At 37.2% G+C, this 72,089-nt stretch overlaps 3 protein-coding genes and 2 long non-coding RNA genes across 10 annotated transcripts; 2 read left to right on the forward strand and 3 right to left on the reverse strand.

Moving 5' to 3' along the window:
• Positions 1–1,024: 1,024 nt before the first annotated feature.
• LOC105218330 (putative mediator of RNA polymerase II transcription subunit 26) lies at positions 1,025–44,523 on the reverse strand. 6 transcript variants are annotated; one of them, XM_054235437.1, is made up of 12 exons: positions 44,226–44,522; positions 42,452–42,512; positions 33,056–33,520; positions 32,914–32,991; positions 30,536–31,066; positions 15,348–15,432; positions 13,341–13,529; positions 8,695–8,943; positions 7,131–7,573; positions 6,343–6,466; positions 3,658–4,308; positions 1,025–2,082 (listed from the first exon to the last, which is right to left on the reverse strand). In XM_054235437.1, the coding sequence occupies exons 2-12, from the start codon at positions 42,473–42,475 to the stop codon at positions 1,403–1,405; spliced, it is 3,519 nt and encodes a 1,172-aa protein (XP_054091412.1). In that variant the 5' UTR covers positions 42,476–42,512; positions 44,226–44,522; the 3' UTR covers positions 1,025–1,402. The 6 variants fall into 6 exon arrangements, with proteins under 6 accessions (XP_054091412.1, XP_054091413.1, XP_054091414.1 ...); XM_054235438.1 differs by lacking the exon at positions 13,341–13,529 and having other exon boundaries at positions 44,226–44,523; XM_054235439.1 differs by lacking the exon at positions 8,695–8,943 and having other exon boundaries at positions 7,131–7,480.
• LOC128923069 (uncharacterized) lies at positions 23,355–30,780 on the forward strand. Its single transcript, XR_008472144.1, has 2 exons — positions 23,355–25,272; positions 25,368–30,780. It is a non-coding gene; the product is annotated as an uncharacterized LOC128923069 (long non-coding RNA).
• LOC128923070 (uncharacterized) lies at positions 39,207–40,897 on the reverse strand. Its single transcript, XR_008472146.1, has 2 exons — positions 40,756–40,897; positions 39,207–40,662 (listed from the first exon to the last, which is right to left on the reverse strand). It is a non-coding gene; the product is annotated as an uncharacterized LOC128923070 (long non-coding RNA).
• Positions 44,524–44,686: 163 nt separating the features above from the next.
• LOC128923065 (uncharacterized) lies at positions 44,687–60,246 on the forward strand. The gene is made up of 2 exons (XM_054235442.1): positions 44,687–48,386; positions 48,446–60,246. Exon 1 carries the CDS (start codon positions 46,833–46,835, stop codon positions 48,216–48,218), a length of 1,386 nt encoding a protein of 461 aa, XP_054091417.1. The 5' UTR covers positions 44,687–46,832; the 3' UTR covers positions 48,219–48,386; positions 48,446–60,246.
• A 3,768-nt stretch (positions 60,247–64,014) lies between these two features.
• LOC105218338 (uncharacterized) lies at positions 64,015–65,243 on the reverse strand. The gene is made up of 2 exons (XM_011193876.2): positions 64,527–65,243; positions 64,015–64,437 (listed from the first exon to the last, which is right to left on the reverse strand). Exons 1-2 carry the CDS (start codon positions 65,241–65,243, stop codon positions 64,015–64,017), a joined length of 1,140 nt encoding a protein of 379 aa, XP_011192178.2.
• Between the last annotated feature and the right edge of the window lie 6,846 nt (positions 65,244–72,089).

A 72,089-nucleotide genomic window follows, 5' to 3' on the forward strand; every position in this document is an offset into this window, starting at 1 on the left:
AGCTGGTTCTCAAAGGTTAGTTTGTGCCTTCAAGTTGTTTCAGCCGCAGTCTAGCGCAAGGTGGACAATGAAGGCGAAAGTGTCTCGTTGTCTTAAACTACCCTTTTTCCATGCAACTTAAGCAATTTTCATCCGTTTTGATATTTAGCCTCACATCAGGTAACCCCAACGGATAGTGTAAGGACTTCTATCATTACGGCGAGCTGAACCTTACTAAGAGCAAGTAGCTCAGTGGATCTCCTGCGATACGTCTTAGGACAGAAAGATCTTGTAGTTGCACAAGTATTGGCCTTTGTCCAACCCCTACAGTTTTTATGCGACGACTACTGATCTAACGGAGAGAGACAGGAGCTTGATATAAATGAGGGAAATAACCACATATAAGTAAGATAATGCTATACCGAAAGAAAGACAACATTTCTTCTATGCTGTATTTGTTTATGCATTTTTTTAAATAATTATACTTATAAGAAATTATGAAAAATCTGCATAGTGAGTGGTATGATCCTACTTTGATTGGTGAGTTATTCTTATTAAGTGTATTCCTCCGTAATAGCCTTTTCCCGCTTGAATAATTAACCGGCCTTTACGCGATTAAAGCGGTGATTTAGAACGATTTACCACACAAAACAAAAATTTGATTTTATTACATTAATTTTTAAACGAATACAAATTGAATTGAAAATGTAATACAAATTTGCGCTTGTTTTCCCCTCTGTAAATTTGGCTGCGTTTATTGGTAAAATAGCAATCAGCTGCTGAAACCTACCAACTGTTCATGAACAGCAAAACTAAAAATGTCAAACAGTTGTTCGTTAATCGAGTGCCCGGCAGTGCGAAAGACAAAAATATTTCTCAATTATAAACTTTATGAAGTTAATTAGTTTGGCTGTGCGAAAATGCTATAACAAAACAACAAATTAGTTTAGTATATACAAATGTATTAGATTAGTTTAGTACAATATAAAAAAAAATATTTTCATTTAATATTTTCAGTCCAATAAGAAATAAAAGATCTCTGGACTTCGTGTTTTAATCAATGTTTATTCAAGTATAGGATATTTCATTGGAAGGTTAAAAAAACTGTGTTAATATGTTTTCACTGAGTTAATGATATTCAATTCTATCACGATTATAATAGTATAAGCTTATATAGGTAGACAAACAAGATTTGAATTTATTTTGCTCGAGAGCAGTGTGGGTAATAATGATTAAAAAATGCATACATACTTGGGTACATATTTAGCAGTTTTTCGACTTACATATGAAACATGGTATATAAAAAGTCGAAATGTCAAATCACCTAAGTTATATTTATTTGCAATATATATATATAGTATATTCATGTTATTACTCGTATTTTGCCGTTCCCTCGATTCGGTACATATGTATGTATATTTGCTTAAAAATCTGTATAGGGTAAAGTATTGGCAGCAGTCAATGGCACTTGCTGGTAAATGCCGCAGCTTTCAATATTGGGAGTTTTGAAACTGTTATCGCATGGCGATTTATAGCTAGAGATACCACTTGACTTCCAACCGCGTGCTGTGTTATTATAATTTTGACCATGCAAAATTTCGTTGGGATTAATTCGTTTTATGTAGACAGGTGTGGGAAACCGATTGTAATTGACATTGATATCTGTTGGCCGCAAGTTCGATTGGTATGGCGTAGTTGGCAGCCGCTCGATATTGGCTGGACGCTGGTATGCTGCGGGCACAATATTTTGTACTTTGTCTACATTCGACCTTATCGGCAAACGACGAGTTTGTGCGTTGTATTCATTGTTTTGCGCTTGTTGCTCATCAGCATTCTCAAATTTAGCGATCTTGTCGTAAGACAATGGCGATGGATTATAATTGATTTGAGGCACAGTTTGATGCTGTACTGGCCTATCGCTGTTTGGTGGAGCGTAACTTCTGAAACCACCATGACTCGGCCTTGCCAACGGGAAGGTGCTGGCGCTTGAGGTAGTTGCTGATGCTTGCTGCCAGGATGGCTTGTAGTGCTCGGGTTCCTTGCTGATTACCACGGGTGGTGGGGCATAACTCTCCAACGATATCTCTTTTGGCACATATAGCTCTGTAAATATTAAAAATAATTGTCAAAGAAAATAGTTGTATTAGTTTCAATTATAAATGTGTTTTTTTACATAAAACCTATACAGAGAAATCTCTAACGGACACCTCTCTTGGGCGGACATTTTTTCATGCACCAAGTTAGATTTTGACAACAAATGACCCGCTCTTAGGCGGACACCTATCTTGGGCGGTCAAAAATGTGCACTGTAATAACACGTGGATGAACAATGCTCAAAATCAGTTTCTTGGCGAATTAAATCATAAATAAACAATTTATTCATATAAAATCTTCCAATTTCGAAATATATAACACCCAAATTGAGGTCATTGAAGAAAATTTGTAATCCATTAACTTATGTGAAGTATCGAAAAAATAAAAATATGGTTTATACATTTTTCTAATAAACTAAAATTAAAAAGGGGTCAAGCAGTTAGGTGGGTTTCAAATTTTCAAAATTTGGACAATTTTTTTTTGTCTTATAAATAGTAAAATTCTCCAAAAAGTTCAATCAATTCTAATTTTCTACAATTCTAAGAGTTAGTTAGAAGCTGCGCCCATCAGTCAGTTTGAAGTCGGTGAACACGATTTCTCGAAATTTGAAGCGATTTTGTTCAAATTTTGCACACATCTTTGATATTAGATATAATCTAGGTGATGAACGAAGGATTTAATTTAATTTTTTTTAGCTATTTATTCACGTAAATATATGGCGAAAATTTGACCAAAAATGTGAGTTTTTTTGTTATAAATCTAACAACAAAATTTTACTATTTTATTATTTTTTCGTTCATTAACTAGTTTTATCCATTTACTAACAAAATATTTTTGGTTTTTTTATTTTGGTTCAACCAATAATGAGTTATGCTGTCCACGACAAGCGGTTTTTTGGCCATTGTTGACCGCTGTCGCGCCATGAAAACCGACTATTTTATGCCTAAAATTGAAGCTCGTGATCTCAACGACATTTGACAACACATCGTATCAATCAATAGATTTATTGAGAGAACACTTCGGTGAGCAGAAAATCACGTGTGTCATTCGCCAGTTACCAGTCGAAAGGCTCGATCGAGTCATTGAAAAGTGGACTCAACGAATGGACCAACTGAGACGTAGCCGCAGCCAATATTTGAAAGAGATAATCTCTAAAATATAAATACCCATGAATGTTAATAATCAGTACCCATTAAATTTGAATTTTCTGTATTTTTCTCTTTAAAAACTCCTTTATATATTATCATATTTACTTATATGCACTTGTCAGTAAATAAATTAAATACCCAGAGACTAAATCAAACCTGAAACAACATATAGCCGGAATTAGTTACATAGTTGTTCGAAAAGTTGGTAAATTAAAACATTTTACACCTACAAGGAAAAACATGACTTGTACAAATATGGCGTATTATTTTAATATAAAATAAAAAAAATTGGTTGCCATGATATGTAACAGTTGTGTAACGAATCGACTCATGCAACATTATTATGGTATTCATTAGGAGTTTCCGGTCGGAAAACAACAAAGTGCGTTTAGGAGAAAACATATACCATTATACACATATTATTGGTTTATCTTGCCTTCGATTTCGTTTCGTAATTGATAGTTTGCGGATTCGGGCCAAGTATCAACATTTTTTCGCTGTTCACTAAACAATTCACTATCGTCAGCTAGAGGAGTTTCTAAGTCTGCTATTTCATAAATTTCATCATTATTTGCTTGGTTTGGTTTCACTGATTTAGTTATGGTTTCCTCCCTAACTAACTGTTGCTCATAGTTCAATATTAGATCACGCACAGCAATTTTGACGTATTCAGTTTCCTCATTTCCGTTTTCGTTTTCATCCACCTCGTGCTCCTTGAAGTTCTGTTGGCTCGGTGACTGTTGTTTCTTTTGTTCACTCTGTATAGGTACGTATGCTGGTTGTTTTAAATCCTCTTCTCTCACATTTTCGGTTAATGTACTGCTATTGTTTTCCAACTTTTCCAGTCGCTCTGGTTTGTTATTACTTATTTCTTTATCCTCCTTATTATGCGATTGCTGCATTTGTCGTTTCATACTCATATCCTCTAATTCCAAGATTGCATCCTTGTATAGTACCAATTCTTTTGTTGGTATTGGTGACACTCTTAACTTCGGTGAACGCATGAATTGATTGAGTATATCCTCCGATTTGGTCTTATTACTTTCACTGACAACTTCCAACTCATACCTTACAATCTGTTCATCGTCTTTAAAGATTTACGTTGGACCGGGTTTAAAAAAAATAATAATGCTTTATAATGAATGCTTTATAAACAAGTAAGGAAAGGCTAAGTTCGGGTGGAAGCGAACATTTTATACTCGCGCAATTTATTGATATATTTTTATTAAGATAACACACAATTTGACCAAATTTGAAAATCCTATAATTACGTATATGAGAGCTATGGGAAGTTATGACCCGATTTTAACCATTTCTGGTACAGAGACACACTATTGGAAGAAAAATATTTGCTCTGAATTAAAATAAGATACCTGAGAGATTTACCGAAATATTCGGTGAAAAATTACCATGGGGCACTGAATTCTTCATATTCGATATTCAGGGCTTTGAAAAGTTATAGTCCGATTTTTTCACAAGTGATGTCACAGATCATATACAGTATTTGTGTAAAGATTTATTTCGCTATTCTCATTGTTTCCTTATGTATATATTATAAAGTGAAGGAATAAGATGGCGTACAAAAGTGTGTTACATGGGAAGTTGTCGTGGTTGTGAACCGATTTCATCCATTTTCCACACGTGTCATCAGGGTGTCAAGAAAATATTATATACCGAATTTCATTCGAATCGGTCGAGTAGTTTCTGGTTTTTGACCCATAAGTGGGCGATGCCACGCCCATTTTCCATTTTGTAAAAAAATCTGAGTGCAGCTTCCTTCTGCAATTTCTTCTTAAAAATTTAGTGTTTCTGACGTTTTTCGTTAGTTAGATAACCCACTTTTAGTAATTTTCAACCTAACCTTTGTATGGGAGATGGGCGTGGTTATTATCCGATTTCAACTATTTCCATGGTGTGTGGTGAGGTACGTTAGAGAACCTACTGCAGAAAGTTTGGTTTATATAGCTTCATTGGTTTGCGAGATATACTATATACAAATAACCGATTTGGCGGCGGGGCCACGCCCGCTTTCCCAAAAAAATTATATCCAAATATGCCCCTCCCTAGTGCGATCCTTTGTTCCAAATTTTACTTTTATAACTTTATTTATGGCTTAGTTATGACACTTTATGTGTTTTCGGTTTTCGCCATTTTGTGGACGTGCAGATTTTGCCCATTTTCTAAAGCAACCCTCTCACGGTCCCAAGGAACATGTGTTCCAAGTTTCATTAAAATATCTCAATTTTTACTCAGGTTATCCGTTGCGCGGACGTTCATTTCTTTTTGATGTATATAACCCTATATCTAACTCGCGTAGGTCTGACTACTGCTTTGCTCGTCGGGCATCGGGATTCACGCTATAAGTTAAATATATTACCGGATGCTAGCTGAAGAAGCTGCATGGACTTTTTCATAGTCTACGTGTGTTTCCCTCTAAGGAACAGCCTTACAACCTACCTACCATACCAGTCTATTAACAATAAAGTTTGTGAGTTTTACAACGGATATTATCTACATACCAAAAACTTCATATGCTAGGATAAATTGCCAACACAGGTGATTTGTTTGATTGGAGAAAGATAAGAATTTATTTATTATAGGAATATTGATACGTAGTATTCATATCTGTACAGATATATGAATGAAGTAGATCTCACTTAGCTATCGAAAGAAGCGTTAATCGACTTTGTGTTTCTGTCAGTTTTACGAGAGTAAAATTGGTCATTGTAGTACCCGCGCATTAATTTCTTCCGAATCTAAGGTATATTTTTCGTGATATTATGTAGCCCAGATAGTAGGTATAAATTAACATTTTCCGCTGAACAGAATAGAATTTCGACCTGTATATCAGAGTTTGTTTGACCTCCTCAATGAAATGCGAAAACAACATTACACGGAAATTAAATTGAATTTATAAAATATATATATATTTTGTTGCGAACGAATCAATTAATTTTTTTAGTCAAGACTACTTTTAAAGGCATATATAGACATAGTTTTCACACTATTTTCATGGCCAAGCCAGGCCATTTCAATCAACGAAAAGTTACATACATATCTTAGACACCGGCTAAGTAAATTAATAAATAAATAAACTACTAAATATTTTTCTTTTCCTTACCTTTTGGTAGTGAAGGACTTGGCGCTTTCCAACCTTGCGGTAAACTAGGCTTATAAGCCAACTCACGTTGTGGATTATGACCAAAGTTTGGTTTAACCGTTGGGAAATATGATTGTGATTGTTCCTATTATTAAGAAATCAGAAATACAATTCGATTAGAAATATCATTAAAATTTATAACATAGATAATCAAGAAAATACACCGAATATATCAATTATATTAATCAAAGACTAATATGTGCCATGTCTTTTTTGGTTCAATTATGCAGTCACTCAAACCAGTGTTCACATGTTTATATAATGACTTCGTAGAACTTCACTTAAACTAAAGGATAAGAGATAATAAGATAAGGTACCCTAGCAACATTGACGTCGGTGTGGAAGCGAGCTCAGTTGCTCAAGAGCGCTGGACACACTGACGTTGAGGTAGCTCGCCAAACGCTGGACAACAACCAGCACCTGTGCAGTAGCAAGATCTTGGTGAGTGGAATGGACATTAGCCGACTTAAGTACTTTAAAATAGCGCTCCAAGGGCTTTGTCGACTTTGTCGGGCTTTGTTTAAGTGAGACTCTCTATAGATGCGGCGATCTATCGCTTGACCTAATCTAACGTAACTACTAAACTTACTGTTGTGACAACATGTGAGTACTTGTTTGAGTGACGGTAAGTTATCCATAATAAATATCTTTTTGAATAAACACGGTTAATTGTTTGGACATTTTTTTATTTTTCGCGTACAATTAACCAGGCATATTCATTACTATTTTCTAGAAAAAGTTATACAAACTTGGGAAGGTGCTATGCTGTAATCCGCAGTGAGACCATTCTTATATGGCGTGGTGTCGATATTGGTAGGATCCGTATATTGATATTGCGCCACCGGGGCTGGAGATAATGCCGGTGTTGATGTCTGCTGTGTTCGACTGTCATCGTCAAGAAAAGCTGTGCTAGCTGAACCAGTTTCCAGTGCTGCTTCCCATGGTGTCTTTACCACTTTCAAACCGGGTTTAACATATTTCTCTAGTACTTGCTCCTGATGCAAATTCAATTGTACGCGGTGTTTGCCCGCATCAGAATAAGCAGGTAAAATACTCGGAGATGTTGCTGGCTTAAACTGTTGCTGCTGCTGTTGGTAATCTGGAAGACCGGATGGACTTTCAGTGCGTGCACTTTTATCGTCAACCACCCATTTCTCAGACTTCCTGCGGCGTTTGGCAAAAAGCTCAGCACCTTTTGCGCGTGGAATTTTGTAGCATTAGATGCGCCGAATTTCATTTGTTGCCGCAGAGCACAGTACAGCGATATAAAATTAATGATGCACATTAAGCATGAAGCGGCATTAAGCAGCGTAGACGAGCGGTGATATGCGCGTAGATTTTTTATATATAAAAATGTGCAAAATGAAAATTTATTTTATTACAAATAGAATGGGTAAAGAATATTATATGTGTATGTATATATAAATCACAATAATAGCCTCCAAATTCAAGGGTAACGCAATAAATACTAAATATAGATAACACAGTGAAATCTTTATCCGCGCTAAATACCTAACTGGTGTTGCGTGTTGTAATATCTTTCTTCCAGTACACGAGCGACCTTATCTAGTACAATACAATAACTATTTGCAGTAGAATCCCGATTATCCGAACACATACGTCTGGGCTCTATTCGCCAATTTAATTCTATATAATTCTTCCTCCGAAACGTTTGAGCCATCTTCCGGTCGCACCCGATCCTCTAAAGCGAGCCAAAGTGAAAAAAACAGTATACGGACTTTGTCGCGCCCCGGTTATCATAGAGCGATGGTGGATCCATCATACGAAAGTGCTATCGAGCACCAACATATATAAATAGGATGCATCCATCTAATGCACCCGATCCGTTCACCAGTGAGTTCAATTGAAGCATTGGCGAAGTGTGCGTTGAAGAGAATATTAAGGAGTGGTTGAACTGCATTTATGAAGACCCTGGATTCCAAATATTAACTGTTGAATAAATCATTGACGCTTTGAACAGTAAGAAAAGAGAAGATGATGAAGAGACTGAAACTGGAGATGGTATGTGAAGTACCACCTCACGCAGAAGCTTTAGATGTTGCTTTTAAGTGGTTTGAAAGACAGCGCCAATCGGTTGCCTTACAGTTATTACATTTGCAGGGCATCACGGACTTGGTCGCAATGAAAAGTTTTGATTCATTTCGATTATCCGAAATACCACTGCTTTTTTTTTTTTTTGGTTCCGGGTCATCGGAATTCTACTGTAGTACCTAAAAACGCCTACTCTCATTTAAATTGTTTATTAAAGTTCTACACTTACCAACAAATATTCATATACATATTTAGATTTACCTTTGCCTTTTTGTGTCTGTAGCGCTGTGATAAGTTCCGCACATTTATCGGGCGACAAAAGACCAGTTTCAATATTAAAAGAGTCACTCACGGACGTTATGTCACGCACTTTTCCAAGCGGGTTCATTAAAAATCGCAGAGGTACTTGATTATGTGCTGAGTTTTGAGTTGTTGGTTGTGTTGTTTTAATAAGTGAGACATTATTTTCTTTAAATTCCTCCTGATAATTTTTCTCCTTGATGGTTGAATCTAAATTTCCAGCAATATTATTGTTAGCGGAATTATTTTTTCCTTATTACCAACTTATATTGTTTCAATCCCGTTAATACCGCCACGCGTACACTTCGAATTATATATAGCAGTACAGGAGCATGTAGTAATCACCACTAATACATTTGTTATTTACAACACAAGAAAAACGAAAATTTTGGAAAAGGCGATTTTGTTCTCAACATAGTCTCTATTTTAGGGGGCTCTGCAAAGTATAAGGTTTACTTTTCCTGTTTAATCGTCTCAAATTCCTGTATTGCGACTGACTGCTCCTAGTGTGAAAATATTAAGAAGTAGGGAGAATACCGCGTATGGGAAGGTACTTTAATCTGCGCCAAATGAGCTGCGGTTATACGGTCGAACAGAAGTACAAGGAATTCCTACTGACGAGCGTTAGAAGGAAATGTAGGAACATGGTCGGCCTACTCGCTGGTCACAGCCTACAAGCTGGGGCTGACAGATTGTGAAAACTGTAGGAAATGTCTAAAGCAAAGTAACAGTGAAACAATGGAGCCTCACTTGTACGCTTGTACTGCATTGTCAAGGCAGTGGCCTCACAGTACAATAATCTGGAAGAGGTATCGTTAATGAGACCACCTTTTGAAATTCGCGTCAAGCGCTGTCATCCTAAGGGACTACTCCTCATTGACTACATGATGGCACTCCAGCTGAAACGTGTGACTTTCTTGCCTACCAGCTTAACCTAATCTAGCCGCATCTATAGTCTATAGTCTAATAACGTACTTTCAAAATTGTTTTCGAATAACTCAACATCCTTAATCCATAGGTAGCGTTACTACTTAGAAGCGCTTCGTCTAACTAAATAGTTATCGGACATATAAATATATAAGAAGGCAATGTTTAGACACAATTGATTTAATTATATTTTTACATCAATAGCTCTTTTTCTTAAAAAGTTGTTAAACAAAATTATTTACAGAACATGGATATTTTGAAAATGCATTTGCTAGAGATAATTGGGCATGCTTCTAAACGATATTGACTATAATGTCAATATATTGGTAACGTATAATAAACAAAAAGTGTAATTAAAAACGGTTACAAATCTTGTTGAAACTTAAAATAAGTGTTTCTTTTCAAAAATCAAAATCGGGCGTATGATTTTCCAGATTGGTTCATAAAATTGACATGCAATACAACATGGGATACAATTAAAGAACTTTCGTTAGCTGGACAATCAATTTGGGTTCACCACGTCCGAAAAAAAATTATGAGCAAAATTATCGATACCATTATTTTGACAGGCCAAAGCAAAGGTGAAAACGTACTTTTGCCACGTATCCTAATGCTCTTGACAGATACGCCATCTCCATGAGGTACTTGACGTGAAGCCTTTCTATATGGTTGCGAAACATGGAAACAATGAAAAGGTGTAAGTTTTTACAAGCCGATGCCTTCCCTACATTTGCCACATATTCTGGCCCGTCACCGTCTCTAACATGGACTTGTGGTCACGCACTAACCAAACACCCTTACGTACCGAATTTCTCAATAGAAAATGCGGCTGGCTCGGACATGTGCTGAGGTGCAATCCAGATACAAGCACTCGTAACGCGATCGACTGGAATACACAAGGTAGCCGAAGAAAAGACCGACCCACACTAACCTGGAAAAGAAATTTGGACATCGAAATATCTAAGGTCCAAACAAGATGGAGTCAAAACAAGAGGCTAGCACAAGATCGTAATAAATAGCGGAATTCCATTGTGGCGCTTTGTTCGCCCGCGGAGCCACAGGAGTAGTTTGTAAAATAAAAACATGTTTTATAGACTTATTAAAATGACATAATGTAAAATAAGTGGGCATTGTTATAGTATGGTTTATGACATATTTAGTCCTGATATATAGTATGTGGTCTGGTCATGTTATTCCTTTTTTTTCCGCAAAAACAGCGCAAGCGTCTGACGGGCTATTAAATATACACGTTGAAATCGATAAAATGCTTATATATATATTTAATTATAGCAAAAGATGATTAGTTTGGTTGACCCACAAAACTTTTATTAATATTAAATTATTTGTATTTAGTAGTTTTAGAATTAATGCATATATAATTGTATGGATTACGAAAGACTTATACAACAGACATTCAAACGCTAATATTGAAAGTATTATTTTACACAACATTATCTCATCCTTATGGATAACAGATACAGATGTACATGCTGTTATTATATGAAAAACTAATTGAGCGCTTTTTTGTTACTTTAAGGATAACGCCAACAATATCCAAAAAATTGAAAAAAATTGTTCCCATGTTTTACTGTCGATATAATAGACTCGTTCCCACGACAGTCGGTGCTACATAACCGGTACCGACCGGAATTTTCATTCGGCCAAGGACTGTTAAATCGCCAGCATTCCTCAAAATTATTTGGGGAATGTTTTATGACGGTACAACAATCATTTTCAAAAATTAGTTGTTTATATGACATAATTTACATAAACTAAACTTCTATCAAATAGAGGTCCTGTGCTATCCGGAATTTTTGTTACTTTTCGGAACTTGCTTTTCTGTCAGAAATGTGTAAGTATAATACAAATTCAAAAAGTCACGTCACAGGTACATGATTTTCTTGAATAAATAACGGGTGAATCAAGTAGGGGTTTTTTGAGTAGACTTTTTTTGACAGATCTCGGACTGACGTATGGCATGAATTGGCGCATTTTACGTCGAGATCTTAAATTGAAATCGTACAAAGGTGCAAGAACTGAAGCTGCTCGACCTTCCCAAGCGACATCACTTCGCTCTATGGGCCATTGCTGGCTCAATGAATATTTAAACAAACAAACTTGCCACATTTGGGACGAAGCGCAACCGGACACATCGCATCAATCAATGGATTTATTGAGAGAACACTTCGGTGAGCAGATAATTTAACTTTGTAGGCCGTAGTGATGAGCGATATTGCTATTTTTGAATCACTGTGATTTCAGTGATTGCTACTTTTAAATCACTGTGATTTTTTATTGCTATTGCGATCACAACAAAAAAAAAACGAATTTATGAGAATTTGTACTCCAATTTTTTTTTTAATTATTTACATTTAAATTTTTATTAATTTTAACAATATCGAAAATTTACCTGCTTTTGTAATCACTATTAACTAATTAATATATTTTGAGTACATTTAACTGCTTTTGTAATCACCGTATCCAAAATTAACAAAATCACAACTAAAATTTCTACTGTGACCACTGAACAGTGATTGCTACTTTCGAACTGATATTGTTACTAAACAGTGATTGCTCCTTTCGAACTGATACTGGTACTGAACAGTGATTGTTACTTTCGAACTGATATTGTTACATGTTGCTACTTTCGAACTGATACTGGTACTGAACAGTGATTGCTACTTTCGAACTGATATTGTTACAGTGATCGAATTAGAATCACTGAACTGCTATTGCTACAGTGATCGAATTAGAATTATTGAACTGTTATTGATATAGTGATCGAATTAGAATTACTGAACTGCTATTGCTACAGTGATCGAATTAGAATTATTGAACTGTTATTGCTATAGTGATCGAATTAGAATTACTGAACACCTATATGTACTGTGATAGAACAAAAGCACTGAACTTCTCTATAGCTACTGTGATCGAACTCAAATTACTTAACTGCAATAGCGATTTTAAATCACTGATATTTACAAAAATTGATCACTGTTGCTATAAGCGATTTTTCAATCACAGTGAAAAAATCACCGGTAGTGAAATATCGCTCATCACTAGTAGGCCGGTTGATTGGCCAACAAGTTATTGTGATATCACACCGTTAGACTTTTTCCTGTGTGGGAATGTAACGACTATTGCGAATCCATTTAGTCAATGCGAACAATTCCGCTTGGAGCAAAACATCACGCGTGTCATTCGCCAGTTACCAGTTGAAATACTCGAAGGAGTCAACGAAAATTAGACTCAACGGATGAACCATCTGAGACGTAGCAACGGCCAACATTTGAAATATTAAAAAATAAATTCCGAAGAATGTTCTTTCGATTGATAATAAACATTCTCCATTAAATTTGAATTTTCTGTATTTTCCCTTTAACAAAGTAGGAAACCTCAAAATGGATCACCCTTTATTTATTTGTTAACGTAACTATGCACTCAATCCGAATTGACTACGACTCGATTGTAGTTAGTAATTTGTCGTCGTGAATTGGTATTTCTCCTTACTAGATCAATATATGTATATTTTAGTGTGCTCCCCAACGCTTTAATGAATATTATATTTGTATTACTAAGCTCTAAATAAAAAAGGGAACAACATTTTCTGATTAGTACACATAGGTTTGTCAGCGTGTACACATTTAGTTATACATATATGTACGTTAAGAATATCGTACCTTGGCCAGCACCTTCGTGCACCCATTTAACCGAGCGCTTTTTGCGATTCACATACATTGATTGACCTTTCGATTTCTGGTTGCTTATGTCGCTCAAAGAATGCGAAATTCTGCGCGCTAGTTCAACCTGATCTTCCACTGTTGGATGCAAAGCAGGTGAATAAAACGCCGATGAGGAGTACAATTTGCCTAGAGAGTTTAAATTTCGTTTGAAATCATAGAAAATTTATTAGATTTATGTAAGTTGAAATATAAATAGGTGATACGTTTTTTGTAAATTCATTGTATTCATTTATTGTCTTAATTGCGTATATTAGGTGAAGTATTAACAACAGCATAGGCTCATTTTTTTTTTTGGTCTGTTCTAAAGAAAACAAGAAAAAGGAGTGCTAGACATTTCTTTTAAAAAATAAACTATATTCTTAAAAATATAAACAAAATTAGGTAAATAAGTAGAGTTACACAATATAGAAGCAATTTTAATTAATTAAGGATAATTTAATCCATTTGTTTTTCTCCTGTCGGTAGAGGATAGCACTGTACAGACAAAAATCGGAAAAAGATTAAAAAAATTAAGAAAAATCTCATATCCAATACATGTAGACCAGAAAAAACGTAGGCCGATATATAGAATTTTTAGTTTCGACTATTGCGAATCCATTAAGAATGGATACCTAGGAGAATATACATATATATCACCTATTTTCCGCAGCTTCCCCCTATAGCATGTACTGGTGAAACGAATGTTTTTTGTTTTTGGTTGACGTGGCTTTAGTAGTTTATAGCCTTTTCGCACAGGAGTTAATCGAAAAATTAACCGGCTTTTGTTCAATTAAAGCCTTGATTTAGAACGATTTATCATACAAAAGAAAAATATAATTTTTTTCTACATTAATTTTGAATCGAATACAAGTCGAGTTGAAACTGGAATGCAGATTTAAGGATTGTTGTCCACGCTGTAAATTTGACTGTGTTTATTGTTAAATTACACCGGTCAACACGATTTTTGGGTCTGACATCTACATGTTAAATTTTAGTTTCTCCTATGACAAAAATAAGGAAAAAAATGTTTCCCGGTTAAAGTTTGCTTTCGCAGAAATTAGAGCAATTTTTCGATTTTTAAGAAGAAATTACTGATTTTTATATTTTTTCTATAATTTCACTATAGATTATTTTGATTACTGACTTTTAGGTTAAAATGGGCTTCATAGGCTTCGCAAAGTTTCAAATTTGTTGATAAAGCAAATTTTTTTACTTCTAACTTGAATAAATTCACCGCAAATAAAACAGAATGAATCAACATCATTTTTACACTGACTTGATGCCATTTTTTAACTGAGTAATACACTAATATTGTTGTTACAGCTATAATAAACAGGTTAACATTCACTACTGTGCCTCTTACAAATAATAATACTGTTTACTTTCGGGTTAATCAAAGTGCTGCCATCTTTGATTTATGAAATAAATTAAGATATACTTATCGATGCAGATCAGCCCAAAGCAAACTTAAAGAACTAAAGATTAATATTTAAGTGTTTTTAATGTCTAGAATCAGAATTCAAGCATGAGAACAGAAACCCCAAAAAAAATATTTTTTTGTTGTTATCAATTAGCTGCTGAAATCTACCAACTGCTTATGAACAGCAAAACAAAAATGTCCAACAGCTGTTCGTTAATCGAGTGCGAACGGTAAAAACTGCTTTCTCAATTATATACCTAATTTGGCTGTGCGAGAAGTCTATTAATATTAAAATCATATGTTATTCCATTATAAATACTTTGTATATGTATTATATGTGGGTATTGAAATGCGTGTGAGTAATTTGCAATAAGGAAATATAAAAGCACTACTAGCAAGATAAAAAATTTAATATTTATTTAAATACTTTTATGTATACTGTTAGTTTTATGCTTCATTTCAAGCAATTCGATTTGCATATTCGTGATTGTATATAAAAACGTATCACCTTTGTATGTTTTTCTTAATACTTTGGTTGTACTTACGATTTCTTGGAAGAACTGCATCGTTATCTGTTGCTGGTGTGAATATTTTATGCAAATCGATATGTTTTGAAGCATTTGTTGACTCCTTCATAAGCGAATTTAGTTAATTAAATATGAAACGATTAAAATAGAAAGAAAGATTTTGCCAAATTATGGATATATGGTACACGTGTTATTAAGATATCTTAATTTTTACTGAAGTTGTCGCTAGTTGAAATAGAGGAATGACTGGCAGACAGACATTGCAAGTCGTTCAGTATGTGTTGCGAAAGTTACTCGTGACTCGTAATCATCGACCCCGAAGAAGAAGAAAAAGATGGGGTTAAGTGGACCTCGGATTCAGCGAGACCAGAAAACATTAGGTACATATAGTAAGACCCCCAGTTCGGAACCAATTTTTTTGTGTGGCTGTGCTATTAGTAGAAAAGCAACTGAGTCTAGTCCAGACATTCCCCTACCCATAATATACCCTAAATATCGTAATATTACTATTGGAATAGCTAAAGTTTTCACAAAAAAATATTTCATCGTCTTTGGCCAGAGTATGAAATTTTCGCTTACTCCCGATCGCCTTTCCTCACTTGTTATTCATAAATTTTTTAACATGTCAATGAAGTCGGATAAAATGCTCTGTGCAGTAATATGCTTCGCGGATTTGAATTCTAAAAAGTTCATTACAACGAAAAAATGTCAATATGCATTGTCACACAAAGAAATTTTATCCGAAGCATCTATTATATGTGATATAGCGTATTTAACCAGGAGAGTCTAATAATTAGACTGAAGCCAATTTAAAGACAGCAATGCATACTGTATGTGTTTCAACTAGGAACTTAGCATATATGTATATACATATGTATATATAGAGTACATATAGTACATATGTACTTTTTTCACATTGGAATCTCGAATATTTTTGCACACTAACTTACATCACTTTTACGCCATATTTGTTTACTTAAAGATATGAGAAATTGTTTCTTGAGTGGATTACGTCGATCGCTAGGTTTTAGGCCGCGTTTCCGTTCCACCATGCAATTGTCCGTTGTGTGCGATTTTCGCACATTATTGCCGTTTTGAAAACCACCCATCTGATCTGTACATGCGTTATCCGCATAACTATACAAATTGGCAGCACTTTGACTCTTCTCGTACATCTTACAATGACCGGATTTGATTTGATTTTATTGCAAATGCAACGATCGTTACCAACAAATATTATAGATCAGAAAAGTATTCAAAATTCAGCCTCCATATTAGCGTCATTTTAATTGATACACTTTATACGCGTGCTCATGTTGTCGAATGAATAGTGCTACGATTATGTTATGTAGCTGTGTAAATATATACAAAAGCACTGCATTGCAGAAGAAGCAGAGCAGCATCGAGTAGAATAATATATGTATAAAATATATTTATAGTATGGCGGCGTATGAAACACATACTTTTGGTGAGTGTGTCTGTGTAACAGGTGTGTTTGTATGCCGCACAGCAAATAAAAACAAAGACGAATTTGAATTTTCTTCTGGTAATGTTTTCGCTCTTTTGTTAAATACAGAGTTTCCATTTTTTTTTTTTCTGAGTCAACATTTATATTATAATACTATGAAAATTAATATATGTAGTATTAAAGCATCCCGGCAAGATTAGCTGTGACCAGCAGAATATACATATATATATATATATATATATATATTGTATATATTTTCCCAAAGCTCCTAGATGGAACACAGCGCCTCAAATAGCAAATCAAATACATTGAAATAACGTAATGTTAAAGTATGTATACAATGAATCTAAATAAAAACAAGTAAGGAAAGGCTAAGTTCGGGTGCAACCGAACATTTTATACTCTCGCAATTTATTTAGAGATTTACCTACATATGTTTTCGGTGAAAAATTACCCTTAGGCACTGAGTTTGACATCAGGGGCCTTGAAAAGTCATGGTTCGATTTTGACAATTTTTCCACAAGTGATGTCACAGCTCAAATACAGTATTTGTATAAAGTTTTATTTCGCTATCTTTATCGGTTCCTTATGTATACATTATAAAGTGAAAGAATCAGAAGGATTCAAAATTGAGTTATATGGGAAGTAGGCGTAGTTGTGAACCGATTTCGACCATATTCCACCAGTGTCATCAGGGTGTCAAGAACGTGTTATATACCGAATTTCATTGAAATCGGTAGAGTAGTTCTTGAGATATGGTTTTTGACCTATAAGTGGGCGACGCCACACCCATTTTCCATTTTGTAAAAAAATCTCAGTGCAGCTTCCTTCTGCCATTTCTTATGTAAAATTTGGTGTTTCTGACGTTTCTCGTTAGTGAGTTAACGCACTTTTAGTCATTTGCAACCAAACCTTTGTATGGGAGGTGGGCGTGGTTAGTATCCGATTTCTTTCATTTTTGGACGGACAGACAGACATCCGGATTTGAACTTTACTCGTCACCTTGATCACTTTGATATATATAACCCTATATCTAACTCGTTTAGTTTTAGGACTTACAAACAACCGTTATGTGGACAAAATTATAATACTCTCTTTAGCAACTTTTGTTGCGAGAGTATAATTAATATTGCGAAAATATGCTTGGGAACACACAATTTTTGACATACAGTTGAACTTACATAACTCGAACTTCTAAAACTCGAAGATCTCCATAACTCGAACCCTTAAATTGCGTTTAGGAGTCAAATTTAATACAAATTTCCTTCCATAAATATAACTTTTCGACGAGGGCTTAATACAAAATTTAAGATTTTCCAATCGCGGCACAATTTTAAAGAGTACCTATCAATATAGTTGTACGTTTTAATGGAAACTTCTATAACTCGAAGTCCGTCTAACTCGAAGTTTTTTTGTGGATTATCGAGTGGTGAATCGCGTTAGGGAAATTCAACTGTTATAATAATAAAGTAAAAATAATAAGTAAATCTTACACTACTAAAACTACAAAAAATTTTGTGTTTTGACTAACAGAAAGCTTAAGAGGTTAGTTGGTTTTCAAGTTGAAAAAGACATATCTTATATTACAATTCAGCATATCAAAGCTACATATTTAGACAGTATATTGTGAAATTTTTATTTACAAATTCCGAAAGTCACTCGTTGGTAACTCAATTACCCTGAGGTCTAGTTGAGCAAAACCTTTTTCTTATGAAAGTTCAAACCAACCAAGTTCAAAGAACGACTTCAATTGGTGTAAGAGCCTTGGAGCGTTTATTTTGACACTCGACTCAATGATCGGTGTTCAGTTGTTTTACCAATGAAAACCTTTCAATTTGCCATCATATAATTTCGGGAAATCGGGATTTTAATTTTCCATGGAAAATAATAAAAAATGTATTAATTGCCAGTTGATACGTATTAATTCACTTTATTTACCACTGAAAGTTCGAAAACCGACTGTTCTAATATACCATATGTTATAAAAAAACAAATTTTGAGACGCTCTCACACTGTTGGACAGTTGGACATCCCTTTATCCCTGCCGCACGATTACACTATACAAATTTGTGTACGTGCTAATGAATGTAAACATTAATAATATTTTATATTTAATATAAATTATAGTAAAATTGGGTAATGTAATAATTTAAAAAAAGTATTTTTATGTTATTTTACAATGAAATAACTGTTTTCATTTCATACATAAAAAATATAACTTCGTCCGCATAAACCTGCTCAGTCAACTGCTGATTAGAGACAGATTTTATCGACGTTTATTTATCGTATTGTGGCATCCTGGGGTTGCCGTTTTGGTCCATTTGTTTTCTCTTGGTCCATAGACCTATGAAATGTCCATTTTGAATTTTATTAAATAAATGAACAGGGTTTTTTCATTGTCGCTACAATAAGATTTCAATTTAACCCAAAATCCGACGTATCAATTTTATGAAGAATTTTTTTGGGAAAGAGTAGGCTGGCGTAGTACAATGACTAATCTGCAAAATCAGCTCTAGAACATAAAAAACACTAATAATTGTCAAAGTTGTTATGACATTTTACGCAAAGCGCGTTTGGTTTGCCGTGACTATGATTCCAGTGCATTAGCTCAATTGAAAGCTTAAAATCAAACAATTTTCGTTAGTATGGGAATTTGTTCGTTCATTGTAATGAGAAAAAAAATTCTACAAACGGGGACGATTTTCTCAAAAAGGCTACTTTTTCATCTGATGAAATGTATTGAAAATGAAAAAAATTGATATTAAATTTAAAAGAAAATGTGAAATAAATTACAACAATTAAAAACAAGTAAGGAAGGGCTAAGTTCGGGTGCAACCGAACATTTTATACTCTCGCAATTTATTGACATATTCTTATTAAGATAACACACAATTTGACCAAATTTGAAAATCCTATAATTAGGTATATGAGAGCTATGGGAAGTTATGACCCGATTTTAACCATTTCTGTACAGAAACACACTAATAGAGAAAAAATATTTCCTCTGAATTAAATTAAGATACCTGAGAGATTTACCGAAATACCGGTGAACAAATACCATGGGGCACTGGATTCTTCATATTCGATATTCGGGGCTTTGAAAAGTTATAGTCCTATTTCGACTATTTTTTCACAAGTGATGTCACAGATCAAATACAGTATTTGTGTAAAGTTGTTTTTTTCACTATCTTCATTGGTTAATTATGTATGTATATATTATAAAGTGAAGCAATAAGATGGAGTTCAAAATTGAGTTACATGGAAAGTTGTCGTGGTTGTGAACCGATTTCATCCATTTTCCACACGTGTCATCAGGGTGTCAAGAAAATATTATGTACCGAGATAACCCACTTTTAATAATTTTCAACATAACCTTTGTATGGGAGATGGGCGTGGTTATTATCCGATTTCAACTATTTTCATGGCGTGTGGTGGGGAGCGTAAGAGAACCGACTGCATGAAGTTTGGTTTATATAGCTTCATTAGTTTGCGAGATATATACAAATAACCGATTTGGGGGCGGAGGCACGCCCACTTTCCCAAAAAAATTACATCCAAATATGCCCCTTCCTAATACGATTCTTTGTTCCAAATTTTACTTTTATAACTTTATTTATGGCTTTGTTATGACAAATTATGTGTTTTCGGTTTTCGCCATTTCGTGGGCGTGGCAGTGGTCCGATTTTGTTAATTTTTAAAGCAACCCTCTCACGGTCCCAAGGAACATGTGTTCCAAGTTTCATTAAGATATCTCAATTTTTACTCAAGTTATCCGTTGTACGGAGGATGGAGAAGTTCACGTAAGTGAGGAAAGTTTTTGATTGTCATTCACTTGGGAGTTTCCAGAAACGATTCTTCTCCACATGTTTCAAGCAACTCACGACTTTCGGTTATAGACCAAGTATCCTCTGGGTAGCTAACAAGCATCCGTTTGAAGGCGAGCTAAAGTGAGAAGGCGAACCCGCTTCTGCGGTTGTGCGTAGGGCTTGGGACCCACCACATAAAAACGAAGTACCAAAAAAAACATGCAAACGTTTTAAGGATAATGATTTAAGGGCATGCACCTGGAATGTCCGGACCCATAATTGGGAAGGTGCCTCTGCCCAGCTGGTTGATGTCCTCATACGACTAAAGGCTGACATCACCGCCATCCAAGAAGTGCCATGGACGGGACAAGGACGGAAGTAGGTGGGTCCTTGTGACATCTACTACAGCGGCCATATAAAGGAGCGCAAATTTGGTGTTGGATTTATACTGGGAGAGAGACTCCGTCGCCGAGTCCTGGCATTCACCCCGGTGGATGTACGTCTAGCCACAATCCGCATAAAAGCGAGATTCTTCAACATATCGCTTATTTGCGCCCACGCCCCAACGGAAGAGAAGGACTATGTGACCAAAGTTGTTTTCTATGAGCGGCTAGAACGCACCTATGAGCGCTGCCCCCGCCACGATGTCAAAATCGTGCTTGGCCATTTTAACGCCAGAGTGGGTAAAGAAGGTGTCTTTGGCACAACAGTCGGAAAATTCAGCCTCCATGACGAAACATCGCCAAACGGCCTGAGGCTGATCGACTTCGCTGGGGCCCGTAATATGGTCGTCTGTAGTACCAGATTCCCGCATATGAAAATACATTAAGCTACTTGGCTGTCTCCTGATCGAAACACGCGTAACCAAATCGATCACGTTGTGATAGACGGAAGACATATCTACAGTGTTTTAGACGTGCGTACGCTCTGAGGACCAAATATAGACTCGCACCATTATCTGGTTGCAGCGAAGATACGCACCCGCCTCTGTGCAGCAAAGAACGCCCGTCAACAAACACAAGGAAGGTTCGACGTCGAAAAGCTGCAAACGCAACAGACAGCCACGAAATACTCTACTCGACTTGCACTCCTGCTCTCTGAGAGCACTCATCAGCATCTCGGTATAAGGGAACTGTTGGACGGCATCTCAAACTCACTACGTACCACTGCAACCGAAACCATTGGCTTTCGGAAAAGTCAAAAAAACAGCTGGTACGATGAGGAATGCCGTCTCGCAGCGGAGAGAAAACAGACTGCCTACCTCGCAACGTTGCAAACGACCACAACACGTGCGGGATGGGATAAATACCGAGAGCTGAAGAGGGAAGCGAGACGCATCTGCAGACAAAAAAAGAAAGAGGCCGAAATGAGTGAGTACGAGGAGCTTGAGAAGCTGGCAGACAGAGGGAATGCTCGAAAATTTTATGAAAAAATGAAGCGACTTAACGAAGGTTTCAAGACCGGAGCATCCTCATGTAGAGACCAAGGTGGTAATCTGGTAACCGATGTCCAGGGCATACTGGGATTATGGAGGGAACACTTCTCCGACCTGCTGAATGGCAGTGAGAGTACAACACCAGGAGATGGCGAACCCGATCCCCCAATCGATGACGATGGAACAGATGTTTCATTACCCGACCATGAAGAAATTCGAATAGCAATTACCCGCTTGAAGAACAACAAAGCAGCGGGGGCCGATAGATTACCGGCAGAACTATTCAAATACGGCGGCGAAGAACTGATAAGGTGCATGCATCAGCTTCTTTGCAGAATATGGTCGGAAGAAAGCATGCCTGACGATTGGAATCTCAGTGTGCTCTGCCCAATACACAAAAAGGGAGACCCCACAATTTGCGTCAATTACCGTGGGATAAGCCTCCTCAACATCGCGTATAAGGTTCTGTCGAGCGTATTGTGTGTAAGACTAAAGCCCACTGTCAACAAACTTATTGGACTTTATCAGTGTGGCTTTAGACCTGGAAAATCAACAACAGACCAGATATTCACCAAGCGCCAAATTTTGGAGAAGACCCATGAAAATAGAATCGACACACACCATCTCTTTGTCGACTTTAAAGCTGCTTTCGACAGCACGAAAAGGAGTTGCCTTTATGCCGCGATGTCTGAATTTGGTATCCCCGCAAAACTAATACGGCTGTGTAACGCAACTGACGTTGAGCAACACCAAGAGCTCCGTCAGGATCGGGAAGGACCTCTCCGAGCCGTTCGATACCAGACGAGGTTTCAGACAAGGTGACTCACTCTCGTGTGATTTCTTTAAAAATAATGGAGAAAATAATACGAGCTGCTTCTATAAGAGTGTACAGCTACTGGCGTACGCCGATGATATCGATATCATTGGAAACAACACCCGCGCCGTTAGTTCTGCTTTTCCCCGCATGGATAAGGAGGCGAAGCGAATGGGTCTGGAGGTAAATGAGGACAAGACGAAATATCTCCTGTCATTAAGCAAACAGTCGGCGTATTCGAGTCTTGGCTCCCACGTCACTGTTGACAGTCATAACTTCGAAGTTGTAGATAATTTCGTATACCTGGGAACCAGTATCAACAACACCAACAATGTCAGCCTCGAAATCCAGCGCAGAATAACTCTTGCCAACAGGTGCTACTTTGGACTGAGTAGGCAATTGAAAAGTGAAGTCCTCTCTCGACGAACCAAAATCAAACTCTACAAGTCGCTTATCATTCCCGTCCTGCTTTATGGTGCAGAAGTTTGGACGATGTCAACATCAGATGAGATGACACTAGGAGTTTTCGAGAGGAAAATTTTGCTCAAGATTTACGGACCTCAGAACATTGGCAACGGCGAATACCGCAGACGATGGAACGATGAGCTGTACGAGTTATACGACGACGTTGACATAGTTCAGCGAATTAAAAGACAGCGGCTACGCTGGCTAGGTCATGTTGTCCGAATGGACGAAAACCCTCCAGCTCTGAAAGTGTGCAATGCAGTACCCTCCGGAGGAAGCCGAGGAAGGGGAAGGCCTCCACTCCGTTGGAGGGACCAGGTGGAGAGCGACCTGGTTACACTTGGAATCTCCAACTGGCGCTGAACTGCGAAGGAAAGAGAGGAGTGGCGCGCTCTCATCGATGCGGCTATAACCGGCTAAACGGTTGAACGCCAATCACATACATACATATCCGTTGTACGGACGGACGAACGGACGGACAGACAAACATTCGGATTTTCACGTGACGAGACACACCCTGACCATTTTGATATATATAACCCTATATCTAACTCGTTTAGTTTTATGACTTACAAACAACCGTTATGTAAACAAAACTATAATGCTCTCTTAGCAACTTTTGTCGCGAGAGTATAAAAAATATGAAATCGGTTAAAAACTCTTTCGGCAATCCAAGTCAGCGCAATGACTTTTTCGGGAAAACTTGATTTCGAGATAAATGCGTTTAAAGTTTTAAGTACAATTTTGTCTAGTGTAGCGGAGCGAGGTGAAAAACGCTATAACTTCGCTTCTACTGTTTAAATCTCTATTAAAATTTTAGAATTTTTTTTACCGATTTCAACATATGTATATAACCCCTTAAAACACTTCACAGTCTGCCTGTCTGTCCGTCTGTCCGTCCGTCCGTGGAAGCTGTAACTTGAGTAAAAATTGAGATATCTTGATGAAACTTGAAAGACGGATACCTTGGCGCCTTAAGAAGGTTTACTTCGAAGATGGGGGTAGACGGACCACTGCCACGCCCACAAAATGGCAATAACCGCAAACATATATAAAGTGTTATAACTAAGCCATAAATAAAGTTATAAAAGCAAAATTTGGAATAAAGGATCGCACTTGGAAGGGGCATATTTGGATTCAATTTTAATATAAATTCAACGTCAGGGGTGTCACTTTTTGGCATCCGAATCACACTTAGAAATGTGGAGTGCTTGTCGCACTCACAAACAGCAAGAAAAGAATAACACAACCAAACGCATAAATCGCTTTCCGTGTTTTGTGTTTTTGCATTTCGTCACTCACTCAAACAGTAAGCGTCGATTCTATTTCACCAGACACCCAAAAATTGTGCGTAGATAAGAGAACGGCACAATGCACTGAAAGCAAATGTGCGAACAGCAACGATAGATCACGAAAATGAATGCGCAAAAATGAGCTGTGAGCGAAACACTCACGTTTTACAGTTATGAGATCGAGTGTCTTCAACTTTTACATATAATATATACATACATAATTACATATGAATATATAACACGCAATGAAGCAGCAAAACACGGCATTTTATTTTCATTTCACATATATGTATGTATATGTGCATATTCAAAAACAAATATGGCATGTATGAAGCTAATGTAAGAATAACAATAATACACATGTCTCTCACATATTGTTTGTCTCAAGTGTTGTGCTCTCAATTTCGCTCATTCCTTTTGCTTTAGCATTTTCGTCGGCCTCAACTCAAGAATGATAGAAGACAAGATTACGACATAGTGACGCGCTCAAGACCCACGAAAGGGAATAGGCAACATAAGAATTGTCAAATGGAAAACGGAAATGTGAAAAATAGTGAACCAAATTGAATAATGCGCAGATAAAATATCACAATGAACGTTAATCCTAAAATCGTCATCTATAAAATGATCCAATATAATAAGGCATATTTATAATTAAAACAAGTAAGGAAGGGCTAAGTTCGGGTGTAACCGAACATTTTATACTCTCGCAATTTATTTATTTAACTTTATTTATATTGTAACGAAAATGGCACCAGAACAAACTAGAATCGACAATCGAAATCGATAACTTGCCAGATGTATCTACAGATCGATATTCGTAGTTGCCAGAATGTTCGAGTGACGATGTATCGCTTACAATCGACTATATAAGGGCTGTCGGACTGGCAGCAACACACAGTTCTAATAAGAGAGTTGTCGAGTGAGGACAATTCTTAGGAGAGAGTTGTCGAGCAAAGTGTAAACAAGTTATAAGTTAGAGTTGTAAATTAGAGTATTGAGTAATAAAGTGTTAAGTTTGTTAAATTGGAAATAAAGATTAGTGTATAGACTTTAATAAAGAATAGTGTATAGACTTAGTGACTTTTATTTGACAATCCAGTGATCGAACTCAGGGTAGAGTTTTAGAGTAAACGACAGATTTTGGAAATCCGTTACAATATTATATAATACACAATTTGACCCACATATTCGTCATATATATTGTAACGAAAATGGCACCAGAACAAACTAGAATTGACAATCGAAATCGATAACTTGCCAGATCTATCCAGACATCGATATTCGTAGTTGCCAGAATGTTCGAGTGACGATAACATGCTAGCAATCGACTATATAAGGGCTGCCGGGCTGGCAGCAACCCACTGTTCTGATAAGAGAGTTGTCGAGCAAAGTGTAAACAAGTTATAAGTTAGAGTTGTAAAGTAGAGTATTGAGTACTAAAATGGTAAGTTATAAGGAATTAGAAATAAAAATTAGTGTATAGCCATTAAAGTGTGACTTTTATTTGACAATCCAGTGATCGAACTCAGGGTAGAGTTTTAGAGTAAACGACAGATTTTGGAAATCCGTTGCAATATTGTATAAAGTCCATTGAAAGTTGGAAACCATAATATTAGGTTATAACCACCGAGGTCCTCGTGTTCGATATATGGGGCCTTAAAAACCTGTGGTCCAATTTTCGGATTTTTATAATGGGGCTGCCATACTATTAACATAGTATTTGTGCAAAGTTCTGCACCGATATTTTCACTAGTGCTTACTTTATATATTGTAAAGTAAACGATTTAGATTGTCTTCAAAGTTCTGGTATATAGGAAGTAGGCGTGGTTGTGAATCGATTTGGCCTATTTTCACAACATATCATTGGGATGTAAGGAAACTATTACAAACCAATGTCATTGAAATCGGTCGAGTAGTTTCTGAGATATGGTTTTTGACCCATAAGTGGGCGATGCCACGCCCATTTTTCATTTAGTAAGCAAATCTGAGTGCAGCTTTCATCTGCCATTTCTTATGTGAAATTTAGTGTTTCTGACGTTTTTTGTTAGTGAGTTAACCCACTTTTAGTAATTTTCAACCTAACTTTTGTATGGGAGGTGGGCTTGGTTATGATCCGATTTCGTTCGTTTTTGGACTGTATTAGGAAGTGGCTAAACAAAAGGACTGCTGAAAGTTTGGTTTATATAGCTCTATTGAGTTGCGAGATATGTACAAAAAACTTAGTAGGGGGCGGGGCCGCGCCCACTTCCCCAAAAAAAATTATATCCAAATATGCCCCTTCATAGTGCGATCCTTCATACCAAATTTTATTTCCATAGCTTTATTTATGGCTTAGTTATGGCACTTTATGTGTTTTACGTTTTCGCCATTTTGTGTGCGTGGCAGTGGTCCGATTTTTGCATTTTCAAAAGCAACCTTCCTATGGTGCCAAGAAATAAGTGTGCCAAGTTTCACCAAGATATCTTAATTTTTACTCAAGTTACAGCTTGCACAGACGGACGGACGGACAACAGACATTCGGATTTGAACTCCACTCGTCACCCTGATCACTTTAGTATATATATTCCTATATCTAACTCGTTTAGTTTTGGGTGTTACAAACAACCGTTATGTGAACATAACTATAATACTCTCTTTAGCAACTTTTGTTGCGAGAGTATAATTATATCTTTTGTTACAAAATGTTTGCTATTTTGCCAACTTTTTTGTTGGTTGGAAAAGTGAAAAAAAAATTATTTTTATGTGACTTTTTTGTGCTATTGTTGTTTAATTCTGCCATTGCGGACTTCTTTTTCAAGTTAATACATTTTTCACTTAGAATTTTAAATAATAATTAACCACTAGCCTTGAATTCAGCTCTTTGTTTTGGTTTTATTGTTTTGTACCACCGTTCAATTTGTAAATTTGTCTTTTGTTTTTTGTTTTGCTCGCGTGTTCTGGGGTCGTGAAAGTGACACTCAACAGGAAATCAAAACCCTAACAAGCTAACTGAAAACGAATGTCGTAATCTTGTCTTCTATCATTCTTGCCTCAACTCATGTACATGCAGAAAAAGAGCACGAAATCGGTTTGAGCTTGTGCGTATGAGCATGTTCGAAATTAACAGTACAAGGCAACAAGCCATATTTTGGTTTGCCGATCACAAACGTAAACGCACAACTGATTCGGGTACACTTATTGTTAGGGTGTACCCTTGCCGTTCTCTGGTATACACAATTTTAAATGGGCGTGGTTTCGCCCACTTATGGGTCAAAAACCATGTCTCCGAAACTACTCGACCAATTTCAATGAACTCTTATCTTCGGTTCATAATATTTTAATAGCCCAAATGGATGTAATTTTTTTGGGAAAGTGGGGCCCCGCCCCAGCTGCACTCAAATTGGTATGCAAAAGTTTAAACGGGCGTGGCTCCGCCGACTTATGAGTCAAAAACCATATCTTCGAAACTACCTTAACTGATTTCAATGAAATTCGAATCATAATATGTATATTCCTGGCATTCCAATGATATGTTGCCAAAATGGACCAAATCGATTGACAACCACGCGAACTTCCCATATACCAGAACTTTGATAACGATCTGAATCGTTTTCTTTATAATATATAAAGTTAGCACTAGTGAACGAATCAAATGGACTACAATATTGTGGGCGTGGTTGTGTACATACAATAAAAATATATTCAAAATATAGCGTTGTGATGCCAAATAAATATTATGAACCGAATTTCGTTCGAAATTGGTCGAGTAATTTCTTAAATATGTTTTTTGATCTAATTCAAATTTTGAACACATATTTAAATTCAGTCCTTCTCTTTATATTGAAATCTAAACTTCGTGGTGTTTTTCCTTATTGAATTAAAGTACTTTTAGCAGTTTTCAACATAACATTAGTATAGGAGGTAGTCGTGGTCATAATCCGATTCTGTTCAATTTCCTAGTAATTAATTTCTTAAGTCGGTGGACACGATTTCTCGAATAGTTTTGAAGCAATTTTGTTAAAATTTGGAAACTTCTTTGAAATAACATTATCTACCTAATGGATGAAGGGTTTTATTTTTATTACAACTATTTTTTTAAAGCCAATATATGGCGAAAATTTTAACAAAAACTTTAGTTTTTTGCCGAAAATTCTGTCAAAAATTCAAATTTTAATATTTTTATGCTCTCGCAACAAAAGTTGCTAAAGAGAGTATTATAGTTTTGTTCACATAACGGTTGTTTGTAACACCTAAAACTAAAAGAGTTAGATATAGAGTCATATATACCAAAGTGATCAGGATGACGAGTAGATTTGAAATCCGGATGTCTGTCCGTCTGTGCAAGCTGTAACTTGAGTAAAAATTCAGATATCTTGACGAAACTTGGCACAAATATTCCTTGTCACCATAAGAAGAACAAGTTCGAAAATGCGCAGATTCGGACCATTGCCACGCCCACAAAATGGCGAAAACCAACAACACATAAAGTGTCATAACTAAGCCATAAATGAAGATATAAAAGTAAAATTTGGAATAAAGGATCGCACTAGGAGGGGGCATATTTGGATGTAATTTTTTTGGGGAAGTGGGCGTGGCCCCGCTCACAAATCGGTTATTTGTATTTAACTCGCAAACTAATAAATCTATATAAACCAAACATTCTGCAGTCGGGTCTTTTACACACCCCACCACACACCATGAAAATAGTTGAAATCGGATAATAACCACGCCCACCTCCCATACAAAGGTTGGGTTGAAAATTACTGAAAGTGAGTTAACTAACTAACGAAAAACGTCAGAAACACTAAATTTTGCAGAAGAAATAGCAGAAGGGAGCTGTACTCAGATTTTTACAAAATGAAAATTGGGCGTGGCATCGCCCACTTATGGGTCAAAAACCATATCTCAGGAACTACTGGACCGATTCGAATGAAATTCGGTATATAATATTTTCTTGACACCCTGATAACACTGACAGAAAATGGGCGAAATCGGTTCACAACCACTACTACTTTCCTTATAACTCAATTTTGAAATCCATCCTATTCCTTCACTTTATAATGTAAACATAAGGAACCAATGAAGATAACGGAATAAAACTTTACACAATTAGTGCTTATCATCTGAGGCTTCACTTGTAAAAAAATTGTCGAAACGGACCATAACTTTTCAAGGCCCCAGATATCGAACATGTTGAGCGCCTAAGGATAAATTTTAACCGAAAATATGGGTAAATCTCTCAGATATCTCAATTTAATTCAGAGGAAATTGTTTTCTTCTAATAGTGTGACTCTGTTCCAAAAATTATTAAAATCGGGTCATAACATTTCCATATACCTCATTGTAGGTTTTTCAAAAGTATCTTTTCCTAGCTCCCATATACCTAATTATTTTTTCAAAAATGCGGTGAGCTGCATTCCTCATATATGTATTGGTTAAATTTCTTCAATAAATTGCGAGAGTATAAAATGTTCGGTTACTCCCGAACTTAGCCTTTCCTTACTTGTTTTTTCTAAGTTCATTAACTACTTTTATCCAAGTACTAACGAAATATTTTTGGTTTTTTGATTTTGGTTGAAATTAGTTAAGCGGATTTTTTGAGACGTCAAAGGAGATGCGGTACCAACGGCTGAGTTTACGGAATTTTTAAATAAAAATTTCTAAATATGTAAATCTAAATATGTAACTTTGATATACTGAATTGTTTGAATGAAATATGGGATTTGACTGTTTGATTTTGACCTTTTTACCATGGTCAACTCGTTAATTTACCGTGTCCTTTTAAAAAGGTATTATTTCTGTTTCTGTAGCAAAAAAAAAATGTTTCACACAGCAAAAAAAGTTATAGATTTTAGACGGTTTCACAAAGCGTACGTATGTTTAAAATTATGTAAGGACTTTAATGAGCTAGACTAAAGTGAATGAATTGAAAAATATGTCATACCTTAAATTCGTATGTTTCTGTGTTTTTTGTGTAACCAAATTCGTCTTTCGTTTCCTCGACTGTCGAATACTTTGAAATGTTTTCCTTGTGTTGAGATGGTGTTGGTGTAGATGCTTGTTCAAAAGTGCTTATGAGATTTTGTGTTTTCGGTTGTGGGGAAGACTCGGGCTGTGATTGCTGCTGCTGCAATTGCTGTTGTTGCAATTGCTGCTGTTGCAATTGCTGTTGTTGCAATTGCTGTTGTTGCAATTGCTGTTGTTGCAATTGCTGTTGTTGCAATTGCTGTTGTTGCAATTGCTGTTGTTGCAATTGCTGTTGTTGCAATTGCTGTTGTTGCAATTGCTGTTGATGAAGTCGATTTTCATCGGCTAATTTTTGAGCAATTAATTGCTGCTGACGTATTTGTTGCACAAGTTCTTGTTGTTTTTGCAACAACTCCTTTTGTTGTTGCTTTAGTAAATCACAATTTTCCTGTTCTATATTTGAATCGATGTCCGAAATGATATTCTTAATAGTATTATTCCAATTTTCCTGTGTTGATGAATAAATTGAATTGTCAAAATTATTAGAAGACAGGTAAAGAAGAGCTAAGTTCGGTTGTAATACTCCCGCAACTTAATTTTGTAAAGTTATTAAGTCTCTTCTTCGATTACTGGGGCCTTAAAAAGTCATATGTTTAAATTTTTTGATGAAAATTTATCTTATCTTAATCTTTTAATACGGCCATTTGAATTTGAAAAAAAAACTGCGGAATGCGGAAAAAAAGTTGGTCAAGCGAAATCCTGTGCCCCTTCAAGTTAATCGACCTGTTGATGGCTCAGGGGTCATATTGACGGGCGTTGGTACTACTTAATGAAGAGTAATAGAGTTCTCTCATCGGAAAAGGGGCGGCCACTAACAATGACAAAGCCGATATTTAAATATCTCTAGGAAATCCTGAGGAGAAGGTAAGTGAGGCCCAAATGAGAATAGTAACTTATTAACCTATTGTAACTTGTTAAACACTAATTTGAACCTACACTGCAAAGATACAACTTTTCAATGCTCACTTCCCAAGATCCCAGTTAACGGAAATCACTTGGAGAGCTTTATGTGATACCGCTGTATTATACGTTATGAATGAACGCCACTCAAGCTGGGCTTTGAACTCTTTAAAACGTTTCAGCTCCCCGAAATCGGACAGCATTGAACCTGCATAGCTTCAACGAGCAGCTAAAATTGCTTGCACTTATCAAAAAATAAAGTGACCATGCACTAATCACATGCCGGTGGCATGCGTGCAAGTAAAATTTTATCCAAGTGAACACTCTCACTTCACTACCAGAGACTTCAAATCGCGTACTGCAAGGGCTGGTCGGCCGACACTGCTTTGTGCTTTGAGTTGGTTAGAGGAAGCCCTTCCATGTGGTTGAGTCACCTTCGTCGATATAGATGTCTAATAATGTTAGATTGGAGGTGGTTATTGGACCCCTTGATAAACAAGCCCTTTATCTACTTGCTTGATTGCGATTTTATTTACTAGGAAGGACAAATATTGCACAGGCCGATCTCCTTTGGGAGGCTCGAGTCTGCTAGTGGACAGGGTAAAGTAGCTAGGGCTTATGTTTGATATCTAGTAAGTAGGAAAGGGATATGTAGCCTTGTTGTGCTGTAGAGGAGCCATCGGGAGGAAATGGGTTATGTGGGAGGGAAGAACCCGTAGTAAATGATGCGCAGTGGGTTTTTTCACTGATGGGTCGAAGTTGAGAGGGAAAGGTCGGATGGGACAAGACAATACGGAAAACCTCTGACCTCTTTATCAGTAACTTTGCTATCCGAATTGTTAGAATGCCTGACCTCAGAGACCGGAAACTGCAAATTCGATAAGCTTGCTAAACAGGGCACCCTGGCCACATTGGAATTGAAATGAAAACGGAGAGGGTGTTTATTGTCCATTTGCGCTCGAGCGCTCATACAAAACTCGGCAAACGTTGGGCAACAACCTGCACATGTACGTTTACGATGGTTTTCGGCCCGCAGTTGAGCGTAAAAGGTCCATTGAACTGCTGCCTTTCAACAAAACTCATCTCACCGCAGTCGTAGGCTTAACAGCCAGCTAAACTCATGTTACAAAATCTGTATGGAGGAAGATTGGCATCATCTATGCACTTTCTCCTCCAAAATTCAACTTTCGCTAGATTGAGGTTAAAACACCCTGACAGACATACCTTGAGTGGACGTAGCGAATTTGATGGAAATAACATAAGAAATATGTGAATGATTTAAGATTTTAAAATTATTAAAAGCTTACAAAAAAAAGCCAAGTTGACACCCTCAGACGAATTCAAAATTATATTAAATTTCAACGAAACTATCAAAAAAATTTAAACAATACATACCTCTTTTGACTGTCCAGGTTGCACTGCATCAACTTGATCCTGAGAAATGGTTGTTTCAGTATTTTCACTTGATTCAACCTTTAATTGTGTATATTGAAAATTATTGTAATAAAAGTTAAAGTAGTAATTGCATTGTGCTTACTTGTTTGTTTTCTACTACACTATCTTCACTTAAGACGGTCTTATTCGCTTCTTCTGCGTTTTCGGTTTCTTCTCCTTTTCCTTCGTTCAGTACTTTATTTTCTTTGTTATCTTCTAACTTGCTATGTGCAACATTCTGTTGCGCAATAACAACAGTTGCTGTTGGTGTCGGTGCAGGCGAAGTGTTGGCACTTTCTCTGTCATATTCTATGACTATTTCAGGTTGACTTGGTACATTACCCGCTTCCACTTCTTCTTCTTCGCTATTATTTTCTCCAACTAGCTCAACTACTTCCTCCTCATCTTGCTTTTCACTACCAACCACTTTGTGCTCTGCTTCCGTATTTTGAATTTTCGTTGGTTCGGCAACCACGCTTTCGCTGCTATCCGAGCAATCTTCGATTTCGACTTCCTCGGTACTCAATTCTTCTACTACATTATTAGATTCTTCATTTTGCTTCACCTCCTAATTATCGCAACACACAATAGAAGATGCAACCAGCAAGGTTGTGAGTTAAAAATAAAATACATAGAATAAAGAGCAGTGGCATGATTTGATATGCGTATGCATATGTGTTATGTTCAGGTTAAGTTTTAGTAGCACGATCGCGATTTTTGCTTGCAGAACGACTAGATGTCAATATTGCAAATTTTTATATGCAAGGCAGTTTTAATAGCTGTTTAATGTGTGTATAATAATCTTGGCAACAAAGTAGGTAATAAGACCAGCCTTATAGGAAACATACGTAGACTTTAAAATCAGTCGTTTGTGAAGCCAGGATCCTTCCCTTCAATTAGGTATTAGGATACGACAAAGCGCCTTGAACCTACTAAAAATCTGCAGAGATTTTTCCCTTGTATATTCGCTATTTATTTAATTCTTTCTTGATCTCGCAAAGGCGGGACATTCCAGCAGAAAGGGATAATCAACTCGCCACCTCGTCCTCCTCCATGTAGCTTTGTAGAAGGTAGAATCCGGTAAGATTTCTAACAACACACTGTAGTTTGTAACAATTTCAAATAGCTAAATTAAATATAGTTCTGTTTATTACTCAAACATAATGATTTTGCTTTGTCAACTATGTATATCGAGCTAAACGAAGACTAGGCAGAGAAATAAATCACTTGTCTTATTTCTGGCAAAGTTTTGTTTTTCTTTTATAGTTCAAATAACTATCGGATCGAGATCAGAGATAGCGTCATGCATATCGCAATGAACAGTCAAACAACACCCTACTTATCCACACAATTGATACCTTACGTAAAATTTCGGGCATATTGATGAAATACGTACACGTGTTCCCATGATATTGAACGAAATCGGAGCATTCCCACACCCACAAAATGACATAATACAAAATATTCATATCTTTGAAAAGTGGGGTTCGACAAACTTCATATTAGCGATGCCACACCTCCAATGGTGTATTTGCGTAGAGTGTTACTTCGATATCCTCACTGGTTCTGAAGCTGTATGCACTCAAAGTCTGGTCTATGTATTGTTTGTTGTCGTCGACGTATTGTAAGTATCACCTTTTGTTGCTCCTGGGAGGCGATTCTACACCCAGCAGATTACAAAAGGAATACCTTCCAACCTTATAGTAGAAACATCTTGGACAGAATTTCGTTTCGCTGCTTAACTGGGAGCATAGTGGTCTCATTGATGGATTGCACCACCATGCGGAATAAGGTTTAGTCTGTATTCCTTCTTCAACTGGTAAACTTTTAGCACTGTCTACCGAAGTTTGCAATATGAATTGCCTGCTAAAATAGGTCGCGCACTTTTTCTGGCTCTCGAAGGCATGACTATCGATTTGAAATTCAAGTCGGCCGTTGTGTCTTCTAGGGTTCAACGGAGATTTGACGGTTGAACGAAACTTACTCACGTCAGGGGAGAGGTTACAAAACTTTAAGTGCTCTATTAATTTCGTCCGCTTGTGGTTTTTTACCAGTTACAAACCTTCAAATAGTGATTACGAGTACTTGCCGTCAAGGCGGTTGTCGATGTAGTTCGTTGACAGCATGGGACCAGATAATGTGTGGTCCACTACCGAAAAGACTTGAAGCCCGAACAAGTCTTAAGATAGCAACATCCATGTATAACACCTAACCGAAGTGGAGTATGGAGCACATACGCAGCAGAAAAAACCCGGTTAAACTCACCGCCAGCTCGACGCTGTGTATAAAGCAACACTGATGCAAGAAGTTATTCTAAGGATGAACAAATATTATTACAACTTCACTGACCCAAACAGGTTTAGTTCGTGGAAATATCAGCCTTTAGCCGGATTAAATCTGAGGATTTTGTTAGTAAAATTATAGGTTTTTGAGGCCTTCCCCTCGGAAGTAATATAGTGGATAAATACCAACCATAGACCCCAAGGAAAAATCGAATGAGCGTAAAGAATAAATTGCAAAACAAATTATAATCTAAGAGTGCCACTATATTTTCATATTAAAGACTACATATGTGGTTGCCTTTATAATTATTTCGCAGGGTGTAGTGGGTATACAAATCCTGGAAAATGAGATTTGTATTTCAAATGTTTACAGACTTGGCGAAGCTTCACGAATAGTGAAATATAGACTTTGGTATGGTATCCCTGATTCTGACGACAGGACTACTTCTCTTTTAAACATTCATCTCATGGCCAACATTTTATATAGTAAAACAGTTTTATCTGGAAATCTAACAGGACTTTCTAAAAATAGAATCGAAGACGTGAGTACGTATTTGTTCATTTTCATAGTGCAGCGAATACTTCTCAACTAAAGGGGAAATTCAAAGGGGTCTGTCGAATATTTACGTTCCTGAATTTGAATGATTTTAAATGCAATTTTAAGTGAAAGGTATATATTTTATGTTAAAATAATAATAAAAGTTAATTTGCGTTGTATTTTTTTAAATTAAAGCTATTCTTTACCTTGTTTTTTGGATATTTTGTATGCGTCTTTATTATGTTTAGTTAAAGTCTTAGTTGTGTTCCTCCCTTCTCCCCCTTTGACTGTTTTGTCCAGTGTATTTGTGGGTGTCTTAAGTTAATATAAAAGTTAAAGTTTGCTGCAGAAATTTGCAGACATATACAAAGTCTACAATATACTAACGCCATTTTTATTTCTTCAAGGTCAAATTTGCCTTGTAAAGTGCTATAACTAAGCCATGAATAAAGTTATGAAAACAAAATTTAGTACAAAGGATCACATTAGGCAGGTGAATATGTATTGGGATCTAATTTTTTTGGGAAAGTGGGCGCAGCCCCGCCCATTTATGTTTTTTGTGCATATCTCATAAACTGCTAAAGCTAAATCAACCAAATTTTCTGGAGTCATTTCCTTTAAGCATTTGTTTATACAGCAAAATCGGATTATGACCAAGCCCCCATACTTATGTTGAAAACTACTAAAAGAAAAAAAACCAGAAACTCTAAATTTTATCGTAAAGATGGTACGTAAAAGTTGCATTAAACTTAGCTTAAAAAAATTAACAATAAACGTGGTGACGCCCACTTATGGGTTAAAAACCATATCTCAGGAACTACTCGACCAATTCCATTACTACAGTTTGATAATTGGCGAAATCGGTTTACAATTTTGATGTCCATCTGATACAAATACTACATTTCGAGTGTGGCATCGCCGGTGTAAAAATTGCCGAAATCGGACTATAACCTTTTAAGGCCCCAAATATTGAACATGAGGGCCTCAGTGGTTTTGGCCAATTCGGTAAATCTCTCAGATACGAACATAGCCCTTCCTTACTTGTTTTTAATATTTTTGTTAAATATCTGATTATCATGTCTTATTAACAATATGTATAGAACTTTCTTATTAACAATGTTAACAAGTAGGCAGGCGGCCTTTTCCTCCATATATTAATATCTCTGTTATTACAATAAAATGAAAAGGTTTAAAACCGAAAATAACAAAATTATTATAACTTTTCCCGATCGTTCCTATGAGCTATGGGATATAGTCGCACGATGTGGCCAATTTTTTTATAATATATTTAAACTACTTTCCTTGATTTTTGTTGAAAATTTCATAACGATATCTCAACGGGATTTATTTATGGCCGCGGCTTCATACAAGCGGAACCACTGTGCACTGGTAATTACAAGTTAATAAGGTACTATATAGAAGTGTAATCGATTCACAATTTCGTTGCATAACGAACAGTTTTTAATAAACAAAAAGTTTGGTCAACACATTTAAATATTTTCCATTTTTTCGCAAAACATCGAAATTCTCAATAACATATAATTTATTTTTTAACATACGTATGCATAATCTTACACTACACGTTAAACCACTAAACTCGTCGAATCAAATAAGAAAGTATTCATAAGTTCTACTTAGCAAACTGATTAATGAAAACAACTTAAAGCATAGGCGTATATATAGGATACATTTTTTTACGTATAATTTTGGAATTTTTTTAAACGTATGCATTTGGGACAAACATTATATCACAAATCAATGTACTACAAATACATACAGCACTTGTCAGAGTAAGTCAATTTTTATTTAAAGAGAAACACAAATTACACTGAGCTCTAGTGCTTAATATTTAAATGCTGATTGTATATATGAAGTTAAGAAAATGCATAAACAACAAATAATTATGAGTTTCTTTAAAATATTTTTTGACAAACTGTTTTGCAACGATATTTTTTGTATTATTATTAAACGTGTTTTATTTGACCAGCAAATTAAGCTATTAGCTTATTTTGTATGGAAGACTTAGCCAACATAATTATGTTGGCTTGTCATAAGCTATCATAGCTTGTATATTGAACTAGAGGCATTGCCAGTTCATCGTTTTTTTTTTCATTCACAATAGTTGGGTTTTTTTTCCAAAAAAATGTAGTTGGCAATAGCGAGAAACCCCATTTTTACAGATAAAAATGTAAACAAACCAAAATTTTAAATTCTATCGAACTTTATCCATATTTATTTAGACCATCCCGGTCTAAATTCTGCATTTGGGACGAAGCGCAACTTGAAGAGATTCATGCTGTCATTTTATCCAGAAAAAACAACGGCTTGGTGTGGTTTGTGGGCCGGTGGAATCATATTTTATGATAACCGACAATTTGATGCCTGATTTGGTTTCACAACAAGACGATGTCACTTCCCACACATCACATTAATCAATGGATTTGTTCAGAAAACACTTCGGTGAGCAGATTATTTAATTTTATAAATGTCACAACTATTGCTCATGTGCTACGTATAACGAATAGCGCCGTTGCAGACAGCAAATAAAAAACGGAATGCTGGGACGAGCAATTGTGAGGAAGTATATGTATGTATTTCTTTGATTTCTTTCTGGATTTGTATAAATAAAAAAAAAAACTCATTTCGTAATTAAATCCACCGGATAACTCTGATAATACTTTCACATGCATACTATTTGAAAAAGAATAATGAAGATTATATCCAATGAATTTAACCAAGATTTTTCAGATTTTGTTCGATTATATCACAAACAGTTAGTTTGTTGAGCTTATACTCAATCCTTGACTACAGTTACAAACCAGCGTTTCTAACTTTCGTTACTTTGAAATTAATTTATGATAAAATGAAAGCTCCAAAACATAAGTACTTCTACATTTATGCAAATTCGTTAATTAATGTTTTTTTTTGCATTGCACCCACGCATATAAAGTATACTTTCGGTAAACCCTTAGGTACGACTATGCACAAAAAATGTTACTAAATTTAATAATTGATTTCTTTTTTAGCCGAATCGCGTTTAACAGATTCGGAAGATTTCAACAAGGCAGACGTAGTTTGAGTAGAATTAGTAGAAGCAGCTGTGATCAGCTGTTTGGTGGATTCCATTGACATGGCAGAATGACTTATTACAATATCGGATACTACATCGATTTTCGAAGTTTTCTTCATATCGGTAGACGATTGTGCAGTAAAGCTTGTAGCCGCAATGGATGTAGAGTGCAGGTTCTCGTCGGGTTGCACGTCATTAGAATATTGCAATCGTAATTGCTTGTGAAAATCTTGATTTTCATTAAGTGGTGTTGTAAGTGCCTCGCCATTGTCGGCTGTATGGTTATGACTAATGGCAAGCGTGGGCATTTGCAATAGTTCTTCAGCACCAATTGTAATTATTTTTTTGTTGCTACTGCTGTGTGTACTTATTGTTGACGACGACGACTTCTGCATTGTAGATGTCCTGCTGATGGATTTAGTGGTGCTTGACATCTGTTAGGAAACATATACATAATTCATAAGTGCTCTCAAATGCATACATACAATAATTGACTATGTACAATAGTGTTATACTGACCATAACAATAAATACTAAAACACAAACATATGAATATGAAAATTTTAAGAGTAGTTTTTTTTTTTGTAAGCGAAACAAAGTCAACACACAATAATCCGACAATCCAAGCTGAAACCAACCAACATTCCTTCTTCGGTGGAGCTATGAACCGATCGTACTTCTTTTTTAGTACCAAATTAACTTATACTTTAACTCATAGCCCATTTAGTTTCAAAACCACAATAAGCGCATTGTAATTAACTTAACCAATAAACATGAATTTCATAAAATCAACAAAAAAGACGAAAACATGTATAAACGCTATAAAGTGATAACACAGACATGCCCCTATATACATCATTTTATAGTATTACATATAACGTAAGTAAACATTATTATATAATACTAGCGGACCCGACGGACCTTGTCCTGCATGATATTTCAAGCTATTAGGATATTAAACACAGTATGAAATGAAACACACATAATAAAATAATTGCAATTAATATGCAATTGGTTTGAAGATTTGGTGCACCGACACTGATTGGTAGCGACATACAATTATAAAAAATTTCCCAAACAAAAACTAGTTATTATACCTTTAGGCGGTTTCTATATAATCATAACCATTACACATTATTTTGGTAAATTTTACTGCTGATACCAGAATAGTCACTTGATGTTTGTCAGGCGAAAAAATGATAAACAGTCGTTTAATTTTAGGAGTTACGTGGGTTTAAAATTTTCAAACTTTGAACAATTTTTTTTTCTGTCTAATTAAATATTACAATATGTTTAAAATTTTATCCAAAAATATCAAATAGATCTGTTTAAAATTCAAAGAGATAGACACTTTTTTGGACACATCATGAGAGTTTGGCTACCAAGGGCTTAGGTTTCGGAATTCGTAAATCAAAATTTCAAAAAATACTGTTTAAATATGTAACTTTGATATGCTGAATTGTTTAAATTAAATATATGATTCTATATTGTATGAATTGTAAAAGCACTCTTGTTTTCAGCCACTGAAACCCCCTTAAGCCCCTAAGTCAGAATTTCAATTAAAACTGTTAAAAAAAGTTCGAATCTTTATGGTAATTTTGGAATTAAAAAGATATGCGATTTAATCAATTCACATTACGCAGAATAAAATAAACCCACCATGGGTCGACAGTCAAGTGAAGGTAGGACGCGTCCAACCGATAGACTTTGTCAAGTTTGGAAACGAAAAAGCAGTTATACGTTGCCAAACTACGCCAAAGAGTCTGTCTATTCTGCAATCGATCTTTTATCGGTCTTTTAAGACGTCACCTGTCGCGAATCTACAATTGGCGGTGATAAGTTTAATAATAGAGATATGTATTGTACCAAGAAGATCAGTTAACATATTATGTGATAAATTGATTTATGTTTACCTATAAGGTGTATTGAATTGGAGGTAGTTATAGATCGGTTTCATACAAAGTGTGTGTTTTTTTGGACTTGTGGTTTACAAGATCATTAATGTTATAAACAAGAATTTAGTTTTATTATAAAGATAAGGGTTTGATATTATGTTCGAGTGATCGCCGCGGCTGGCTCGACTAAATGCCAATTTTCGACCATTATTTGCAGCAATTGGGTATGAGGTCCAAACCCGGCAAAAAGTATTGAATCCTTGAAAACCACACATTTACGAAAAGTACACTCCTATTAAAAAATAAACATTATTTAGAATACCACACATATTTCACTTTATTGCATAAGAGACTATTTAATTTTCTAAAATTCAAATTTGTTACTGAATCTAAAGTTTTGGGTTGACTTTTTGTCTAATAAAGCCGTCGTAATGATTACCATATCATTTAAACATAAGTTGCTAAGCAATCTCTAGTTTAAGGGGTTAGACGGGTTTCAAAATTTCAAAATTCGAATAAAATAAAAAATGTTTGTCTCATTAAATAGGTTAATATGTTTAAAATATTATATAATATTAATGATCCATGTAAAATTGTAAGAAATAAAGGCTCTACTTCCCCATCAGGTCACGTCAGTTTCTATTGAAAACTAAATTTTTTAAGTCGGTGGACACGATTTCTCGAAAAGTTGTGAAGCGATTTTGTAGCATTTCGCATATGGACAGAGCGAAATCTTTAAACCATCCGGCAGTAAACAAGGCCAACAAAATATAATACAAAATTATCAATATTTCATACTGAAGACCATTAGCTGAAAAAAATTATTATAGCGGCTAACACGCATTAAATGTAGACAGCGAAAAATTTCTTAATTTTATTTTTTTATTTAGTAGTCAACTCAGTTGTAATTTATGCGAAAAACATACATACATGCATATATAAATGAAATTATTATTATTTACTGTATATAACTTCTTTATAAACTTTTCGCAGTCAAATTAATTGAATGCATTAAGAATATAATTGAGAAACCATTTTTTGCCCTTCGCACAGCCGGCTACTCGATTAACGAACAGTTGTTTGACATTTTTGTTTTTGCTGCTCATAAGAAGTTGGTAAGTTTCAGCAGGTGTTTGCTATTTTATCAATAAACACAGCCAAATTTACAGCGTGGAAAACAACCCACAGCGCTGCATTACATTTGCAACTCAATTTGTAATCCATTAAAAATTAATGTCGAAAATGAGATTTTTCTTTTGTATGGTAAAGCGCGCTAAATTAGCGCTTTAATCGAGTAATGGCCGGTTAATTGAGCAATTAGCTCCAAGTCGAAAAGGCTATAATATGCAAAAATGTCGTATTTATAACGTAATACGTATTTGCTTGAAATTGTAATACAATTCATTAAAAACGGTTACGAAATAGCTTAATATTATAACAGTGTGTTGTATTTCGAAATTATTTACAAATCGCAAGACACAAATATTAATCTTAATTGAGAATACCAAATTGATGGATTAGATTCTACAAGTTGTACTCATGTACTTATGTATGTATACACGACCAAAATTTTGACAAATCTTTCGGAAATATCAGCTTTATAACATAACAAAGTTTTAGCAGATTGATTGTAAGTGAATGCAAGCAGTGTACAAGCATGAATGAACTTATACAGGAAGCAGTAAAACTAGCAGCAAAACTCTGAGATTCTTACCTTTGACTCAGTAGTAGAATCCATGTTGAGTTTTGTTAAATAATATCAGGAAAATCTGTAACTAAAAAGCGGTTTTATTAATTTTATTTTGAAACGTGCATAACAACAAGTGCATTGGATTAATTATGTATTTAAAAAAAATGCATTCTAAACGAGTTAAATAAACGTTATACGACGATACCGTGTTAGGATTGCAATCATATTTGGTAACTTATTACATGTCATGTTCAATATTTATGTATCTATAAATGGGTTTAGACAGAGGTCTACCCCAAGAGATTGAAATGATGACAAAACAAACAAATTTTGAAACTTTCAGCGTAATAGCAAAATAGGATTTGCCGTTCCATTGTGATGTCAAAAGACCCCTAAATATGAATCACAAGGAATACACAAAATTCTTTTAAAATGTCTAAGAGTTTTTCTGGTACTTTCGGTAAAAAAAATTGCAAGCGGCACTGAGATGGTCTCGGTATCTGTTGGCTTGAAAATTTATGGCCCATTAATAATAATAGAAATTTTGTTCAAAATGGTACACTTAAGGCTTAAAAGTTGTAGTAACCCAACGTCTGGTGGAAAATCATTTATTCAGATAGCGGAGCGGTTTTCACGACCGTCGATTCTACGTAACCAGAACGGATCCCGATGTTTATCCGGCCAAGGACTATCAAATCGGCAGCATTACTCAAAATTATTTGTGGGATGTTTTATGCCGGTACAACAACAACATAGCGGAGCGGAAATACTGGCTCGAAGTTAGAGTTTGACCTCACTATGAATAACATTAAACTACTATATTATCATTTGAGCTCATCGCTGAAGAAAATGCAACTTTGCACTAATTTCATCAGATTAGAGAACATAAACAATATTTTTACCCCCCATACTTAAACAATCTTATTTTGTATCCCAAATTGAAACAATCTCAATCTATACTTTGTTCCTCCAATGTTATGATTATATTGGGCAGGCTCTATGAAAATACTTGACACTTGCTATAAGGCTCTGGGTTGGAGGATACCACGACATACCAAGGTTCGAATATGTACTCTGATATCATGATTGAGATTACTACAAGGAAAGTGTTTTCCGATAGAAAACATCAATAAGCTTCGTCGCGTATAATTCGAAACTTACAGGCAAGGAAAATATGGAATTTGAAGAGGTCATAAACTATTAGAGACATCTTTTAAATATTGGTTTTCCAGCGCTTGTCGAGCTCATGCGTTGTCTCTGTGAGTCCAGCACCCTTATAGTTACATGCCAGTTATACATCATGGACGTAAACTAATTTTTCATGGTCGCCGATATGTTTTCTTTAGTTATGTATTGTTTAATTTTATTTCAGAAAACCCGTTATATTTTCATATTTGAAATATAAATTTTCATATTTGTTTCATATTATATTATATTATGTAGCCAGCAGCTCTGGCTATCAATCACAGCACAATTTTTTTTACAAACGCCTATATTTTGCAAAGACATTTATTATTAATTCAGACATGTATTCGTGTATTATTGCACAAACATGCGCCATTATTTAACATATGCTTTCAATATTTCATAAACTGTTCACATAGCTGTCACTTCAATTTAGGCATTTACTTTTAGCGCTCATACGTGAATGTTTGTAAATGTACGTATGTACACACATATATATATGTAAGAACATACATGTATGCGTTTAGATATCATTTTACAGTTTTCCAGTTATTTTAGATACTATCGAAATCTAGAAATAATGAACTATGCTTACTGTATATGCCATACTTACTACTTAAAAATTGTTGAAACAATTCACACTTGTTGCTGCGCAGAAAATATGCAGTGGCAATCCTTGCAATAAATTAGCAAATTAGAGCACAAATTTTTTACACTCTTAAATACACACACACGTAAATCAGTATTAAAATCAATTCTTTTTTAAATTCGTTAGATCAAAATTTATAGCAAATTTAACTAAGAATTTGCCGATGAAGTGGTTTATATCTAAAGCAAAATAATCGTAAAGAAAATACGCAGGAAAACTAAGAATAAGTGTATTAAACGCGAGACCAGGCGAAAATGATTTTTGGTTGGCAAATAAACCAGGGAAAATTTGAACGAAACGCCAACGCTAGAATAAGTATTATCTATCTATATAATGCCCGTCTGCATATGTAGCTATATGTTTATTTATATATATTCTTTTTTATTTTCTTGTATGTGTATGTGCTGCCTATCCATGAACGGACGGTACACACACAGTTATATATGTGTGTATATATAATTTATTTTGGCATACATGCAATACCAGAGCGAACAAGAGATTTCCTTACGAATTATGTATTACATACAAATGGACATATGTACAAAAGGCATACATTGATCCGGAGAAGTTAGCAAAAATTAAAAAAAAAAAAATCAAATAAATTAAAAAATAAAAACATTAATATTGTAACCCCTGGCATTTGAACGCAGCATACGCATTCCAACATGCAGGCATATACTTATGTATGAATATAACTAATTTTCATATATATGCAGACATATACATATGAATATACATAACTAATTTTATTTTGAATACACCTCTGCTTGAATTTGGCCCCTGGGTTACACCAAACCCAATTTGTTAAATATTAAAGCTTTTAATTTAATGAAATTGAGTATACAAGTGCAAACTTGTCTAACAGCCTTTTCGCACAGAATTTATTTGTTCAATTAACCGACTTTGCTCGATTTACCATACAAACAAATATCATTTTTCTACATTAATTTTTAATCGATTACAAATAGATTTACCAACCAAAAAATCTCATTTTTTCGACAATAATTTTTAATCGATTACAAATTTAGTAGAAAATGCGTTGCAGCACTGTGGGTTGTTGTCTACTCTGTAAATTTGGCTGTGTTTATTGATCAACTAGCAACCAAATTACCAACTACTTTTGAACAGCAAAAACAAAAATGTATAACAGCTGATCGTTAATCGAGTGGCCGGCAACGCGAAGTGCAAATACTGGTTTCTCAATTATAAACTTCATGTATTCAATTAATTTGGCTATGCGAAAAGTCTATAAAGGCGGTTTATATCTGTATATTTCATATTGTTATATCAAAAGGTGCCAAGAGTGCGTGGAAATATATGGTAGCCATGCAAGAATGATAGAAGACAAGATTACGACAGGCGTTTACAGTTAGCTTTTTAGGGTTTTGAGTTCCTGTTGAGTGACTACTTTCACGACCCCGAACACGCGAGCATAACAAAATTGCACGGTGGTACAAAACAATAAAACCAAAACAAAGAGCTGAAGTCAAGGCTAGTGCTTAATTATTATTTAAAATTCTAAGTGAAAAATGTATTAATTTGAAAAAGAAGTCCGCAATGGCGGAATTAAACAACAATAGTACAAAAAAATCGTCTATAAAGAATTTTTTTCACTTTTCCAACCAACAATAAAGTTGTCAAAATGGCGAACTTTTCGTAACAAAACATATAATTTTAATTATAAATATGCATTATTATATTGGAACATTTTATAAATGAAGATTTTAAGAATTACGTTCATTGTGATATTTTATCTGCACATTATTCAATTTGGTTCACTATGTTTCACATTTCCGTTTTCCATTTGACAATTCTTCTGTTGCCTCTTCCCATTCGTGGGTCGTGAACGCTTCAGCCTGTCGTAATCTTGTCTTCTATCATTCTTGGTAGCCATGTTTATTTATAAGCAGACAACTAACGTAATACACATCTCAGAATGGACCGGACATGAATATGTTACTCCCAAGAAAGAGAGAGAGAGCATTTCCGAAAATTTTGCTTTCAAACTATTTGTTTCACTCAGTCACTGAATAAATAAGCGCTAAGGCCGGCGGAAACGAAAATCAAATATTCGGATCAAATAAAATCTATAAGGATAATAAATTACATAATACTCATATACAGAATCGCTTCATAACTTTTCAAGAAATCATGTCCACTGACTTCAAAATTTGAGATAAGCCCGATTAAAGTTTTACATTCATATTGACGTGGTGTGATGATAGGATTTTCCTTCTATATCTTGAAATTTTAATCGTATCTATTTCATAATTTGGTCGACGGAATTCCTCTTGGCTATCCCTCCGCGCGGGTGTCGACTGGGCAATGGGTGGCGTTGCTTGCACGGTGGTGGTCTCTAGCTGTCTATGGACAGGCTAAGCCACTGCATTGCAGGCGGGCGTCACCTAGCTAAGGCTGTTGTAATCCCTCATTCACCTCGTCATGGTGGTCAGCTCCACATGCAACCTCATGAGGGGGTGGATGAGGGTTTACATTGGCCATTGCTAAGACGTACCTGGCGTCAGGTATAAAACGCTAGGGGTAGAGTCCCCCGAATTTCTAAAAATCGACATGGAGGACAAGAAAAAAGAAGAAGAGCGGGCTAGGATATTAGCCCAAACGTCAGTGGGAGGCGTGGCTGTTACCACCGGCGGGCACAGCGAGATTTCGAGCTGTGTCGCCAGCGGCCGCACCTCTACTGCAGCGGGAGCAGGTTGCAGTGGTTGTACTGTTACTGCCAAACCAACTCTACGTCGCACCGGTGACGCAGTCCACGAAGACTCGGACCAGGAAATCGCCGTAAGTATAAATACGGATAAGGAGGATGAACTTCTTCGCTCTCCGGAGCTATCGACCGAGGGTTCCAACTCTGGCAACAAGAGAGGGCCCCGGAAGAAGCCAAGCAAGGAGGGGTTGAAGGCAAAGGCGCGATATACAGCGGCGGTCGGGATTTGCAACCGACACGAAGGCAAGCCTAACCTGAAGGAGGAGGAAGAGAAAAGGTTGGCTTGGGCCAGAGAAGAGGTAAAGAACGGCCGAGCTCACTTCGCCACTCGTAATTGGTGCAATGCTTCAGACCCAGCGTTTGCGAATCGCATTGAGGAGCATATTGCGGAGAAGAGGCAGCGCTCTACGGAGGGTGAAACGAAGGCACCAACAAAAAGGAGGAGATGCAAAGACGAAGCTGAGAAGCTAGACGTCAGGCATACGGACGAGAAGCCGACAACGTCCAAAGCAGCGGCGGCGGTCAATGAGATTGCGAGGCGACACTTGATCGTTGCGCTCATCGATCGCAGCAACCCGCTGGGACAGATGTCACAAGAGCGGTGGAAAACAGTGGAGATGAAGCTGTTGGAAGCCCTCTTCGCACGGATGGACTCCGATCCAAGCGCACCCATGCCAACTTTCGATGGAGCGGGGTGGCTTGGGGGGGTCAACATCCTGAAATGTAAAGACGAGCCGTCGTTGACCTGGGTGAAGGAGGCTGTAAAAACGCTTCCGAACCTATGGGAAAACGCCAAATTGGAGGTGGTAGACCGTAGCAGCATTCCTTCGGTGCCCAAAGCGAAGGTTATTATACCTAGGGTGGTAGACCCGAATCATGCTCTGCGGTTACTACAAAGACAAAACCCGGACGTGCCGACTAGCGACTGGAGGGTACTAAGCGTGGCGAAATCTTCAAACGAAGACGGAGGCCAAAGCTACATCCTCCAGATTAATAATGCGGCGGACGACATACTCTATGCGAGGTTCGGGAAGATGGCGTTGGTAGCGTGTAGCTTCGCCTCAAAAAGCGCCACCCCGCGGACGGCAACGAGAACACGCTCGAAAAAGGTGAAGTGGAGAAGGATCTCGGCATCGAAGAGATCATGGCGACTTCACTGGTCTTACAGGAGGTGGAAAGGGCACCTACCCAACAATCTGATGGCGCAAAATCAGGAGCTGAGGGTACTTTAGCTGAACCTCCACAAGAGTAGGATCGCCTCAGCCGAGCTCCTTCTCAATTTAGAGAAGGGCGGCTACGACGTGGCTCTAGTCCAGGAACCATGGATAGCTTCGGGAAACGTGGTCTCTGGGCTAAAGTCCAAAAACTTTATAACATACATCCCGAGCGTAACCAACAGGGTAAGAACGGCAATACTGGTGAGCAAAAAACTATATTCCCATGTTGATCTCATCCACAGATGACTTAACGGTGGTGGGTGTAAAGGGTGTCAAGGATGAGCTCATACTCCTTGCATCCTGCTACATGCCACACGATAGCGAGGCGCCAACGGCGGAGCTCCATAGACTGGCGGTTACATCCAGTGACAGGAGGCAGGCGCTGGTGGTGGGCGCCGATGCCAACGCCCATCATACGATCTGGGGAAGCCCAGACATAAACCAGAGAGGTGAGTCACTATTCAACTTTATCATTCAAAGTAGTTTAGCGATAGCCAATCGAGGTGAGGAACCTACTTATATAGGACGCACATCGAAGAACGTTTTAGACATTACTCTATATACAAATAGAGGTGTAGTGATGGAGAACTGGAAGGTGTTAGGTACACCATCATTCTCTGATCATAGGTACATCTACTTTTCCATTCGATCGAAAGCGAAAATAAGAAGTGTAGGTAGAAGGGATCCAAGAAGGGCAAATTGGGACCTCTTGCACCTTGCACTTTTAACTCTCACAAAGAACTAGAGGAGGGCGTAAAAATATTTACAAATGCTCTCAACAAGGCATTCCAATCCGCGTGTCCTCAATTACAGCTGAGGCAAAACACAAAGCCCCCCTGGTGGAACAAGGAACTCGGGTCCTGCAGACGCAAGGTACGAGAGATGTTCAACTGGGCCAAAATAGCAGAGAATAATGAATGCTGGGGTGAATATAAAGATCTGCTACGAGACTACAAAAAGCTATTGCGTAGGACCAAGCGTCAGTCCTGGAAAAGCTTTTGTGGCAAGTTTGAAAAGACCAATGAGGTGGCAAGGCTCAGGAAGTTGTTATCCAAGAGTCCCGCTCCACCTGGTCTGATTCGCAAAATTGACGGGGAATGGACGCACAACTGTGAGGACTCATTAGAGGACCTTGTCAACGTGCACTTCCCAGGCTGTAAGAATACAGTCACTCCTGAGTGTGAAGAGGAATGTCCTAGGAACTTTCTTGAACAAATTATCACGGATGACAAGATTGAATGGGCAATTCGCTCGTTCAGCCCATTCAAATCCCCAGGTATGGATGGAGTCATCCCAGCCATGCTACAAAACATACCACGGTTGGTTGTGCCGTGGTTAAAAACGATTTTTAGAGGATGCCTAAGGTTCGGGTATGTGCCGCACTCGTGGAGAGAGGCTAGGGTAGTGTTCATTCCAAAGGCAGGTAAGAACAACCCAACCTACTCAAAGGAGTTTAGGCCCATAAGCCTAACCTCTTTCCTTCTGAAAACATTAGAGAAAATTATAGACGTGCATATAAGGAACGCGGCGCCCCCTGGTAGCCTGTCCAAGGCACAGCATGCGTATACTAAAGGCAGATCTGTAGAGACTGCACTCCATTCACTAGTATTTAACATCGAAAAGGCCCTGGAATATAAGGAGTATGCTCTCGGAGCTTTTCTGGACATTTCCGGGGCATTCAACAACGTTTCAACGGAAGCCATTTTGAATGGCATCGAGTCTATAGGAGTTGAACCAGCCATACGGCACTGGGTAAAAAACCTCCTGACATCTAGAAGGATAACGGCAGAATGGAACGATGCCAGAACGACTAAGGAAGTCGGTAGGGGAACTCCGCAGGGCGGAGTACTTTCTCCGCTCCTTTGGACACTGGTCGTGAATAATCTGTTGAAGAACTTAGAAGGTAAAGCTCCCAAGATAATAGCATATGCGGACGACATAGCCATAGTAATAACAGGAAAGTGTCTGCATACTATTAGCAACATAATGACCAGCACACTCAATACTGTCCAAAATTGGGCAACACAAGCAGGCCTAGGGTTAAATGCGGAAAAAACCGATCTGCTTGTTTTTACAAGGAAATACAAAATCCCTCAATGGAGGTTCCCATCACTAAACGGAACAGAACTATCACCAAAGGACCGCACTAAGTACCTAGGAGTCGTCTTGGACAGTAAGTTACTGTGGAAGCACAATGTGGAAGAAAGGGTAAGAAAGGCTAGTAATGCTCTATATGCATGCAGGCAGTTGCTCGGCACTACCTGAGGGCTTTCTCCCTCTCTCATGCACTGGTGCTACACAGCGATAGTGAGACCAATCATGCTCTATGGTGCTATTGTGTGGTGGACAGGCTTGAAGAAGTCAACTTATCGAAAGCAATTGGAAAGGGTTCAGCGACTCGCAGCTCTCTGTATAACGGGAGCTCTGAGAACCACCCCTACGGCAGCTCTTGAACGGATACTTAACCTGCCGCCGATAGATCTCTTTGCCGAAACTTATGCGGCAAAATCTGCGGGGCGACTACTGGCGGGAGGGGAATTTACGCATAGAACTTTTGGGCACAGCTCCGTGGGTAGGGGCAGTTTGGCAAGTACCGACTACTTGACCCCACTAATGATTTGGGAAAGAAGATTCCGGGTGAACCTGGAAAAAGACGGCTGGCGTAAGGGAATGATAACCTCACGCAGCACATTGAATATCTACACGGATGGCTCGAAAATGGAGGACGGGGTAGGTGCTGGAATATACTGTCAGGAGTTAGGCGTAAAGCAGCCTTTTAAACTTCCGAACCACTGCAGTATTTTTCAAGCGGAGGTATTTGCTATTGGGAAAGCCGCGGAGCTAGTCCTCAATACAGCAGCCGGCTACTCCAAAGTCAATATCTACGTAGACAGTCAAGCAGCAATTAAGGCAACAACCTCGGTTTGCATTTCGGCCAAAAGTGTCTTGGATACCAGGATGGCAGTGGAGAGAGTTGCCAGGAACACATGTCTTCGCTTCTACTGGGTGCCAGGACATAAAGGCATTGAAGGCAACGAGATTGTGGACGAAATTGCCAAGAATGGTGTAAAACTGTCTTCCGGAAACGCGAATAACATTGGCAAACCCATGCACTGTCTGTTCGATGATCTGGACAGGGGCATGAAAAGAAAAATCCTAGCACGTTGGACAAATATACCGGGGTGTAAAACCGCTAAAGCCATGTGTAAAACCGTAGACCAGAAGTACACCAAACTCATTCTGTCACTCGATAGAAGGGACTGCAGGAGTTTGGTGGGAATACTCACGGGTCACTGTCTGGTGGCGGCACATGCCTACAAAATGGGACTTACAGATCGAGATAACTGCAGGAAATGTCAAGAGCGAGGTGCAATAGAAACAATGAAGCATCTTCTGTGTGCCTGCCCTGCATTGTCAAGGCAGAGACTTCGCTACTTGGGGGCCTCACAATATGAGAATCTGGAAGAGGTATCGAAAGTGAAGCCACAAATGCTTTTAAAATTCGCGTCAAGCGCAGGCATCCTAAGAGATGACTACTCCTCGTGGACAACGTGACGGCACTCCATCTGGTATCACAAAGGACCTAAATAGGTCTATGTGTGGCGTATTGGCCTACCAGTTTAACCTAACCTAACCTAACCTATTTCATAATTTTGAATCCCTAATCCCTTAATTCACCAGGTGGTCCAAATAAGAGTGATCCCTGTAATTGAACAAACTGTTCATTTATACGGGATTCTTTTAATTTTGATGTGCAATTAAGCGAAAAGTACCGTAATTTAAAATTTTGTTCGAAAATAATCTGTGATTATTCTTCAACGTATAATTCACATTTTTTCACATCGGATTGTGGAACGACTTGGCTGAAGCCAAATGAACAACTGCAAATTAAAAACTTTAAAATAGTTAAACTCAGTCTACGTGGGGACATTAAAATGTTGATACAGCATTATTAGAAAAAGATACCGGCGCCACTTGCACAGTAAAATCATTATTCATATATGGTAATCCCTGAACAAATTTCAGCACCAAAATACATTATATCCAAGACAATTTCCTCACATAATTTTGCTAAAATATCTCAAATATTTATCGATAAACTATAGTAGTAGTTGGAAGTATCACATATTTTAGAAGAAAGTTTTGAGGACGAAGATTTCACCACTACTTCTTTTGATCTCACTCATCTTTCCAACATATCTCCAATTAAAAACAAGGAACTAGTAGTAAAGACACACAGACGTGCTCACCGCAATTATAACAAGTAAGGAAGGGCTAAGTTCGGGTGCAACCGAATATTTTATACTCTCGCAATTTATTGAAGAAATTTTATTAAGATAACATACAATTTTACCCATAAATTCGGTATAAAGTTTAATAGAATAGCGAAAATCGTCACATATTCATTCAGTTTCACCAGCAAGGTATACTATATACAAGACTATATGCTCACTCAATTTTGCTAAGGTATCTCACATATTAACCAATACATATATGCGGAATAAAGCCCACCGTATTTTGGAAAAACCTATAATTATTATAGGTATATGGGAACTAGGAGATGATATTTTTGAAAAACCTATAATTAGGTATATGGAGATGTTATGACCCGATTTTAATAATTTTTGGAACAGAGACACACTATTAGAAGAAAATAATTTCCTCGAATTACATTAAATTAGCTGAGAGATTTACCCATATTTTCGGTGAATAATTACCCTTTGGCACTGAGTTCCTCATGTTCGATACCCGGGCCTTGAAAAGTTATAGCACTATTTCGACAATTTCTCCACAAGTGCATATATATTATAAAGTAAAGAAATAAGATGGAATTAAAAATTGAGTTATATGGGAAGTAGGCCTGGTTGTGAACCGATTTCGCCCATATTCCACCCGTGTCATCAGGGTGTCATAAAAGTGTTATATACCAGTGTTATATTTCATTGAAATCGGTCGAGTAGTTCTTGTGATATGTTTTTTGACCCATAAGTGATCTGATATTTCTTCTGTATAATTTAGTGTTTCTGACGTTTTTCGTTAGTGAGTTAACGCAGTCATTTTCAACATAACTCTTGTATGGGAGGTGGGCGTGGATATTATCCGATTTCTTTCATTTTTGGACTGTATAAGGAAATGTCTAAAAGAAACGACTGCAGAAAGTTTGGTTGATTTATTAATTTGGGAGTTTTATACAAAAACCCTATTTAAAAAAAAAATTACATCAAAATGTGCACCTCCCTAATGCGATCCTATGTTCCAAATTTTATTTATTTATGTATGGCTTAGTTATCACACTGTATAAGTTTTCGGTTTTCGCCGTTTTGTGGGCGTGGCAGTGGACCGATTTTGCCCATTTTTGAAAGCAACCTCCTCAGGATGCCAAGGAATTAAGATATCTTAATTTTTACTCAAGTTATCACACAGACAGACGGACGGACGGACGGACAGACATCCGGATTTCTACTCCACTCGTCATCCTGATCATTTATATATATAACCCGATATCTAACTCTTTTAATTCTTGGTGACACAAACAACCGTTATGTGAACAAAACTATAATACTCTGTGCAACATGTTGCGAGGGAATCAAATAAAGATGGAAGAATAAAATTGGAATTAAAAAGTTGGGCAGATAATCATAAGTGCACCCAGTACAGTGATACCGTTAAATAAAATCCATTAAGGACTGCTTTAAAGATGTGTCTCGTTACATTTTTTTTTATAATTGTACCTATTATACAATGATTAAATACTAACAACAATTCAATTCTAATAACTTCAAAATAATAATTAAAAGCTAAATGTTAGAGAAATTCATTTGCTGCTACAGTTGCCTTGCTAAGTCGGTTTTCTCGTTCAGCAGTACCGATGAGTCTGGATGCCTCTTAATTTACATGCTGTATAAGCCTCATTTCGTAAGTCTTTGCAAGTTTGGTTATTTCGTTTTACTGAATTCACTCCAAGATCACGATGAAGTCAGCAGATCTAACATACCGAGAGCATTAACTATACTTCTTAGTACCTTATTTTGGAAGCGCTGAATGCAGACAATACAGTTTTAACTTAAGCAACCCCATAGTTGAGCTCCATAGGCCCAAATTGGCTTTAGTACTTGATTATAGGTAAACAGCTTGTTTGCGATTGAAAGCGTGGATTTCCTACCGACCAGATGGTAAAACTTAACAAATTTGAAATCTAGCTCGCATCTTTTTTTCTTGACATGCTCTTTCCAGCGAAGCTTAGCATCTAAGTACTTAGCATTATTGTTATGTGGTATAGGAGTACCATTTATATAAATGGGATGGTATGATGGGTTTATTAAAGTAAAGTCTACGTGCATTGATTTAGAATCTTTTAATTTAATGTGCCACTTGGAAGCCCTTTTAGTAATTGCATTGACAGCTGTTTGCACTCGAAGGAGAGAACATTTCCGAACACTTTCGATAGAGTTGGCAGCAGCGATATTGGCCTGTAAGATGTGACGTTGTTGGCGCTGTTTACAATGTTTACAATTTTTTTTATACAATTCTTTGGTAGATTGCGTAATATCTTAATATCTCTCCGGTTATTAAATCAAACCCAGGAGCTTTTTTGAGCATTGCGTTCCTGATAATACTTTTAATTTCTTTACAAGTAACTAGAGAAATGCTGACGAGTGGATCCAACCAACTATTTTCACAGTTTGGTTCATCTCCGTCGTTAGGTGTAAATGTTTCTCAAATGATTTGCAAATACTGCAGCTTTTTGTGCATTCGTTTTGGCCCATTCAGTTTCGTTTAATTTTATTGGTCCGACAAGTTTTATTTGTTTATTAATATTCCTTGCAGCTTTCCAGAGCGAATAATCGGTAGTTTTATCAACAGTGAGTTTGGACAAATACGTTTTGAAGGAATAGTTTTTAAACTGTCTAATTTTTGTTTTTAGTTCCGCTGTACATCTATTAAGCTCTGTTTTGAGAGCAGCCGACCTAATTTTGTTTTTAGTTCCGCTGTACATCTATTAAGCTCTGTTTTGAGAGCAGCCGACCTAGTTTGCTGCCATCTTCGTCGAAGTTTGCGTTTTTTATGGATACCATCTAAGATGTATTTTGGGAATTTGACCACGTGCCGGACAAAATTACTGGTTTTTCACATAAAGTTAGTAACACTGGTGAATGATCAGAGCTTAAATCTGAGCTATCTTCAATACGTAAATTGATTTTCGATACTTTGTTGATGACAAAAAAGTCACGTAGATCTGGTAATTTCCTACTATCTGCAGGCCAAAAAGTGGGTCTACCTGTCGAAATGACATTGCATCCAATAATTTGTATAGCTTTCAGTAGTTCTCGACCTTTGGTTGTAGTTAAACGTGATCCCCAATGAGTATGTTTTGCATAAACTCATATAAGTATCAGTTTTGATATTACGCCTGGGCGGACTAGATAGAGCAATTAAGTTTAATGACTGACTGTGCATTTTTACTGAAATTGCTGTAGCTTGAATTTCTTCAGTCTTAATCTGGGCTTCTTCGAAATGTTTATTAATACTTTTGATTAAAACCGTGCTTCCTCCCCATGCTGTTGCTGGGTGCGGATTGTGGTATAAGTCATAATTTTTGAATTTTAAAAATGAATGGTTCGTAAAAAGTGTTTCGGACAACAAACATACATCAATATTTATGTCGTTTAGAATAACTTCCAATTCATTTATCAGTTGAAGCATTCAAGGTGTACGGATGTGCTTTTTAATTCGCTCCGAGAAATCTGATTTTATATTTTCTTTTTACAAAAGTAAACAAACATCAACATAAATATCATCGGTTAAATTGTCAACAAACAATCAAATCAAAATACTGTGCACAAAAATTACCATAAAAAACATAAACAAATAGTGCACAAAACAAAAATATAAAAACAATAAAATCAAACAAACTATAATTAGTGCTGAGCAGCCTCACCAGCCTCATCCTTAAATGCCTACTTCAGTTTTGTGGAGCCAACAAAAACAACTCCTGCCAACAAAAAAAGCAACGGCGGTGATGAGTCCTCGCAGCGATCAGCTGAATTGGAATCGAAGCAAAGGACGCAGTCGGCAAAAGCAGAAGTAAACAGAAATCGCGCAACAACAAATGCGTTGATAGCGACAAGTATGCAGGTACCAACAAGCACCCGGTTAACGAAGGAAAACAAAAAAGAAGGTGAGAATGTACAATGCAAGAAAGGACCATCTATTCAGGAGGTATTGACCGCTACATAAACACAAAAAGGAAATCTAGTCCAATTAAATCAGCGGTCAATAACAAAAAATTTCAAGCAGGCACGCCAAATGGTAAAAAGCCAGACATTTTAATTGGCAATAGATTTGCCTTACTGAGCAAAGAATCTAACGACGATGCGAAGGGTACTACTGCAGCAGTGAATGCCAAACCTACTCCAATCTATTTACGTGAGCGTAGCTCAAATGCGCTAGTCTCCAAATTGAGCAATTTAATAGGCACGAACAATTTTCATATAGTGCCTTTAAAAAAAGGTAACATAGATGAAACGAAAATACAAACGTTCACTAAAAAAAGTTTCATGGATGTAGTGAAATTCTTATCAAATAATAACAAGAATTACTACTCGTACCAATTGAAGAGCTCTAAAGGCCTAGTGGTAGTCATAAAAGGTATAGAGTCGTCGGTAGACTCTAACGACGTTAAAGAAGCTCTTGAAGAAGGTGGTTTTAGTATTAAATCAGTAGTAAATATATTTAACAGAAATAAAGTACCTGAGCCAATGTTCAAAATTGAATTGATGCCAAATAATTAACAACTAAAGAAAAATTAAACACATCCAATTTACAAGTTAAAATATTTGATCCATCGTAGAATCACCGTCGAGGGACCACATAAAAGAAATGGTCCGGTCCAATGCACCTACTGCCAAGAGTATGGGCACACGAAAGCATATTGCACTCTACGTAGTGTCTGTGTGGTGTGTGGTGATCTGCATCCTACATCAAAATGTACTCTTAAAAAAGAGGAATTAATTAAAAAATGTAGTAATTGTGGTGGAAATCACACTGCAAACTATAGGGGTTGCCCAGTATACAAAGACTTAAAAACTAAATTGACTGTTGGAATTCAAACACGCCGTAATCAAATGATAAATATCCCTTCCAACGAAATTATCGAAATCCCTGTCCAAATTTCAAAACAATGTATTCTTAAAAATAATGCTGCACAAGGGGGCTATGCAAACGTGGTAAAAGGCAACATAACACAAATGCAATTGCCCCAAAACCAACCAAATGGAAGCATTGAAACAATGATTTTAAATCTTACCCAATGTATGACACAATTTATGTCAACAATGCAAAATATGATTCAAGAGGTAATCAAAGCCCAAAACCAAATGTTGCAAACTTTTTTAAGAAAAAATTAGCGTACTTAACATTTGTATATGGAATGCTAATGGTGTTAACCAACATAAATTGGAGCTTATTAAATTTCTGAATGAAAATAATGTTGATGTAATGCTGTTGTCAGAAACCCATCTTACGAATAAAAACAATTTCTTTATACCGGAGTATAGACTCTATGTTACAAATCACCCAGATGGAAAGACACATGGTGGAACAGCAGTGTTAGTTAGAAAACGACTAAGCCACCACGCATTAGAATCTCATGCTACAGCGCAGTTACAAGCAACAACAATATCTATAAAAAATCGTTGCGGAGACTTAAAGCTGACGGCTATATACTGTTCACCTCGTTTTAAAATTACGGAGAGTGAATTTAAAGACTTTTTTGAAACGCTAGGTCATAGATTTGTAGCAGGTGGAGATTACAACGCAAAACATATGTATTGGGGCTCACGACTTATTAATCCGAAAGGACTACAGCTGTATCATACTATTATAAACAGGCGCAATAACCTTGATATAATATCCCCGGGTAAGCCGATATATTGGCCTACTGATCGTAAAAAAATACCACATTTAATTGATTTTGCAGTAATTCACATAACAGTAGATACATGTACTGACCTTTCTTCTGATCACTCTCCTATACTAATAAAGTTATGTGATCAACCCATATTTGTTGAAAAGAAAGTGGGCCTAACATCACACAAAACGAACTGGCTAAAATACAAAAAATACGTAAGTAGCCACATTAATATTGAATACAAAATAAATACAGAAGGAGACATTGACGAAACTATTAGGGAACTCAATGATATAATTATTAGCGCAGCGGTCTTAGCAACACCAAAGAAAAGCTATAAGCCACTTGGTCACAGAAAAATCTGTAATAGAGAAATAGAACAGCTTGTAAATGCTAGACGAGAATGGCAGATAAATCGCTCCCCTTCCACTCAGCTTCAATTGAAATCTGCTGTACGCAAATTAAAACAAGCGCTCAAACGCGAGGAAGAACTCAACAATGAAATATATATAAAGAAGCTGTGTCCAAACTCAAGCAAGCAAAATTTACTTTGGAAAGCCCAAAAGTCCATGAAGCCACCAGTCGACTCCAACATGCCTATACGAGACTTGGGTGAAAATTGGGCTCGAAGTGACGAGGAAAAGGCTACTTGTTTTGCAAATCAACTAGAAAAGGTATTTCAACCAAATTGAACAAAGAATAACTTTAAATTGTCAATCTTACCTAACACAGCAAATGAGTCGCCCGAGTCCTTTAAGTCTTCACCTTCTGAAATTATTGGCATCATAAAAGAACTTAATCCAAAAAAGTCGCCAGGACATGATAATATCACCCCAAAATTGCTAATTGAGTTACCAAATATTGCTGTAGAGGTGCTCTCTTTGCTCTTCAATGCAATTCTAAGTTTCGGATACTACAATTTCGTGGAAAATGTCGCAGATTATCCTGATAGATAAACCTGGGAAAGACTTGACACAGCCGTCTTCATACAGACTAATCAGTCTTCTACCCTGCCTTTCGAAAATATTTGAAAAGGTGCTACTATCAAAGATGTCTCCTTTCCTCCACGAAAATAATGTAATACCAAAGCACCAATTCGGGTTTCGTGCAAAACATAGTACAAGAGAACAAGTAAATAGAATAACTAACGAAATAAGAAAAGCATTCGAGCACAGGAGTACTGTTCAGCTATATTTCTAGACGTAGCTCAGGCATTTGATAAGGAGTGGCATGTAGGGCTTTTATATAAGATTAAAAACATTCTACCTTTAGAATTGTATAAAATATTGGAGTCTTATTTAAGAAATAGAGAATTTACGGTTAAAGTGGGAGACTTCATATCTGATGAACGAAAAATAAGGGCTGGTGTACCACAAGGCAGTGTTTTAGGGCCAACTCTGTACATAATATATACTGCTGATCTTCCAACAGCTAATAATTATAGCATCAAGAATATTATTGGAGCACTTAAGATCTATCGAAGAATGGTATTCATCTAGATAGAAGGCTTTCGTGGAGAAAACATATACCTAGTAAAATAACGTGCATGAAGATAAGAGCTGCAAATTTAAATTGGCTTTTAAATAAAAATTCTAAACTTAGCTTAGACAACAAAGTGCTTTTATACAATGCGGTCATAAAGCCGATTTGGATGTATGGCATTCAACTGTGGGGTACGACCTGTGCAACTAATATTGATATAATACAAAGGTTCCAATCGAAAATGCTTAGATCAATCACGTGCTCACCATGGTACATTCGCAATGAAAATATCCATAAAGATCTTGGTATCCATATGGTGAAGAAAGCAGTAGAGGACAGCAGATTGAAATATATATCTAAACTCCGTGATCACCCAAACCCATTGGCTAATGCCTTAGTACATTCCTGCGATCAAACACGCCTAAAAAGAAGGGATATGCCTGAATACTAAAGAGCAACGTTTCACCAATACAGCTCAATCACTTGTTTGAGCTTGTCTAGTTTTTTAAATAGATTTAAGATTTTATAACTTATTGTTAGGCTTAAAGTAAAAGCAGATTCAATAAATTGCTTAGCCATTTGCGCAAATGTAAGTTTAGAAATTAATGGGGGGGGGGTTCTTACTTCTTTCCTTCCTTTGTCCGCAACGGAGTTTTTCGTCTGAGCATTGACATTCTCCTCAACTGTATTACCATTCTTTTTGTCTCTAATTTTTTGCAGTTCTTTTGCAACGACATAACCACGGTAGCTTGCAGGATGAGAACCGCCGCAGTTGCAACATTTGGCAGGATCTTTTTCGGCTTTGGTGCATTCAGTTGTAAGATGTTTGCCTCCACATTTCGCACATCTTGATGGCTTACCGCAGAAGTTTTTTGTATGTTCAAAAGCTTAACAGTTTTTGCACTGAGGAATTAATTTAGAGGCTTTGCTCAACCTTGATAATGGTATAAAGAATGATTTTGTTCTGATAAACTTTCTTAATGTGCTCGGTAGCATCGAATACTACTAAAAACATTTCTAGCGGTTCTTCAGTCTTCCACTTAAGTTTGTTAATTGCATTTAACACATTAAAGCCTTGATTTTTAAGGTCGTTCAAGATGATTTGAGTATCACATGAGTGGTGTAAATAATTTACCAATACATTTATTGGCCTGTTATGTTTGCTCTCGTAGCTAAACCAAGGTATATTTTCTTTTGACAAGAATTTTTTTGTTGTTCCATAGTCAGTAGGCACCGTTACTCAACAGCGTTATTAAAAATTTGTTTTTTGTTAGAGCGGTAATATTCGAATGTAATTTATTAAAATCTTTAACATCGTTTATTATAATTGGTGGTGTCGATGAATTTTGGCCGCATTTTCTTTATTTTTATTTTCCAAAGGGCTATTAATTGTTGGAGAACTCCCATCCTTACGTTTTTCTTTGTGAAGAGTGCTTCCTTTTGAGTATTCACTCAGTTTCTTTAGCTAGTTCATCTTCATCCTTATTGTATACTTCATCAACACTTACATTTGATGAATTTGGTGCTGTACTAACTGGCTTGCTTTTACTGGCTTTCAGTTTTTCGTTTTCTTTTTTGAGTGCTATATTACCTTTGTGTAATTGATTACACATCGCTTCTAAGGTTTTAAGCCTTTCATTTACAAGAGAGTTATCCTTTTGTAACTCTTTAATTGTATTTACTCTAAACGTGTTTAGACTATTTCTCGGTGTCACCTCATGTTGAGGATCAGCCATTTCTTGTTTTTAGCGATTTCCCTACTGGGTGTTAGCAACCTTTCGTTTGGTCGGTAATGCAGTTGGGAATAAAACTTTTTATTCTGTGTCCTGTTATTGTGGCTGTAAGCCTGTATATATTTTTCCTGGATTTATCTAGAAAATTCTTCGTTTTTATCTTATTACTAGCAGACCCGGCCAAACGTTTTTGTGGCTAAGGTATACATTAAATTAAGTTGGTCCAATCTTGGCTTCGGCGACGATATTGAATACTCGAGGTTGATTTATGTTACGCAGCATGATTACAACTCACACTACTTTTAATCTTTTAATTGCAAAATGAATGGTGATAGTACAGACAATTTTATATAGTTTGGGATAATTGACTACGTCATCCTGGTTTGTAGCTGTGTCAACTCTCTTGGACCGAAATTCTAAATTGTCGCATTAAGATCATCGATATATTTTTTTACCACCAATATAGGTCATTCAACCAGTCATTTATGGTTATCATATTGAGGTTTCATGTCAGAAAAACTTCTCTTTCGAGTCAATGCAGTGACGAAAATCTGTTGGAAATGCTATTAATCCATCGAGGTGTCAACTGCGACAATACCATTTCCAACTGATTCTACAATCGCAATTTGATATTGTTGCAAAAACACTCATATGTTAGTTGTTAATTGGCGATACTTTATGTGTCGTCAAAAATTAAATGATTTTAGGCATGCGATTAGCCCGTCAGTAACAGTTGATCCAGGAATAATTGGAAGAGTCTGGCGTAAATCACCTGATAACAGAGTCCTGGCTCCACCAAAAACGTTCATCGACAATCAAGATCTTTTAAAGTCCTGTGCAGTACCTCCAGCGACTTCCTGAATATTTGGAAGATCTTCGTTATAGAACTATTTTTGGCGATTTTGTCAATCGTGTTTTTGGTGTTTCGTTCATTTGTACTTTAAAAGTAATTTCAAGGCCGAATGTGCCGCTTGTTTGCCTACTAACATGTGCCAAGATGCCCCTATTTCCGAAAATGAGTGAAATGGGTTCTGGAATTACATCAGCCCTCGTATACAATATATGATGATTTTCTATTGGAATTTATGCCGAATATATGGGTCAAATTGTGTGTTATCTTAATAAAATTACATCAATAAATTGCGAGAGTATGAAATATTCGGTTGGACCCCAACTTAGCCTTTCCTTATTTGTTTTGGGCTATCGACACAACCTTATACAATTGAAAAATAACAAAAATATTTTAACAAAGCAACAATGACAACCTTCCATATATTACTTTTTTGTTTTATCTTTTTATATTTTTCTTGTCAACTCGAATTTTGGTGGTTCCTGATGGTTCCTAATGGGCATGGAATTTGTTCCACCTCGGATTCATCTAGAGAGGCTCCTGTTTTGGCCAATTCATCTGCTTTTTCATTTCCGTAAATATTCCTGTGGCCGGGCACCCATAAAATGGACAGGTTGAGTTTTTCAGCTATTGAGCATAAAACCTTCCTGCAATTGCTGACTACGTGAGAATTAATCTCCGACAAGGCCAGCAATGCTGCTTGACTGTCTGTGTATATAATCGCTTTCTGTATCCCTCCATTGTTGTTCAACATGGCTTCACAGGCCTTCTGTATGCCAAGCACTTCCGCTGGGAAGATACTGGCTGCGTTTGGTAGACGGATAGAGAGAGATATGTCCAGATCCTTGGAGAATACCTCCGTACCTACTCCGCAGTCCATTTTGGACCCGTCGGTATAGATTGAGATTGTATTCTCCTCTATTACTAGACCTCTTCTCCATTCACGCCTAGAGGGTATCCTCACCTGAAAGTCAGTGTTGAAGGCTGCCCTCTGTAATCCATTTAACTTTTTGATGTTATACTGCTTATTTATTGCTGGACACCAGACTCTTGCATGTATAGTGGGCCACATATGCTTTTTTAATTCTGTTTTCGATATTTATTTTCCAATTTAGTGTTTTTGATCGCATTGCTATTTTGGCAGACAGTTAGTCTTCCTGTCGCTATCCTATTTAATTTATCCCATGCTGTTCTTTTAGGGTTTCGATATTTTTCGCGAATACTGAAGAGAATCCAAGAGTCATCCGACATGGCTCCTCGGACACTCTCCAGTCATCGACGACAAGGCTATCTGTCTCTGTTGATAGCGTCAGATCCAGGACGTCCTCCCAGCCCGCAAACCTTTCTAAACTTGGGAATACGAATGTAGGTAAAAACGACTCACCTCTGGTGTTTGTGTTGGAGCTACCCCATAACGTGTGCCTTGCGTTAGCATCACACCCTATTAGTATGCCTTTTCCTCTGTTGTTTTCCACTAATCTAACTATGGTTTCGCGCGGTTTGTCCCTATCGTGGGCCATGTACGATGATAACAAAAAGAAATTGTTTCGCATTTGTTCCACCTTTACCACTGTGGTATCTGCTGTGTTGTAATTAGGACACAAGAATGCATTTATATCTTTATTGATGAGAATGCAAGCCCTTGGTTTACCTTCATTTCGTTTGTATTAAGCCTTTTGATTAGATCATCTTTAACCCAGGGCTCCTGTATGAGTCCGATGTCGATGCCCCTCTCATTTAAGAGGGTTGTCAGATTGGCTGAAGCACTTTTTGAGTTCTGCAGGTTTATCTGCAAGCATCTATTCTTACTCGTCATTGCTGCTATCTTTTATGGCGTCATCCCTTAGCAACTGGCTGGACCTCTTCCGTGTCGTCTTCGTCAGCCACTTTGTCGCCCTGGAACACTTTCAACCTGGCCCTGCTGATACCGAAGCTGATTTTGTTTTCAGCTTTCGATAGAGCCTCAATCGACTCCTCGCTAGTGGCCACTAGTATTGGTCTGCTCGATTTGTTGGGGTTTTCATCTTTAATTAGCTGCCACTCGTCAATACCAGGTATTGACTTGTTTTCCAGCTTAATGCATCTGAGGAGCTTTTCTCCTGGCTCCTCTAGAGGAGGTAGCCAAATACGAGCACGAGGTCTTCTTGGAATGTCCTTGGCGGGTATAAGCTTCAATTTGATGCCTACAAAGGCGTCGCTGATTTTGCCGATGCTACCCGTAAGGAAGTCCAAAGAAAGGCGCACTTGATCACCCTGTATCTCCTAAGGGTTTCCGAGGAGTCAAACTCTGGATGGGGACCCGCTGGATTTTCGAGTTCGTAGCTTAGAACTAGACTCGACAATCTGACGTCAATCTCCACCCATTTTTCCTGGAACGTGGTAGGTGTGGAGGAGTTGTCGTCAATGACTGCCACTTGTAGACTATCCCTAGCTACATCACAAAAATGTCTAGCTGTTGTACTACTCCGTTCAGTTCCCTGCTTGGATTTTTTGGACAGAGTTTCCAACTGATCGTTTTGTGAGCGATTCCTCTTTTGCGACTTATTCTGCTTTTCGATTTCGACGGGGGGTTCCGATTGCTTCCTTTTCAGGAAGCTTTCGTACTCCTTTACTATTTGATGCAGTCTTTTTGTCTCCTCCTCGTCAATTGAAGTGCCGGCAGCCTGATCTTTGGCTATCTCGCCTAAAACATAGATGGCCCTCTGGTACCGGCTTTTCCTCACTTGATTTAGGGATTTCTTGCGTTTTTTACGGTTTTCTCCTTTGGCTGCCAGTGTACTTTGGTTGGAACTCTGAGCAGCTTTAGAGGTGCAGGGTTCCGTATGCAGATTTGGGGTACTCTGGTTGGTTCCCACTATATTTTCTGCTGTCGCTACCGGAGTACTATGACTGGTACCTCCGGTAGCACTCGTAATCGTCTCCTGACTAGAGGCGAGGAGTGCGTCTTGATCGGATTCCATGGTCTGATTCCGATACGTTGTTACCGTAGTCCCTGTCACAGTTGCAATGGTCGTCAAAGTGTTAGTTGTTGTTGTTTTTGATTTATTGTTATCTTTTGAGTTCATGTTTGGTCCCACAATAACGCTTTATGTTTTTTTTTCTCCCTTCTCCGTTCTCTTTCTACAAATTGTTTTTATAAACTTTCGGTTCACTAACAAAACTTTTAAGCAATTTTGTTTTCTTTTTTTACAAGATTCCGAAAATCACAAAAGTGAAGACATGTCTCGTTACATAAGAAAGTTTTTATTGCAAAAAGTATACTAACGGGTGATTTTTTTGAGGTTAGGATTTTCATGCATTAGTATTTGACAGATCACGTGGGATTTCAGACATGGTGTCAAAGAGAAAGATGCTCAGTATGCTTTGACATTTCATCATGAATAGACTTACTAACGAGCAACGCTTGCAAATCATTGAATTTTATTACCAAAATCAGTGTTCGGTTCGAAATGTGTTTATCGACAAATTTTGTTCAGCGATGAGGCTCATTTCTGGTTGAATGGCTACGTAAATAAGCAAAATTGCCGCATTTGGGGTGAAGAGCAACCAGAAGCCGTTCAAGAACTGCCCATGCATCCCGAAAAATGCACTGTTTGGTGTGGTTTGTACGCTGGTGGAATCAATGGACCGTATTTTTTCAAAGATGCTGTTGGACGCAACGTTACGGTGAATGGCGATCGCTATCGTTCGATGCTAACAAACTTTTTGTTGCCAAAAATGGAAGAACTGAACTTGGTTGACATGTGGTTTCAACAAGATGGCGCTACATGCCACACAGCTCGCGATTCTATGGCCATTTTGAGGGAAAACTTCGGAGAACAATTCATCTCAAGAAATGGACCCGTAAGTTGGCCACCAAGATCATGCGATTTAACGCCTTTAGACTATTTTTTGTGGGGCTACGTCAAGTCTAAAGTCTACAGAAATAAGCCAGCAACTATTCCAGCTTTGGAAGACAACATTTCCGAAGAAATTCGGGCTATTCCGGCCGAAATGCTCGAAAAAGTTGCCCAAAATTGGACTTTCCGAATGGACCACCTAAGACGCAGCCGCGGTCAACATTTAAATGAAATTATCTTCAAAAAGTAAATGTCATGAACCAATCTAACGTTTCAAATAAAGAACCGATGAGATTTTATGCGTTTTTTTTTTTTAAAAAGTTATCAAGCTCTTAAAAAATCACCCTTTATATAAAATATGTATAAAAATGTCGATAACTTTTCTTTGGCGTTACGATATACTTCAAGAATACAAATTTAGGAACGAAACGACGAAAAGCACGGCAACGACTTGGAAACGACAACCGGAATAGGGCCGAATTTGAACTCATATGTTACGATTTTTAATTTTTTAACAAATAATTTAATAAAACAATTTTTTAAACTGTAATTTACAGATATTTAACTTATTTTTGTTGAAAAACATACTAAGTGAGTACTCGAATTAACGAAAAATTCGTTGTAACGAACAGGCCTGACAATTAATGAGTTCGTTATTTCGGAAAACTACTGTATATGGGAATTAGCAGTGGTTGTTAACCGAATGTCAAGAAATTGACATTGACGACCCCACGCCCATTTTAATTTTTTTTAATCTTAGTGCAGTTCTTTTTTGTAATATCTTTTGTAAAATTTTTCGATATTAATTTAACGCACTTTTAGTAGTTTTTAACATAATCTTTATATGGGGTGGGCGTGGTTTTTTACCTATTTCGCACATTTTCATGGTGTATAATCAAATTTGTTGTTGTTTTTGTTGGAGAATGGGATCATGTGCAGAAGTTCACGTAAGTGAGGAAAGTTTCTGATTGTCATTCACTTGGGAGTGGCCAGAAACGATTCTTCTCCATATGATTCAAGCAGCTCACGACTTCCGGTTTTAGTCCAAGTATCCTCTGGGTAGCTCACAAACATCCGTTTGAAGCCGAGCCAAAGTGAGAAGGCGAATCCCGCTTATGCGGTTGTGCGTAGGGTTTGGGACCCACCACATAAAAACGAATAACAATGAATAAGAAGCAACAGCCTCGGATGAGACACCCTCCTTTTGATGACGACCACAGCAAACGTATTTTTTTTTTTTCAATATTTCTTTATTTATTGAATCTGCTTTGTTTAAAGCCTAACAATAAGTATTAAAATCTTAGATCTAATTACAACTAAGTAAGCTCAAGAATGTGTTTGAGCTTTTTAGCAGAACGTTGCTCTTTAGTAGGCAAGTAGATCTCTTCTTTTTAAACGAGTCTGATTGGAATGTACCAAGGCGTTTGCCAATGGGTTTGGATGTTCACGAAGTTTAGAAATATATTTCTTTCTGCTGTCCTCTATTTCCTTCTTTACCATAGGAATATCAAGATCCTTATGGATATTTTCATTACGCATGTACCATGGTGACCGTTATTGTTCTAGGCATTTTAGATTGGAATCTCTGAATTATATCAATGTTGGTTGCACAGGTCGTACCCCACAGTTGAATACCATACATCCAAATCGGTTTTATGATTGCATTGTATAACAGGACTTTGTTGTCCAGGCTAAGTTTAGAATTTTTGATTAGAAGCCAATTTAAATTTGCTGCTCTTAACTTCATGCAAGTTACTTTACTCGCTATATGTTTCCGACACGTAAGCCTTCGATCCAGGTGAATCCCAAGATAAGTTACTTCATTCGCTTGGGGTACTAATACATTGTTTATTTTAACTGTCCGACATGTTTCTGGCCTTAGAGAAAATGTAACATGCTTGCATTTTTGCTCATTAATTTTTATACGCCAGTTGGCTAGCCATTCTTCGACACAAGTTAAGTGCTCCTCTAATACTCTTGATGCTCTAATGGGGCATTTGTTTCGGCTTACTATGGCTGTGTCATCCGCAAAAGTGGATGTCAATACGTTATTAGCTATTGGAATGTCTGCTGTATATATTATGTACAGAGTGGGGCCTAATACACTGCCCTGAGGTACACCGGCCCTTATTGCTCGTTCTTCTGATATAAAATCTGCTACTTTAACCGTAAATTTCCTATTTCTTAAATATGACTCCAATGTTTTATGCAATTCGTAAGGTAAAACGTTTTTGATTTTCCATAAAAGGCCTTCATGCCAGACCTTATCGAACGCCTGAGCTACATCGAGAAAAATAGCTGAACAGTACTCTCTGTGCTCGATGCTTTCCTGATTTCGTTTGTAATTCTATTCACTTGCTCTACTGTGCCATGTTTAGCACGAAAACCGAATTGATGGGTTGGTATTATATTATTTTCGTGGAGGAAAGGAGACATTTTTGATAGTAAAACTTTTTCGAATATTTTGGAAAGACATGGTAAGAGACTTATTGGTCTATAGGAAGATGGTTGTGTTAGGTCTTTTCCAGGTTTATCTATCATGATGATCTGCGACTTTTTCCACGAAATTGGAAAGTACCCGAAACCAAGAATTGCATTAAAGAGCAAAGAGAGCACTAATATAGCAATATTAGGCAACTCAATTAACATTTTTGGAGTAATATTATCGTGTCCTGAAGACTTTTTCGGATTTAGCTCTTTTAGGATCTTGATAATTTCATAAGTAGGCGTCCTAATAGACACCCTTGACTCGTTTGCAATATTGGGCAAAGTATAAAAGCAAACGTATAAAAGACTATGATTTAAAGGCATGCACCAGGAATGTCCGGACGCTTAATTGTGAAGGTGCCTCTGCCCAGCTGGTTCATGTCCTCATACGACTAAAGGCTGACATCACCGCCATCTACGAAGTGCGATGGACGAGACAAGGATGGAAGAAACTGGGTCCTTGTGACATATACTACAGCAGCCATATAAAGGAGCGCAAATTTGGTGCTGGATTTGTGGTGGGAGAGAGACTCCGTCGCCGAGTCCTGGCATTCACCCCGGTGGATGAACGTCTAGCCACAATCCGCATAAAAGCGAGGTTCTTCAACATATCGCTGATTTGTGCCCACGCCCCAACGGAAGAGAAGGACGATGTGACCAAAGATGCTTTATATGAGCGCCTAGAACGCACCTATATGAGCGCTGCCCCCGCCACGATGTTAAAGTCGTGCTTGGCAATTTTAACGCAAGGGTGGGTAAAGAAGGTGTCTTTGGCACAACAGTCGGAAAATTCAGCCTCCATGACGAAACATCGCCAAACGGCCTGAGACTGATCGACTTCGCTGGAGCCCGTAATATGGTCGTCTGTAGTACCAGATTCCCGCATATGAAAATACATTAAGCTACTTGGCTGTCTCCTGATCGAAACACGCGTAACCAAATCGATCACGTTGTGATAGACGGAAGACATATCTACAGTGTTTTAGACGTGCGTACTCTCTGAGGACCAAATATAGACTCGGACCATTATCTGGTTGCAGCGAAGATACGCACCCGCCTCTGTGCAGCAAAGAACGCCCGTCAACAAACAAAAGGAAGGACGTCTAAAAGCTGCAAACGCAACAGACAGCCACGAAATACTCTACTCGACTTGCACTCCTGCTCTCTGAGAGCACTCATCAGCATTTCGGTATAAGGGAGCTGTGGGACGGCATATCAAACTCCTTACGTACAGCTGCAACCGAAACCATTGGTGTTCGGAAAAGTCAAAAAAACAGCTGGTATGATGAGGATTGTCGTCTCGCAGTGGAGAGAAAACAGACTGCCTACCTCGCAATGTTGCGATCGACCGCAACACGAGCGGGATGGGAAAGATACCGAGAGCTGAAGAGGGAAGCGAGACGCATTTGCAGACAAAAAAAGAAAGAGGCCGAAATGCGTGAGTACAAAGAGCTTGAGAAGCTGGCAGACAGAGCGAATGCTCGAAAATTTTATGAAAAAATGAAGCGACTTAACGAAGGTTTCAAGACCGGAGCATCCTCATGTAGAGACCAAGGTGGTAATCGGGTAACCGATGTCCAGAGCATACTGGGATTATGGAGGGAACACTTCCCCGACCTGCTGAATAGCAGTGAAAGTACAACACCAGGAGATGGCGAACCCGATCCCCCAATCGATGACGATGGAACAGATGTTCCATTACCCGACCATGAAGAAATTCGAATAGCAATTAGCCGCTTGAAGAACAACAAAGCAGCTGGGGCCGATGGATTACCGGCTGAGCTATTCAAACACGGCGGCGAAGAACTGATAAGGTGCATGCATCAGCTTCTTTGCAGAATATGGTCGGAAGAAAGCATGCCTGACGATTGGAATCTCAGTGTGCTCTTCCCACTCCATAAAAAGGGAGATCCCACAAACTGTGCCAATTACCGTGGGATAAGCCTCCTCAACATCGCGTATAAGGTTCTGTCGAGCGTATTGTGTGAAAGACTAAAGCCCACCGTCAACAAACTGATTGGACCTTATCAGTGTGGCTTTAGACCTGGAAAATGAACAACAGACCAGATATTCAGCATGCGCCAAATCTTGAAGAATACCCGTGAAAAGAATTTGGTATCCCCGCAAAACTAATACGGCTGTGCAAGTTTACGTTGAGCAACACCAAATGCTCTGTCATGATTGGGAAGGACCTCTCTGAGCCGTTCGATACCAAACGAGGTTTCAGACAAGGTGACCCACCATCGTTTGACTTCTTTAACCTGAAGCCGAGGAAGGGGAAGGCCTCCACTCCGTTGGAGCGACCTGGTTACACTTGGAATCTCCAACTGGCGCCGATCAGCGAAGGCAAGAGAGGAGTGGTGCGCTCTCATCGATTCGGCTATAACCCGCTAAACGGTTCAACGCCAATTACATACACATAATCAGATGCTGAAGGGAAATGTGGCCAGTAAGTTTGGTCTATATTGCTTATTAAGTTTTCGAGTTAAATACTAAAACCCCATTTAGAGGCGGGGCCACGGCCACTGTCTGAACAAAATAACATGCGAACATAACCCGCCCCATTATGATCCTATGAATGAAATTTTCATAGATTTATTTGTGACTTAGGCCTTATGGCCATTTTATGCCCGTGGGAATGGTCGAACCCTGCACCATGCGCTAAAATGTGCTTTTATGCATCTCTTTGATGAAAAAATACTTGAATCTGTGCCTCGGATAAATCTGCCCAAAGATAGCGAGCAAAGAAGCGACCATCGAATACAGCTAATATATCGCCTGGGAGTTCATTTTAAGGTTTTAAAATTTCAAGATTTGAGAAAAATGTGTTTACAATATTATACAAAAATATCAAAACGATCCGTGTAAAATTCTAAGAGATAGACATTTTGGAAGTGCAGCTCCACAGGCCACGTCAGTTTGAAATTGCTGGAATTGATTTCTCGAAAAGTGATGCAACGATTATATGAAATTTTGCACACATCTTCGGAATAATGTTATCTAGTTAATTAACTAAGGATTTTTTTATTTATTATTACAACTATTTTTTTCGAGCTAATATTTGGCCGAAAAAGTCAATAAAAATCTGTCAATATTACATATTAATATTAATATTTGAATTTTTCCTTTTTTTTAATTTAATAACGAAATATTTTTATTTTTATTTTGGTTGAACCAATAATGAGTTTTGCTGTTCACGCCAAACGCTTTTATTTTTTGAGACAAGTGAGTTGAGGTACCAACGGCTGAGTTTTCAGAATTTTTAGATCAAAATTTTCACAAAATATGTATCTGAATTACTTAAATGAAATATATGATTGTAATATTAACAAAAAATTGTAAAAATATTCTTTTTTTAGCATCTGAAACCCACCTAACCCATTAAGCTCGTATCGCCTCAGTGTAACCTTAATTTTCTTATTCATTTCGGTATATGCATACGGCTTTCAGCAGGTTTTAGAATCTGAATTCAAAGTTGATTACATGAAATGTTTCGAATGAAAATCTTTTCCGTAACTTTACCGAATTCTCTGCGGAATGAACGTTGATCTATTTGAAATCTAATGCCCAGAGCTCAGGCAGTAG

Source organism: Zeugodacus cucurbitae, chromosome X (assembly GCF_028554725.1).
Source record: "Zeugodacus cucurbitae isolate PBARC_wt_2022May chromosome X, idZeuCucr1.2, whole genome shotgun sequence".
In the NCBI taxonomy this organism is placed as follows: Eukaryota; Metazoa; Arthropoda; class Insecta; order Diptera; family Tephritidae; genus Zeugodacus; species Zeugodacus cucurbitae.

Bases quoted from the DNA above. Each gene is read 5' to 3' on its own strand.
- LOC105218330 (XM_054235437.1), bottom strand. From the start codon at position 42,475: ATGGATTCTACTACTGAGTCAAAG. The intron at 6,467-7,130 runs GTTTGTATAACT...TCTTAATAATAG, and splicing joins ACAGCATAGCACCTTCCCAA to GAACAATCACAATCATATTT. The intron at 4,309-6,342 runs GTAAGGAAAAGA...AAATCTTTAAAG, and splicing joins AAGTCCTTCACTACCAAAAG to ACGATGAACAGATTGTAAGG.
- LOC128923065 (XM_054235442.1), top strand. From the start codon at position 46,833: ATGGAGGACAAGAAAAAAGAAGAAGAGCGGGCTAGGATATTAGCCCAA.
- LOC105218338 (XM_011193876.2), bottom strand. From the start codon at position 65,243: ATGAACTCAAAAGATAACAATAAATCAAAAACAACAACAACTAACACT. The intron at 64,438-64,526 runs GTCAGATTGTCG...AACCCTTAGGAG, and splicing joins AAAAATGGGTGGAGATTGAC to ATACAGGGTGATCAAGTGCG.